The following is a 72,089-nucleotide window of genomic DNA, read 5'->3' as shown; positions in this document are numbered from 1 at the left end:
ATGCTACTTTTCAGAGACCGGATTGTCAGAGCGAATAATGGAGTTGGTGATTGTCTCAGCACTGATTGAAGTGTTCCAAAAAGAACTCTTGGAAAAAAGGTCACAGCATTGATGCGTTGCTAGAAGATGGCAGGAAGCACAAAGCCATTGTAGCCAGACAACGGCATCTGCAAGCACTTGGTGCAGCTAACATTATTGGCATGTTAGACAGGCCACAAAATGCAAGCAAGCTCTGTGATAAGTGCGGTTTGTCGCACCCACCGCAAAGCTGCCCTGCATTCCAAGACCTGTGCAAGGTGTGTGATGCTAAAGGACACAAACAGGCAGAAGACAAGCACAGCAGCATGACAACAGCAGCAAGGAGAGCACCAAAGACCTGTGCAAATGCAAGCTGGTACACAAAGTTCATAGCAAGACAGACTCGAGTTATGACCCAGAGTGGAACAACTTTCGGGCAAAGGACGAACAGACTTCCAACATTGTGAATGTAACACATTGCGTGGATGAAGTCAGGCCACTGGAAGCTTTTGCCACAATTAATGTCATATGTCCAAAGAAAGTTGGCAAACTCAAGACCAAGATTGACACGGGAGCTAGCACAAAGATCCTACCAGTAGTCTGTGTCCTGAAGAACATGTACCTGGACCATTGGAAATCAATGGTGCAACTGACACTTGCTAAATGACTGCTTACAATGGCTCACCAATCCCTTGCATTGGTACACTAACAATGCAATACATTGCAGCTACGGCATGAAAACCACAAATATTTTACCTGGTAGACATGAGCAGATCAGCAGTGACAAGACTACCAGTACGTACGGGTCTCAATATTGTGACTAACCACAAGATAACCGAGGTACCAATGGCAGCAGAAGAGACTAAGAGCACTTGTATTGAGTCAGTCCAGGAGCTGCAATAATTGTATCCGGACAGGTTCAATGCCATATGTAATGCTGTGCTGCTCCTCCGAGAAGATGCAATTCTGTCAATTGACCCTCCCAGAATGTACAACATTCACATACAAAAAAAGCTTAAATGCGAGCTGGATGACATGGAACAGAATGGCATCATCCGCCGTGTGCATCACCACACAGACTGGCGTAGTTCAATTACCTGCGTTCTAAAGAAGGTCAGCACAAACAGGGTGTGTCTAGACCCGAGACACCTAAACCTCTCCCTAAGGAGATGCCCACACAAGATTCCAACACTGGAGGAACTGAATCCCAGGTTCACAGGAGCTAAATTCTTCTCCAAGCTCGATGACAAACATGGGTATTAGTCAGTCCACTTAGCTAAGGAACCTCAGGAAGTCACTACCTTCAGAACACCATTTGGAAGATATTGTTTCCAGAGACCACTTTCGGCTTATCTAGCCGTCAGGATCTGTTCCAGCAGCATATGGACAGAATCACAGAAAGCGTGCCCACAGAAAGCGTGCCTTGGATGCATGTGCATTGCCAATGATATTGTGGTGATGGGAAAAGCCAAAGAAGAGCATGATCAAAATCTTTACTTACTGATGGCAGTAGATCACCATGAAGATCTTGTCTTCAACAGCAGGAAATGCCAGGTGAACATGGGTCAGATCAATTTCTTTGGCTGCATCTATCCTAGTAGCATAGTGGCAATGTTGCTGGACTAGTCATCCAGAGGCCCAGGCTAATGTTCTGGGGACATGGGTTCAAATCCCACCATGGCAGCTGGTGGAATTTGAATTCAGTTAATAAAATCTGGAATATAAAGCTGGTCTCATTAATAGTGATCATGAAACTATCATTGATTGTTGTAAAAACCCATCTGGCTCACTAACATCCTTTTGGGAAAGTAATCTGCCATGTTTACCTGGTCTGGCCTATATGTGACTCCAGACCCACAGTAATGTGGCTGACCCTTAACTGCCCTCTGAAATGGTCTAGTATGCCACTCAGTTCAAGGGCAATTAGGGATGGGCAACAAATGCTGGCCTTGCCCACATCCCATGAAAGAATGAAGAAAAAGAAAATTCACTTTGCGGAATCCGTCCTGATCGAGGCAAAGTCGAAGAGGTCAGGCATGTGCCTTCCCCACAAGGCAAAGAAAACCTACAGAGATGCCTTGGATTTTTCAATTTCTTGGCACCACACGTTGCGAACTTTTCCGACAAAGCATTACCATTAAGAGAGCTACTAAAGAAAGTTGTACCAAGTGTGTGGCAGGAGGACCACCAACATATGTTCGAGTCTTTCAAACAATTGTTGTCAGCAGATACCTGCACCCTACAGTACTACAACCCAAGGAAGAAGACAATCCTGGAAGTCAATGCCTTGCAGAAAGGACTGGGAGCATGCATTGTGCAAAATGGCAAACCGGTCTCATTCGGAACCAAAAGCCTATCTCAAACACAATCCAATTACTCCAACATAGAGCGTGATACCCTGGTATTCAAGATTCCACACTTGCCTGTTCGGTAAGCAGTTTGCTGTAGAAACCGATCACAAGCCACTGGAGATGATCTGGCACAGACCATAGACAAGTGCACCACATCAACTGCAATGACTCCTCACAAAAGTACAGGAGTACGATGTCTGCTACAAACCTGGAACCAAAATGGTCACCTCGGACACGCTGAGCAGAATGCCAATTCTAAACAAGAATGTAGACATTCCACTGGGTCTACAAGTAGACAGCCTGGACATTGAGGTAGAAGATGTGCTCAAAATCGATCTACTGCAATTTGGTCAGCACAAGTGCGACCAACTTCAGTGAGAAACTGCCAAGGACCCACAACTGAAGGCACTGTGGAAAGCTATCATTGAAGGATGGCCTGACACGATAAAAGAGGTTCCAGCCATCCTCAGATGTTTTTGGCCGTACAGGGATGAACTTGGTATCTTGAGAGGTGCAATTTTCAAAGGGAAACAAGTAATTGTGCCTGAAGCTCTCTGACAGGACATATTATCACAACTACACCAAGGACATATGGGCATAGAGCAAATGAGATGACTGGCATGAGATATACAGACTATTGGCCAGGATTGATGGTCACATCAAGAAGCTAGTGAGGATGTGTGAGACATGCCAGAGCCACCAGCTGCAACAGTGTAAAGAACCTCTACAACCCCACAAGGTTCCTCAGTTCCTTGATCCAAAATTGCCTCTGCTCTGTTTACTGTAAATGGAGATGACTTTATATCTTAGTCACCAATTACTTCTCCAAATTTCCAATTGTCAGGCAGGCAATGATGGAGCTCCGATTCCCAGGCTTCTGGTAAGTGAAGGCAGATCCAATAGGATATAAATGCAAAGCAACCTGCTCAAATCTCTTTTTCCTCTTTACCATTAAGTTGTTCCTCCTCACTGGAAAATGCTGCTTCATCCGGTGCCTCTTCCTTAAATTCACTGATCACATGATGTGGAGCATTAGTACCTGAGGTGGTAATGCGGTGGGAACAGTGCTTGGCACAACGTGCTGTTCGAGGCACTGCTGTAGCACTAGAAACTGAGCCCTCATTTTTGGGAAAAGACTGCCAGTTACAACGTATTCCTAAGACAATGCATTCAAAGAGAGTAAGACATTTTGTGCAAGATGCAATTGTAATTCCAGGAAGGAGAGGAGAACAGGGATTGTGGGAAAGCTGTCAAAAATGAATATTTGCTGGGTTGTTGGATCATTCCTCAAAACCTGTCATTGTTCCGGTCTTCAACAGTTTCTCTGAACAATAGAATGAGAGCCAGTTAGCAGAGGGTAATGACCCTGCCAAATAAAAAGCCTTCTTTGTTGAACCTTCTTCAGTAGGTTCTGCAGGGCTGCATCATTTAGAAAGGCTCTTTTGCAACAATTCTTCTGCAGGGTAAATGCTAGTTGGATCTGGAAGAAGTGCCTCCCGTTTAATGATGAACATCGTCCATTTAAATGCAGCTGAATGATTGAATTTTAAAAAAAATTCATCCTTGGGATGCCAGTGTCACTGGCAAGACTGGCATCTATTGCCCATCCCTAATTCCTCTTGAACTCAGTGGCTTGCTCGGCCATTTCGGAGGGCAGTTAAAGGTCAACTGCATTGCTCTGGGTCTGGAATCACGTGTAGGTCAGATAGGCAAACAATGACAGAATTCCCTTCCCTAAAGGACATTAGTGAACCAAATGGTTTTGATGACAATCCAGTAGGTTCATGACTATTATTATTGAGACTAATATTTTATTCCAGATTTATTAATTAATTGATTGAATTTAAATTCCCCCAGCTGCCGTGGTGGGGTTTGAACTCATGTCTCCAGAGCATTAATCCAGGCAAATCAGCTTCAAATCCTGACAACTTCGCACGTTTCCTTAGAGCCAAAGCAAATGAAAAATGGTGCATTAAGTTGCTAATTTCGGTGCAGCTTACCCCCATGCTGCTAGTACATGTGCAACACGGGCCACGGGTAGGTCTCAATTTTTCTGTAATCGTAAAATGAAGGTACTGTAGCTTATTGCAAACCTTAATGTGTTCTTAATAACCAGTCCTGCATACCATGTAACACAGAAGTAAGTGGAATGAAATAACTTTAATAATAAGCACTTTAGTCCCCAGCTTCATGTTAGAAATGTTTCAGGCAACCCACTGTAAAACTGGACTGTGTGATACAAATCCATTAAGAAGGCAAGAGCAGATTTAGACTAAACACAATGCCAACTCTCCTTTTCCTGTCTTGTTAGGAATGTTCCCTATATTTAAAGCTAGAAAAGAAATATGTTTGCTTTTAAAGCACATGCTTGATATATTATTCTGCTTTAGCTCAAAGGTTACAGTTGGTCATGGATCATCTAATGTAAACAAGAAGGAATTGAAAAAGCAAACACAGTTGCTAAATAAATGACCACACTGAGATAACATTCGCTTCTTTCTGCAAAATTCTTAAATTCTGTTACAACATTTCAAACCATCAGTGTTTAAACCCATTCTGCAGTCTTTCTCAACATGTCCAGTTGTTGAAGATACCAGCTGGTGCATTGAGCATACACTGTCATTATAATTGGTAGAATCTGATTACTGCTATGGGTTTGCTATTGTGTATACCAGTTACATGACTCAGCTGGTTGCAGCAGTTCTTCCTCGTGACGGCTTTGCGATAAGAGTCGTTTTAAGGTCAAACTTTTGTTTCCTTGTGTAAATTCCAGAAGTTACTACACATTTAAAATTAGATTTACAAAAATTATGCTTTGCATATTATTAATACACCAGAAAAATCATCTATCCTAAGTTCACGAGGACATACAGTCATTACTCAAGGGGGCCATTCAACCCCAGTCGGCCCCGTGCTCCCCACTTTATCTCCATAGCCCTGCAAGCTTATTTTCTTCAACTGCCCACCCAATTTCCTTTTGGATTAATTCATCAGGCGGAATTTAATGCCCTCCCTGTGGTGAGTTTGGTGGCAGGGGGCATTTAATCAGGCAGGAGGATGGAACAAGGTGGCCCCATCGCTTTCGCACCCCCCCCCAAACTTCCCCACCCCTAATAGGTCTGTGGTGTGAAGACTCGTGGATGGCCTTCCCACCCCACCAACTGAGGCTCTTAAGTGGGCAATTAATGCCCACTTAGGGGCCTCATCCTGCCGCTGCTGGTAAATCCCAGTGGTGGGCCTGGGGTTTGCATGTGGGGAACGTGACAAGTAAACCCATGCAAATTGCTTGCAGGCACCCAGCGGGGGCGTTCCTTGTTCAAAGGCACTCTGTGCCTGCTCAAGCAACGCAGCATCAGGAAGTGGGGTGGGATTGCTGCTGAGAGCCATCCTTGTTGCTGATCCTTTCCCCACTCCCCCACAACCCCCACCCCGTAATTCCCCTCCTGCCATCATTCAGCTATGGCCTGGGATCCAGTGAGGATACTAGGCCTCAAGTGGATGTCATACTGGCAGCAGTCACCAACTCCCTGGGCGGTGCTGCCATTCAATAGAACTGCCAGCCTCTGACTGGCAGGCAGCTCTCGGCAGGCGGGACCACTGCCCCTGGGGTCCTTGGTCCCGGGGAAGGCTCTCTGCTGTCCAGTTAAGTGCTTGAGTGGTACCTAATTCAGCGGGTCTTCCCCAAAGGAGAGGACCTGGGGCTCCAACCTGCTCTCCAACCAGCGGGCGAGACCCCTGTCGCCTCCATTAAATCCAGTCCATTGTTCCTGCCTCCACCACCCTCGTAAGCAGTGAGTTCCAGATCATCACCACTAGCTGAGTTAAAAAAAAAAGGTTCTTCTTCACATCCCCTGTGTTCCTCTTACCCAAAATCTTAAATCTGTGTCCCCTAGTCCTTGTACCATCAGCTATTAGAACAGCTTTACTTTGTCTACCCTATCTAAAACCATCATCTCTTGTACACCTCGATCAAACCGAGATAAACGACAGCTCTTTGCAACCGCTCAGCCCCAGGTTAGCAGGATGATCTGTTTCAGTGACATAGAACATACAATTAACATCTTTTCCTTTGTGTGTCCCTCCTAATTTGGGTTGTTCCTAGCTGTCAAATCTAGTTCCCCTGTATGCTGTTAGCATGACATTGCTTGTTTCAGAACACATTTTCTTGGGTACCCGTTTACTTTCAAATTTTCAGGAAAGATCTTCTGTATCATCTAAGCAGGATGATACTCTGTGCTCCGGTATCGAGTTTCAGCTTCAGATTTTCATCTGTCTATTCGTGGTTTCATGTGTCCTGGCAGTGTCTACACCTTGTGACATTGTGCACTTTTTCTTTTCAACCAATTCTTTTTGTACTTCAGGGTGTGCAGAACCCCAAATGAGCTGGTCTAGCAGCCTTTCACCCGTGTCCTTAAATTTACATTTTCTTGTTGCATTTTTCAATCTTGCGATGAAATTGTCAACAGACTTAACTGATTCTTGCCTCGGGCCTTGAGATTAATATCGATGGATCTGATGATTTGACTTTGGTTGTAGATGTGCGCTGAATTTTTGAAAAAAGTATTTTTGGCGTTTTTCCTGTCATCTTCACTCAGCTCCCAGCTATTAAACATAAGCAAAAAAAGGATGTAGCTGAACCTTTCCTCACACTAGTGCCTATTAGGAAGCTACTGAATATCAGTCTGCCCTTTTATTAAAACATTTCAAATGCCTCTATGACATCACCAGCCTCCCAATTCATTATAGGCTGGAGCTGTGTGTTTATTGCTGCAGCAGCCATTTTATTTTTGCACAATTCACTCAGCTTTTCTCTCCCTGGCACTAATTTGGCTTGTTTTTTTCAATCTAATTCAGCATTAAATTTGTTTAAAATGTTTGGGTTTTACTCAAAGACAACCAATGCCACCATGTTATGTCTTCTGGTTCCCATATGTTAGAAATAATCACACTTTAGACTCAAACAGCTGGAGCTTCATGAAGTGTATCTCTTGCTGCTCTCCATGTGGCTGGTGGATTGAGAGACTGATACAGTGTTACTCGGCACATGACTGCATTGCAGGAGTGAATGTGGCACTTATATTCACATAACAATTAGTTCCTATAGCTCTTTATGAATAATATAACACTAGAGCAAGCAGCATGGATTAGTTGTGCAGGTAAGTCATCCACCATCATAAATTTCAGAATCAATGCATTCTTTTTATCATCAAAATTCAAAATTTCTGGATTATTTCTCCATTCCACCCTTATTTATTTAATAATTATGCATCATAACTTTAATTTCTAGTTTTTAAAAAAAATCTTATAATGGCTTTGGGTTAGGACCTAAAGAGATTCAAAGCATATTAAGTAAAAATAAAAAAATTGAGTGAATAGATAAACATAACTTAATAAATGATACCAAAACAAATTTCTGCTGGGCTAAATAAACAAATAGCTAAGAAGATCAGTGTCTAGAGTGAGGTGTGAAGCATCCACGATGTGACTACCTAGAGTCCACATATCATCCAAACTGAATACATTTGTATGAAGTCAGAATTTTTGAAATCAGAATTGTTACCCTGTAATTCAACAATGAGAGGCCTTCAAAGGGGAGATGCTTTGGAAATAGAGTGGTAACATTCCCATGAGTGGGAAAGGAAGGGCAACCAAAGAAAAAGCACCCTGAATGACCGTAGATGTAGAGGTTAAAATGAGACAGATAAAGAAAGCGTATGACAATTATAAGGTTCAAAATATAATAGCTAACAAGTAACATTAAAAGTAATTCTAAAGTTTTTTATAAGCACATGAATAGTAAAAAGACAGTCAAAGGAATGGTGAGGTCAAAAAGCAGACTTCCTTGTTGAGGTAGGAGATATGGTTGAGCTACTGAGTACTTTGCATTTGTCTTCACTAAAGAAGACAATGTTGCTAATATAACAGTAAAAAGTTGTTAATGCAACAGTAAAGGTTGGGGTAATAGAGATATTCGGTAGGATAAAAATAGATAGAAGTATTTAAAAGATTGTGATCTTCAAAGTAGAAATGTCATCTGGTCCGGAAGGGATGCATCTAGGTTACTGAGGGAAGTAAGTGTGGAAATTGTGAAGGCTGTGGCCACAATCTTCCAATCCTCTCTGAGGGTAGTGCCACAAGACTGGAGGATTTCCAGTGATATGCCCCTGTTTTAAAATAAGTTCGTCAATTACGTTCCTAGTCCATCTAACGACATTCATGGGGAAACTTTTAGAGTCAATAATCTGAAACAAAGTTAATTGTCATTTGGAAAAGTATGAGCTAATAATTGAAAGTCAGTGCAAATTTGATCATGGCAAATGATGTTTTACTAATGTGATTGAGTCTTTTGTTGAAGTACTGGAGAGTGTTTGTGATGTTGCTGCTGTGCATACAGACTTTCAAAATGTATTTGACAAAGTGCCACATAATAGACTGAAGTGAAAATACTGTGGATGCTAGAAACCTGAAATAAAAACAAAGTGCTGGAAAATCTGAGCAGGTCTAGCAGCATCTGTGGAGAGAGAAAAAAATTAATGTTTCGAGTTCTGAAGAAGAGTCATATTTGACTCAAGACACTAACTTTGTTCCTCCCTGCACAGATTCTGCCAGACTTGCTGAGTTTTGCCAGCACTTTCTGTTTTCATATCACGTAATAGATTTGTTAGCAAAACCCTTGGGATTAAATGAAGAGTGGCAACATGAACACAAGCGGACAAAGGGACAGAAAATAGAGTGAAGGTTGTTTTTCACACTGTTGGAGATGTACAGTGTTATTCCCCAGGGGTCATTATTTGAGCCACTACTCTTTTTGATATATATTAACAAACTGGACTTGGGAGTATACAGTGAATACTGGTAATTTCAAAGTTTGAAGATGACATAAAAATTGGAAATATAGAAAACCATGAGGAGGATAGTAGCAGCATTCAAGAGGACATAGGCTGGTGAAATGATAGATGAAGTTTAACACAAAGGTGTGAAATGATACATTTTGCTAGGAAGAATGAGGTGAAGCAATAGGAATTAACTTGTAAAATTTTAATGGGGATGCAAGGACAGAGAAACTTGGGGGCGTATGTATACAAATCTTTGAAGGGGACAGACCTATTAAGATTAAAGGCTATTAAAGTAGCATATGGGCTCCTTGGCTGTATTCATAGAGGAATAGAGTACAAAAGCAAGGACATTATATCACACTTATATAAAGCATTGATTGAGGTCCAGCTGGAGTATTGAATTCAATTCTGGACACTACACTGTAGAAAGGATGTCAAGGCTTTGGCAAGGGTGCAGAGGCCATTTGCTAGAATGGTACCAGAAATGAGGAATTTCAAATATGTGGAGAAACTGAGGAAGCTGGGGTTGTTCTCCTTAGAGCAAAGAAAGTTAAGAGGAGATTTGAGAGAGATGGTCAAATGGTTTTGATAGAGCAAATAAGGAGAAACAGCTTCTAGTGGCACAAGAATCAGTCAGAGTACACAACTTTAAGGTGATTGGAGAGGTGATATGGGAAAACATTTTCTACACAGCGAGTTGTTGTGATCTGGAATGCATTGCCTGAAAGGGTGGTGGAAGCAGATTCACTAATAGCACTCAAAAGGGAATTACATAAATACTTGAAGAGGAAAAATTTACTGGGCTATAGAGGGTAGGATTAATTACATAACTCTGCCAAAGAACTGGCACAGGCAAAATGAGCTAAATGGCCTCCTGTGCTATGATTCAAAATGTGTGAATGTTGCACTGCTCAGGCAGGAAACTGTACCATTTGACAGTCAATTGGACACTCTCTGCAACATTTATTTTTGGCCCTGAAAAGTGCCCAGTTTACCTCAGATTAGCCTGGAAGGGCAAGGTCTCTCAAAAAATTGAGCAGCAGGTGAAGCTAGTTGTTTCACGCTGCTACTATGCAGTAGCAACATGAATGGTATTCACCACTAACAGGATGTTGCCGTCAAGCCAAAAAGACGTCCTGCCTATCACACACATGAGTAATGAGGTATGTGAATTTCGGTCCCAGTTTGATGCTAGGTATGTAGGCTGTAGGTCCCAAAGACTGGCGGATCGTATCAAGCTGCATGTCTCAGCCACTGTTTGCAACGGGCAAGGTACAGGCCGTACCCAACCAGCTCGTGCTTGCAAAACTCAAAACACAGTGTCCAACATTAGATTTGATTCCGCGATAGGACAACATTTGCAAAATAATCCTCAGTACGCTATGAATTACACTCACGACCGATTTAAGATTGTCAGTCAGGCTCACAGTGTGGTGCATTTGCGTGTACTGGAAGCTAAAAATATTAATACACAGGACCCTGTCCTTTGCAGACAAAACATATACACACATTGTGCCTATTTCAGCTAAACAAAATAAGTGACGGCCATTCGCTGGTTCATTCCCCAGGGCGTTGCCTTGACCAATCAGAGCCAAGCTGCCTGGTTTAAATTTTGAACAATGCTTGGCAGTTAACAGTCAGTCACCATCAACTGGTGCATTCTCCATGGCACCCCCATCTACCAATCAGAGTCCACTTGCCAACCAATCAGCACTATCTTCTCATACAGCATAAATTTGTTGTTTCCCCAATATTGGCATTTTCTTGCAAATTGCTCTGATGAGTGCAAGGTGGAAAGCTTTGACAAAAAATGTCTCTTTCTTTCAGCAGTACTCGTTCTGTACTACCAAACGACTACTTGACCTCATATTTGTTCACATTAAAATCCATTTGTCACAGTTTTGCCCATTCACTTAATCAATCAATATCTCATTTTAATGTTACATTTACGCCTGCACTGCTTGCTATCCCATCACCTGACTCATCAATAAATACACAGATCCTTGTGGGACACCAATCACGTTCTGCCAGTAAGAAGACCTACGTATTATCTCTAATCCGTCTCCTGTGCTCAACTAACTTCCAACCAGGTCAATAATTTTTCTTCCGTTCTATGAGCTTCAACTATAGCTAGCAGTCCCTTAAGAGGGACTTTCTCAAATGCTTTCTTGAAGCCCCCATAAATGGCATCCATAGGCATTCCCCTGTCCATTACTTCAGTCAACCTTTCAAAATATTCAATCGGGTTCATCAGGCATGACTTATCCTTTGCAACACTGAAAGGCCTGGCTCTATTCACATGAAACCTCATGTGGAGTTTGCTGGTAAAGAAATTATGACCAGAGTCTTGATTAGTCAATTTCAGTTCTCAGAAAGGCTTCAGATGTATCAGTTTTGAGTCATCCCATTATGCACACTGTCATTTGTATTTTTAGCTTTGCTGTATGATAGGGCAGAATTTTGTCCTCGTCGGGCAGGCTTGGCGGGGGCAAGTGGGAGTGGTCAGGAAGACCACCGCTGCCGGCGATCGGGCCGTGACCACAATTTCACACTGGTGGGGGAATTAAGGTCCACCCAGCATGAACGCCAGCTGTGGAACACCCAAGATGGGGTGGATGGGGGCGGGGGCCTGTTGCCCACCAGGTCCAATGGCGACCCAACAGCTGGTTCAAAAATGCCGCAGGCAGCCCCAGGGAGGCTGCCTGCGTCGGAGTTGCTGCAGTGACATGGCTGCACATGAGGACGCAGACACCAGGCGGGAGGTGAGGTCGGCTGGGCACTCGGCGCCCCATTTTTCCAATGAGTGCCTCGCCGCCCTCCTGGAGGAGGTGGCTGCCGGAAATGACATCCTTGCCACTGCGCCTCACAAAGAGGGCGTGGGAGGAGGTGGCAGCCCGGGTGAGCAGCCACGACGTGGTGCGGCGCACATGGGTGCAGTGTAGGAAGGGCTTCAATTACCTTCTGCACTCAGCAAGGGTGAGTACCGGGTTGGCATGGGTCAGTGTGTTGAGTTGTTTTGGGCTGGCCATCACCCCATGGAGCTCAGGGGTGTTAGAGCCTGAGTGCCAACTGCCAATGATGCGAGTGCTGGAAGGATCCACACAGTTTGAATTCTCAGGGGCCCTTGAAGACATCAATGAGTCTAGAAATGAAGCCTGGAAATACTAAGAATGAAGCCCCGAACAGAGATGAAGCTGCCAAGTACCAATAAGCAACCAGCAGCAAACTATATCCAAAACTCCTCACTACTCACACTGGCAATGCTTCTGACTTTTTTATCCCGACCGTGGATGAGGTTTTGCAAATTGTTGGCTCCCCATCTGCCTGTTTTGCCTGTGCAACGAGCAAAAAATCGCACAGGCTGCGTTAAATCGCCATCAGTTGGGTTGTCAAGGGCCTTAACTGGCCTGTTAATTAATGACAGGCGCAGCTCTGACTTTTGTGCGCGCCCGCCGACCGAAATACACACAAGTACGCGATGGCGCAGGACATTCGCCCAACGCCATCACACGTCATTTTACATTCGCTTGGGTGGGGCGCGTGCCCGCCCAACGAGTAGAAAATTCCGCCCATAATGTTCACCATTACATTATCAATTATTGCCAAGTTTTACTCAGCATCAAGAGAATGCAGTGCCTGATTTAAAATTACTTTGAAAGGAATGTCATTGTAAGAGGGGATGTGAGAGTGAAAAAGCAATGTCCAAATGACCAGCATGTGATGATAAACCTAGAAAAAGGGGAACCACTGGCACATTCTAAGTTCCTACTTCTTGAAAAGATATTCAGCTTTCCACAATTTTTGTCTTCATCTCATGAGTAAGCAGAAAACACAGGGTGAGTTTCAATCATTATTCAGACATAAGGTTAATCGCAAGATTCTTTTGTTTGTTTGCATCAGCATTGGTGAAAATTTTCCACCAACAGTTATCATATGAAAAAAATGGGGACAAAGTTTACAAATGAAATTGTTGAAGTCAATATTGTTCTATTCCACTGTGTCTTCATCTGCATTGCATCTATTCTAACAAGCCACCTTCCATTCCAGTATTTCCAACAAGCCTTCCTTTCTCCTCAACCAAGGATTTCCCTCCACCCTCGTTGACACGGTCCTCAATTCTATCCATTCCATTTCCCGCACCTCTGATTTCACACTTACCTCCTCCTCCCAGAACCACAATCGGGTTCCCCTTGTCCTCCCTTCCATCCCATCATTCTCACACTCAACAGACCATCCTTCACCACTTTCACCACCTCCAACGTGATACCATCACCAACCCAACTTCTCATCTGCTTGCCTTTCAGTATTCCGAAGGGATCGTTCATTGCGCAGCACCCTCGTCCAATCCTCAAACACCCCCAACACACCATCCTCAAACCATGAGACCTCATACAGGCACAGGAGATGCAATATCTGGCCTTTTTTTTTTGCATTCCCACTGTCTAAGGCCCCAAACACTCCATCCAGGTGAAACAGCGATTTACTTGTACTTCTTTCAATTTATTATAATGTATTTGCTGCTCATGATGCAGCCTCCCCTACAATTAGGAGACCAAACACAGATTAGGTGATTGCTTTGCACAACACCTCCATTCAGTCTGCAAACATGACCCTGAGCTTCCTGACATTTTAATTCTCCACCAACTTGGACCTCAGCCTCCTACACGGTTCCATTGAATTTGAACATCAGCTCAAGCAGCACCTCGTCTTTCAATTGGACACTTTACAGCCTTCTAGACTCGACATTAAGTTCAACAACTTCAGATCATAACCTCTGCTTCCATTTTTCTTTTGTGTTCCAACATCACCCCGTTTGTCACTTAATGTCTCCAGCTTTCCATTAACTCATTGACTTTCCTTTTAGTTTTCTCCATAACCCCTTTTCCTCCCCCTGTACTTGTTTAAAACTTGTTACATTGCTAACTTTTTCCAGTTCTGATGAAAGGCTGTTGACCTGAATTTAGGGCTGATTTTAACCGGGCCTGGAGCTATGGGTTTGTTGGTGGGGGGGTTGAGGTGGGGTGGTGGTGAGATGTCAGAGCATCAGTACCTATGACAACTGCGGCAGCCCAGCCAGAGGAGCACTTGCGACCACTGGCATGTGATGGCCACCCATTGGCGTTGAGAGTCACCGCAATCTTAACTTTTTGTCTTGGGATCCTCTGGAATTTCCCAGTCAGTGGTCTCTCACTGCATCAAACTAGTCACAGATAACGCAGACCAGAGGGCAGACCAGTACGTGTGCTTTCACACAGATCTGTCTGAGGGGGCTGTTAGATTCGGGGCAATCACAGGATTCCCTCAGGTGCAGAAGGTAATCGACTGTATACATGCAGAGCAGCCAGGAACCTTCATCATCGGGAACAGTTTACACTCACTGCATACACACCTCATATACAACCACCACAAACAGATCCTGCAGGTGTGCACAAGTCCCCCAGGAAGCTGTCACAACTTTTAAATCCTGACAGAGTCCCAGGTGTCTTAATTTTTCAGGCCACCCAACCGTTCCCATGGATGGATCCTGAGTAACAAGGGCTAAGCACCTAAGATGGGGCTCTTTACACCTGTACAGTATCCCGACACAGAGTGCACCTACACTCGATGCCAGGGTCGAGTGCTGGTCATAAACCAGCTGACTGCTGCCATGTTGTGGTACCAGCTGGTCACTTTGACCCTTCCCCCGGATTTTGTCAGAAAAGTCCAGAGAACACTCATCAACTTCTTCTGGGACAAAAGGCTGCACTGGGTCGCTGCTGATGTTCTGAGTCTCCTGCATAGGGAGGGCAGTCAGGCGCTGGTGTGCCTACATACCCAGGTGGTGACTTTCCGCCTTCAAGCCCTGTAGCGATACCTTTACATTGATCCCCTCCGAGATGGTGCGTCCTGGTGACGTATTTCTTCCGCCAGGTGCGTGGCCCGAATTATGACGTGCAGCTCCTGTTTGTAGAGCTGAGAGGCCTTCGTGGCTCCTTGCAAGTGTTGCCCATCTTTTACCAGGACCTGATCAAAGTCTGGAATATGGTCACCTCGCAACGCAGCTCTGCCCTGTCAGGAGTAGCGGCTATCGTCAGAGAGCTGCTGCTCAGGAATCTGCACCTCCTGCACTTTCATTGGCTGGCAGAGAGGAGAGCTGTGGCCGCTGGGGTGACCAGGATTGGGGACATGCTGGGTGGCAAAGGAGTGGGCTGGATGATTCCACAGGAGTTAGCGCATCGCGTGTTTGTGAAAGTCCGGCTTCTGGCCAATGCCATTCAAGACCTTAGGAGGGCCATGCTCGGCCCAGATGTCATACTGGGTCTTGAGGTGGTGCAGGTGCGTGGTGGTCTTCCGTCCAAGTGTACCCCTGTTCGGACAGAATTCCACATTGGTCCCAAATCCCAAACCCTCCCTCAGGAGCCAGAGCCCCACAACCTGAGTCGCCTCGCGGAAATGCCCTCCATGCCCTTTAGCGTGGCACAGAGGGGTTTCCTGTACGGGCTGCTGCAGCACACCCTTCACATCCTTGCCCTCGCACACTGCCCGGACATGCCCTGGCGTGCCTTGTTGCTATCCGGCGGCAGAAGTCCCAAGTGGAGAGCCCTCTGCACGGGAGTCCTCTGCCTTTCCATCGGGGACCTGGGGTGGAGGGTGCTGCATGCTGCACGCAGCATTCCCAAACAACCGTAGGATGTGTCGGTTCACAGACTCCCAAGATGCCTGCATCTTTGAGGCCTTGTAGAGTCCATGGACCCCGCTTATATAGGTTGTTGTAGGCTGCACCCCCTTTTCAGTTATTTGAAAAACCTTTTACAGTTGTTTTGTTTGCACTTCAGTCCCACGCCCCTGATCCACGGGGACCTGGTGCAGAGGGGGGCCAGGAGGGAGGAGGACCTCCTCGTGAACCTGCTCCTGGGCCTGGCCAAGTTGGCCATTAACAGGTCCAGGCAGCGGGCGATCGAGGGGGTTGTCCAGCCCGACTGTCTGTCCCTCTTCCATGGCCACGTTCACGGCCGGGTGTCCCTGGAGAGGGAGCATGTGGTGTCTGCCGACACCGTTGAGGCTTTCCATGCTCGGCGGGAGCCATGGCAACTGGGGTGCTTTATGGATCCTTTTGATCACATTTTGGTTTAATGGTTGCAAGTTTCCTTTAAATGTTAACTTTTGTTTTTGCAGTTTCCCTTTAAAGGGCTGCCTTTGCTTTGTCCCTGATTTTGTTCATTTAGTTTATTTGTAACCCGAAAGAGTTACACCTCAACCACACAACCACAAGGGCCATCAATGAGAAGCCTACAGGCATGCTGAAAATCAGGTTCCAGTATCTGGATAGATCTGGTAGAGCCCTGTAGCATCAAGAGTCTAGTGTGTCATGGGGATATGCTGTGCTCTGCACACCCTGATAGATAGATAGATAGCCTTGGAGAATGAGGATCTGGAGGTGGCTGCAGACCAGGTGGACAATGGCAGCGCACCCGAAAGGCCAATGCTAACGGGCATTGACATGAGTGCCAGGGAGACATGCACAACAGATGCGTTTCTTCTGAGCCTACCGTAAACATTTGTTTCCATCACACAACCTTGTTGGCCTTTCCTTCAATGCCTTACCATCTCATTGGGCCATCATGGCAGCACGTCAAGACATGTGCTCTTAATTGCTCTCACGCAGTGCAAACCTTCTCCTTACCTCCTTCTCAACAGCTCACCAGCTGGTGCCACCCAATGCTGCAGGAATGAGCATTCAAGACCTTAGCTGAAGCAAACATCACCTTTCATTTTACACACTGATCCAAATCTTAACCAGTACAAAATAAGCTATCACCCAGTGACACTCAAGCCCAACTAAATAGTTTTGCTGTCCCACTACATGCAGCCAAAGTGGAGGCGGGCTGCTTGCTTTGCTGCTCTGCTGTCTTAGATGGCCACTTGTCCACCGGGTGGTTGAGGCCTTGAGGGCCCTGGCACCTGGGGAGGTGGATGGTTGCGGGGGGCAAGGAAAAGGAGCCCAGGCCTCTCAAGGCAGCTACCTGCACCTTTGAAGGAGCTACCTGTGTCATCACAGCTTTATGAATCATTGCTGTCACTGTCAAAGGGTCCAAGGAGCCATCATTGACACCAGCAGCACCAAGAGAGGAGCTCCTAGGGGCTTCAGACTGCCACTCCTCCACCCTTTCAAGGCCAACCTGTCCTTCTCTGTGCTCCTGGAGTACTTGAGGCCCTGGAAAGGGCTCCATGTATCTCCAGTTCATCTCACCCACCACTGAGCTCATGGATGAGGCGATGGTATCTAGGTCAGTGTGTACCTCCTGCATCCACCGGGTAGTTTGCTGCATGAGGCTCACCATGAGGGCCGCCGCTGTCTCACTGGAGGAAGCCAAGTGCTCAAACTCCAGAGACATGGCACCACTCATGGCATGGATATTCTCCTCCATGGTCCACACTTGGGAGTGAACAGCCCCTGGGAATTCTGACAAATTTTCAAACATTTCATGTCACTGTTCCAGCAAATGCCACTTTGTTGATGATTCCAGAGGCTCGACATCTGTTTGAGGCTCAGCATCGCTGGGTCCTTCCTCAGTCCTCCCATGGGGATTGGCCACAGAATTCACTGCCTCCATTAGCTGCTCACACACTTCTGTGGCATGCTCAGCTGCTGGTGCCAACATTTCTAACATCGCATCAATGCCCACTGATGTGCAAGTATCTGCAGCAGTGGAGGGTGCGTGAGAATGATGCGATGCTGCCTCTTCAGATGGTGGTTCCTCCTTTGAGATCTCGTGTGATTGCCTTGCACATTTTGTATCGTCTCCTGCAGGAGAGACAAGAGTGATGTCAGGACATTGCGCTTTCCACCAAATCCTCCTGCCCATCAGTCAGCTGGAGCTCTCTGTGTTCAACACTGGCCACAGGTATGCCATGGGTAGTGCATGTCATAAGGTTCAGTAAGTGCTTCCATGAAGCAAATCGCTCTCTGTGGCCTCCACATCACCTCATCATCAGCAACAGGCTGACCTGCTCAAATCCCTCCTAGCTCCATTGTCTCCTCCTCCATCAATGTCAAAGTAGCGAGCAATGGAAATTCTCCTCTCCTCCTGTTCAATTCCGTTCCCTGCATTGTGAACTTGCTTCTCCTGTAAACACAGACATGCATCCACGATGCTCATTATTCTGTTCCAATTTCAAGGTCCAGCACTGCTCGATGGGGTGGCCTGTAGCTAGGGGTGATTTAGTATTGGTAATGCAGCAATCAACATAGATAGACCAGGGACTTCTGCTGTGAGGCTATTATGCATCTGTCTATGAACACTGGTGTCTGGTTTTGCCCAAAGCCAGGATTGCCAACTTCGTGTCACGTTCCATTGGTGCCTTTTGTGACAGCCAGGGCTGCGAGCTTGTTATAATGAAGCCATTCACCTTGCCAGACCTCAGCAGGCCATTGAATCACTTGAGGCACTGCAGCTATGTCTGTGTGACCATCCTCCGGCTGCTAACGTCATCTGCAACCTCCAACCATGCCTCCTTGATGAGGCTTACTAGCTTCTTCCCCCTGTTGACTGAGAAAAGTACCCTCCATGGCCTAATTGCCTGGAAGAGCACTTCCAGGGAGAAGTCACTGAACTTGACAGCTGTTCTTCCTCCAACTGCAGACATTTCTTGAAAGCAACCCATGATCGCTCAGTGCTGTCTGTGTGTTGCCTTTAAACCGAATGTTGCTGTCCCTTTAAATACGGTGCCTACATTTCAGCTATTGGGCCTTTCTCCCACCCGCCAGCTGTTATTGGCCAGCTCCCCTGTCTGCTGGCCAATAATTGGACACAACTAGCAACATCTGTTTCTGCATCCCACCTACTGTCTGACCAGCCATGCCACTCAATTTGTGCACCAATATTGGGACATCTTCTGTCCCATTAGGATCCTACTTGTTAACATTTTCTCTTTCCACAGATATTGTCTGACCTACTGAATATTTCCAGTATTTTCTGCTTTTATGTACATTCTGTTCCTACACATTCCCATGTTGTTGTTATTCCTCCTCTACTTTCCTTGGCATCCTGTGGCTTATTGACACTGCCTCAGAAATCATGGCTAGAAATTTCATCAGAGCTGTCCCTGCTCCACTGCTGTAACTTCACCAGAAATGTTTCAGGAACTCAGTGCACAAGTTTAAACAAAGCTTGGTGCTATACATCTGGAGTAACTGAAGACATTCCCAACTATGTTGATATGAGACTGTGTGGCACAAGGGATCAGGACACTAACTTCTAACTTATGGAACAAGGCCAGGCAGATGTGCTCAAAAAATAATTTTAATTGATAAATGTTTTGAATGATAAATAACATGAGTTTAAGCAGATTTGTGAAAATTTCTGGCATCAGCTGGCGGACATGCATCAACAGCGTATTATGGTCCAGAATTCAGCAATTTCATTGAGCCAGAGTGCTGATTTAGGGTATTATAGGAGAACATCACGAGAACAAATGGAAATACTATCAAAGCCTGGAAGAAGCTATACTTATTGGAGATAATGCATGGAAACTAATGAATGGGATCAACAGACGTAACTAACAACATTAATACATGTTGTTATAAAAAGAGAAAATGCTGGGCATATTCAACAGGTCAGGCAGCAACTGTGGAGAGAGAAATAGTGTTAATGGACTGGACTTTCCCCAAGTTCCAGATTGTCCTACTGCCAGGTCCCAAGCTCAAGTGGAAACAGTGGGACCCTGGGCGGAATATTACCGGGCATGGCTAATTAACAGGCTGCCCTCAGCACCACCATCCAATGAAGGATTTTGACCCCACCTCCAAGCCGTCACCCCCAATCTTAGGACCACCGGTAGAGGTGGCCGTTGCTGAGGCTGCAGGAAGAAGAAGAGGGTGCTTCCATGTTGAGGCTCCCACAAAGGCTTGGGAATTTTTAAAATTTAGTGTGCCCATGGCCGGGCAGGCAGGCCCCTGTGATCAGAGGGGTGAACCATCCATCGGCAGCGTCGGAGCTTCAGAGGTAGCCATTGCTGCTAGGGGGCCATCCTTGATGCGGCCATTAAGGAAGGCTGCCCCCCTGGGGACCCGCTGGGAGGCCTCCACGGTTTACCTGGTGGTCTCCCCATGTGATGGGGACTGTCTAACACCAGTGAAATGCCAGCGGAAGTGGAAGTGGCTGTTAATTGGCCAATTCATTGGTTAATTGGCTGCCTGCCTCTGGTTATTTGGCGGCCATGCTGCCGCTGTCCCATCATTCAGATTACCCCACAATGACAGTGAAACATTGGACTCTTCTCCTTCCGCCTTCCACTGCCATTTTATTACCCACAATGGCGTTTCCAGAGGGCTGGGAAAATCCAGCCCAATGTTTCAGGGAAATGAAGACTAGTTCTGATGAAAGGTCATTGACCTGAAACGCCTCAAATGTTGCCAGACTTGTTCAGTATTTCCAGCAGTATCCACAGTATTTTGCTTTTTCATTCATGTTGTCACTAAGAAAAGGATTTTACACAAACTGATAGTTTCCCAGCTGACTGAGCCCAACGGCTTTAAAAGCACAGGAACAAGGGTAGATATAGGGATTACACTAAGTGACCAGAAAAGCACCTTTATAAAATATTGCAAGTGTGGCAATTCAAATGAGCACTCTGTCAGAAAGAAGAGGAACCTTGCAATAAAGTATTATTGTGTAGGTTTTGGTTTATGATGCCAAAAGGAACAGGAAATACTTATTTTTCTGCTGTATGGGTGTTCTTTTCCTTCTAATTTTTGGCCTGTCCTGATTCGATTGTGGTTGGATGCATTTCGCTGGGTGCTTCTTGTGATGCAGTATCTCACTTCAGTGGCCATTCTTCAGGTGAAAACAAAAATAATGGACATTGGCAGGCTATCTGACCATTTTAGGACATCATAGCCGAATGATCGAGCCCTCACCAAAACCCACATGCATGCACTTTCCAGCAGAAGTCACTGGATTGTGATCACGAGTGAGAACCTGGCTGATGTATTTAGCCACTCCCTAGCATAGGAATGCTGAGCTCAAATGTAAAATCTCTGTTGTTGCCCAGCAAAAACCAGCTAGCTCAGCAAAGATTAGGGATGAAACTGAAACTTCAGTTTTGTATGTTCCACTTCCCTACTAGGTAGGGAATTTACCAATTGAGCCGGGGGGCAGATTTTACATCCCCCAGGCGGGCGGGTGCCCGACCCAGTCAGGCATACAATAGTGCCCAATGACATCGGGCAAGCATCCCAATGTCATCGCGCACTTGCACGATATTTCAGCCTGTAGGCACACACAAATGTTGGCAGCGCGCCCACCAACAATTAAGAGGCCTATTAAGGCCCTTAATCAATTAATTAAAAGCAATTTTTCGCTGCCCGTCCAACCTTATGGATGGTGGGAACTCAAATTTTCCCCTTTTTATGCGGAGCACCTGCAGACTGTATAAACTACTTTAATGTACAGAATGTACATCGGCCAGGCGGCCTTTGGATTTTTTATGAAACTTCATCCACGGGCGGGATGAGGTTTCCAACAGTAATTTATAAAAAAAGTAAAAATTTTTAGACATTGTTTTTAATATGTCCCTGTTCATGTGACAGAGACATATGTGGCGAAATGTTTCTCTCATTTTCGAAATCTTTATTTCTGTTTCTACAAAAATTCAGCTCCCTGAGGCAGCTCCCTGCCTTCGGGGATTTTTCGGTGTGTGCTCCTCTGCACATGCACAGATCTCTGTGCTCGCACTCCTCCCGCCCCCACTGCGGCAGCGCTGAGATTCTCAGCGCACGTTTCACACTGGCTGGCTGTTAATTGGCCAGCCAGCGTGAAATCGCAGTCATGGGCCGATCGTACTCGGCGGACCATTTCCCGTCCGCTCCCAGGCCCGCCCACCGTGCCCAGCCAACGACCAGAAAATTCTGCCCATGATGTTTAACAGTAAAAACAACGCAAAATAGACCACGACAAGTAGCTCATTATTTTAGCAACTTTTTTTATTTAGCAGTGCTTTCAATTTCAGAAACTGTGGCTTTGGAGTGTTTAGTAGATGTACAATTTTCAAAAAGTTCCAATTTTCATCCAAGAAAGTGGTAAAGGTATGAATATATTTTAAAGCATTGGTTAACACACCTCTTTTAACAATCCAGGAGTTTAATTTCAAATTCTAGTACAACTCATAAATATTGACGACAAAAGATTTTTCTGAATCTGTACTTATAAAAAAACTTAGGAATTTTAGAAATTTAAATTCAAATCTATACCCAGTGTATGATTGATTTCTCATTATTGTTCACAAATCACAGCAGCTGGAACTGTCCGTAACAGATTTTCAGTCGGTCTCACTGTAGCACAGGATAGGTGTCCAGGAGCTGCATCTAGCAAATGATTCACCTGCACCCAACGCTATAATGTCCACTTTCAAATAAGGACTATCATAGCAATGAAAAATGTGCTGCCTTCCATTTAATTCTTTTGAGCATAGAGATCTCAAACTTGTGTTAGGCTGCTGGGTAATATGCTAGGGAACAAGACCACCTTCCCTGCACATAATTAGGTGAAAGATATTACTCTAACCGCCATGCTTGGTGACATTTTTTTTCAACTGTATTTTTAATTTTGCTTGAAGCAATGACCAGCGGAAACCCTCTTGAACATAGTGACAATGTCAACATACATAGCAACCACTGCAATTCTCCCTCCCCCTGACTATCACAACCCAGATTCTAGTGGGTTAGATCAATACCTGACAATTAATGAATTCTCATTTAAAAATTACTCATTTTCCAAATGCACTATGGAATTTAGTTTGAACGGAGTAACATGTCATAAAACAAAAACAGAAAATGTTGGGAAAACTCTGCAGGCCTGGCAGCATCTGTGGAGAGAGAAACAGAGTTAACATTTCGAGTCCGTATGACCCTTCTTCAGACTGAAACGTTAACTCTGCTTCTCTCTCCACAGATGCTGCCAGACCTGCTGAGCTTTTCCAGCATTTTCTGTTTTTGTTTCAGATTTCCAGCATCCACAGTATTTTGCTTTTATAATATGCCATAAAAATGTCTCAAGCATTTTGGTTAAAAAGAAATCCATTTTGAAGGTATGGGAATCCACTTGTTCTATCTTTACATCAACAAGAGAAAGAGCAGTGTTACAAATTGATGTTAAACTCATTCGTTAGCTTAAGGTTTTCAACTCTAGCATAGCAATGTTCGCTGCAACGTTCACATTTTCTGCACACCCAAAAACTCTCGGCAAATCACTCAGTTAATTCAGGATATCTTCTATATTTAATATCAAGACATAATTTAGTTGGGAATATTTATTGCTCCCTTTAAATTATAATTTTTTTCATTTTTGGCATATTAAACCACCCATTACTTTGAAAAACATTATTGGCACTTTGGCAAACATTTTCTTTAATGATATTAGAACCAAGAAGGTAGAAGTCAAATATGCATATAAATGTTAAAACGATCATATACCCTTTACCAGATTTATATCATGAAACCATGTTAAACGGTTAACCCAAATGACATCTCACTTGACATATTTCACTCTAACTAAGATGAATACAAATCATGTAATATGTACATTTAAACCTTTTGTTGTTTTCCCTGACACATAGTGGCACATTTCCCAGTTAGCTGTTCACTACTGAGACCGCAAATTAACCCCCCCAGTGCGATAAAGGTCATGCCATAGAAGATGCCTATTTCTGCTGTATTTGCAAACTTTTTCTTTATATAGTAACAGAATATACAGAAACTAAGGAAAACCTGGCCTTTGTAGGATTCTGTACATTACATGTGATGTCTAACTACTACAGAAGTAGATATCTTGAAAATATAAGCCTAATAGTTATAAAGCATTAGTCAAAATGAGGGATATTTTCTCTAATTATTACTCAAGTGCTAACTGCCACACAGTCAGTTATTTTGGGATTGCTGGTCTGAATTGCTGGGTCTTTGAAGGTACATGCAAACAGCTGTCTTCCTACCGATTTGTATGCAAATTTGAAATACATCAAGTGCCCCATAGCAACAAAGGAAGTTGAAATGATTACAAGAACTCCAAATGCTTCTGGATTTGGAGCTAATATTACCATAATAAAATGCACCAGGTCTAGAAGATAATTCATAGAATCCTGTACGCCATTTATGATTCCCCGTTCTGATTCATCCACATTTTCTTGAATGAGCTGTGTGACTGTTAAATCAAAGGACCAAAGCCCTGGGAAATAAACAAGAGTCACTATTAGTTTCATAAATTTAAAGAGGTGCTCAACTCTACATGAAGAAGTGCATCTGATAGAATAAGAAGAAGCCACACAACCTTTGATTATTTATTATACAAACAAGAATTTCCACAATGTATAATGCTTATACAATAGATCTCTTTCACACATTTCACATTCATTAGGTTCCTGTGGCTTTACCAATTTTTTGAGAATGCATTGTAATTCAGCATTGTGTGTACATTTTCATGTTTTTCTCTTAGAAGTTTTAACTGTCCAAATAAAATTGTAATAAAAAATAAATGTCTCCATTTGTATGTTAAGAGCATTCTTTTTCAACAGCAGGAAAAGGCCATTAGGCCTAAATTTGCCTCCCTTCATACATTACCCAAGTCTATCTTCCTTGTCAGTAAAACCACCATTCCCTTCTTTCGCCACAAACATTCCTAATGTCCCTTGAACTTATTTTTACAATGATTCCTATAATTAGATGACCAGAATTACATAAACTTCCATATGACCAGTACTTTATACAGAAACAATGCAACCTATTTTAGTTTGCACTTTGTCCTTCTGTTAACACAACTTTTTTTATTTGCTTTATTTAATTGTTGCTAACACTGTGCTGATAATTTCACAAAGTTATTCTCTGTGACTTCTAGATCTTTATCACCTTAAAATTACATGGTGCTAAAATTTGTGTAAAATTAGCATTTATTTCGGCATTTCATCATTTCAGCAGACCTTAACCTGTTTGAAATAAAAGGACTAGCACATCATATTAAAATAGAACTTCATATTTTCACATGTCAAATGTTAGTATACTAATTAATGCATAGCAATTTCAAGAATTTTTTATCAATATTTTCTATCACTTTCAATGTATTATGCATTTGTTTTCTTGGGCCTTTGCTCTTGTATTAATTGCTTATAATTATTTTGTACATATTCACATTGCATGGGTATCCTAATGACACACCAGATCGAATGGTTGCACTGTTCTTCATTACTGTATTATATTGAGTTGAAGTACTGTCACAAACCAAGTGCATTGTACATACTTATGTAATCATAAGGCCACAGTCAAGCAGCCTATCAATTCAGATATTCCTTGATTTCCGCCCATGAGTTTGAATTTTTGGGATGCTTCTTAATTGAACATGTTTGTTTCAAGTGGTTGAATTATCAATTCTCAACCTATATACAGTAGAGACACACTCTGGTAACAAAATTCAGGCATTGCTTGTCTCCAAAGTGGTATTTGTGGTGCCTGCACACAGTTCTGGTGGTAGCCACATGGATGTCATTTTGGTGAGGGCATTAGCGCACACGTGCAGGGAGTATCTGCTGGAAGTGTAGACTAGATAGATCATGATGTCAATCAGTGTGTAAGGCTGATTTGTTGCTGATGTTGCCATTTTGGAGCACAATGCTTCAGCTAACTCCCTCTTTTAACCTTGCACAACTAAGCCTGTGTTCAGGAGCAGGAAGCACTTCCTACCAATGTTATTTAAAGGGATCATCGATTTCTTTCAGGTCATTAGTAGCTTTTGCTGCATTGTGGAAGTGTTTGGTGCTTTCTAGATTTCTCTAAAGCTGCTAACGTCTACAGGGAGTGACGGCTCATGCAGAAGGTCTACATCCTAGCTTCAAGGATCCTGCAGCAGCCACTTGCTCCCAGGCATAGCTGCAGTAGTTGGCACACCTTTGGACTACAGCTTGACCAGCTGCTGTAAGGGGAAGAAGGGCTCTTAGTAGCAGACTATGGGTGGTATTTAGAGGAGACAACAAGATCTCTTTTGCCGACTGCAGAGCCAGTGAGAACCCCACATCGGCTGTTTAAGAGAAGGCCTACTGTATGAAGTGCCATTCAGGCATTTGACTGGATAGCGATGTGCCATCCCCGGGATCAAGCATTCCAGGCCACAAGTTCCGCCTGCTGAGAGCTGCCGGCCAGAGGCCAGCAGTTCTTCTGAATAGAAGCACCACCAGGGAGGAGGTGGTTGCTACTGGTACTACACTCACCCGAGGCCAAGTATCATTGCTGGATTCCAAGTGAGTGATGGTGGTATGGGGGTCACTCGGCGAAGGTGGGTGGGGGGGAACCAGGGAGGTCCAGCAGCAAGGGCCGGGGAGTGACTGTCAGCAATGGAAGCTGAAATGCTGGCTATTAGACACTGCATCATGATTGGATCCACGAGTGTTTTGATGCAGTTGGCCACCACTTCAATGACGGAGAGGTTGGGATCCAAATCTGCGCAAAGCTCTGTGCATGTTCGTGCTGGATTCCTCCATGTACCTTGACATTGACTGCAGGCTTTCTAGCAGGCCTGCCAATCACCAAACATTTCATTGTGCATACCCATCAACAATACTCTTTCTAAATTGGCCAGCAGCGTGGCAACCCTAAAGTGTCAGTGCAGGCTACGCGGAAGTCAGCTCCTTTAAGTTACCGTGGGTGCACAGTCAAATACAAATATTTTAAGAGATTGTGCACTTAATCAAATCACCCTCGCACCCCAACAAAAAAAAATTCAAGGATGCGTTGCCCATCAACCTTTTTCCATATGTGTCCCATTGATGTCCTCATCTGGCTCCTTTGCGTTAGAAATCTTTAACATCTTCACCCTCTGGTGAGCTGGCACCTGTCCTATCCTTGTTCCACATTCTGACTAAAGCTCACTCACACCCAGTGCCTCACCACATGCAGATTCCGCCTCTAAGCTATCCAATGAACTGCACACTGTCGGTATCTGAGCTGGTGGCTGTAAGTGTGACATTAAGTGACCAGGTTTCTTCTTCAACAATGCCTTCCTCCTCTACCATTTCTTACTCTTCCACCACTGTCTGAGCAGATGGCAGTTTATGTGTACCTGAAGGAGAAATGGCACAGGGATTGTGGTGGGGGAGGGGGGAAAGCAAGAGGTGCATACTTACACTCTCTGTAGCTTGTAAATCAGAAGAGATTTGGGATGAGGGGGAAGTGGGATGTGCAAAGGAAGATTAGGAATGACTATATTGTAACCTCATCTTTGATGGTTTCAGCCCTGCCACTGGTCATGGCCTGCATTATGACTGCTGCAATGATGGTGACCACCTCCTCCTCCATGAGGTTAAGAACATATCGCCATGGTCCTGCTGCCAGAAGCTATGTGCCACCTTGTCCTACAAGAGAGAGGGAAGTGTGCCAGGCAGTGTGGTTTGCGTAATGTGCCTGTTATGATTGAATTGCTGGCAATTGATACAAGGTGGGGACTGTGTGTTTGAGGCTTGCAGCAGTGCTAAATGAGTGAGGGTGAGGTGAAGCTTTGAATATTATGTATGAGTTGTAGTTGATAGAGATTGTTGGTAGGTGAGAGATGGAAGTGTGCTGCATGGAGTAGTATGTAGGAGGCTAGTGGTACAGTTGGTGGGATTGGCATTTGAAGATGTATCCTTTGACCTTGAGCACCCATGTGAGGTCATTGAATTTCTTGAGACAATGTATGCATGTCCTCAGGGCTAGACTCCTGGCACTGACCTCCACAGCTCACATTCTCATGTGCAAACAATTCCAACACCTGCTCCAGCCAGAATGCACCTCCTGTTTAGGCTAGCGTAAAGTCACATGAACCTGGGCCCCCTGCTGGGGCATGCAGCCACTCAGCAGTGCATTTAGTGAAGACTGCACACATCTATTATGGAAATCAACAGACAGCACAAAATTTGTGTGCTGCCTGCATTGGAGGCAACATCTGCGCCCATTTTTGGGCAGTGTCCAATTTTGTGACTTTTTTTCTTTAAAGGAAGTAAAAGCTGATCTAATTTATGTTGGCTTCTACTGTCTAATCCTGGCACAAATCCTGAAAAGTCCAGAGTTTAGAATTTCACAATATCCTAATGCAAAAGTTAAAAGGTAGAGGCAATGTGTTATAAATAATTTAGGTTCAAGTTTGGGCCTCAGAAGTAAAGTTTTTGAAGTAAAGTTTGACTAACCTACACATCTCTATAGTTAATCTTTCAGTTAAGTTTCATACTTACCAACTCTTGCAGCAATGATGCCAGCAAAGAGCAAGCTCACTGAGATGTAAGATTCTGGTTGAAATTGCTCATCTCTTGGGGATTCAGTTGTTGAGTTGGTAAATCCGACTGTAGTGACTAGCTGAGGTTCTGCAGTTGTTAGAGCAGGGTCCATCAAGGTATTCATCTCCAAATATCTGCTGGCGAAGTCATCAAAAGGTGATACAGATAAATCTAAAGGGCTTCCAGGCATGAAGACGGAAACGACACACAAAAGCAGACATGAAAACTGAGCCACACCGGAGATGAAGCCTGTACAGATCAGGCCACATTTTCGGCGCATCCATGTGAAGGCTATAGTTCCCATGATTCCAGCGATAGCAGAGGCCCCCATCAGCAGACTAAGAATAGATCCACTCAATCCTTGGGTGTAGGCATATCCAGTTGTGATACAGTCAAAACCAAGCACTGTCATGTAGAGGAATGCGAGGCCCAAGCCAGCCCAGAATACATTTTGGTTGTAATAGGCTACCCACCCATCCCTTAATGTGTAGAAAGGCTCAAGAACTTTAACACCACAACGTTGCTCTTTTTCTTGTTCCAGTGTCTTCACTTTCATCAGTTGAGCTCCTTCGGCTGGACAGACTAACCCTGGTTTTTCATCTTTCTTTGTTTGGCCCCACTCAATATCTGGAAACACATAACATCTCAATTAATAACCAGTGGCAATCTCAGAACAGCCTAGTTGAAAGTAGTGATCAAACTTTTCAGAACACACAGCAGTTTACAGATTTAAATTTCCTGAATTTATCCAGTTTACTAGGTTAGACAGGCTCCCCTCCCCAATTAATAGAGTAATATCAAAATGAGGAACAATTAGAACTTACATCGTGCAAATAAGCATCAGGTATTGATAAACGATTACATTTGTCAGTATTGAATATAGATACCTTCTCACATTTTGTACATTATAACAGCAATGGACACTTACTCCCATGTTAAATGCAGCACAGGTTTAATGAAAGGCTCTCTCTGCTATGCCTCAACAAGGCCTCTTGATCCCAATCTCTTCACACACCAGCCAATCTGGCAACTAATTTAGCGTCAGTCTGTGGCACATTATAGCCATACACATTCGTTTCATGTGGAACTCTCACAGTCAACACAGAGAATATTATTATTTCACTCCGATTGAAACTGAAATTTCAGGAGTGCACTTAACAATTGGAATACTGTCCTTTTAATAACGCAAACTATTTATACTTTAGAGGTTTTACAAGATAGCATTGGAAGATATGACATAAATATCTATTTCATTTTAAACAATGAAATATTATAAAAATGTGCACACAGGAATGAGGAGGAGGAATGAGAATTCAAGAGGTGGATTCCACAAATATTCAGCATCTGCAACATTTATGTCAATTTACTGACTATACAATTTATAGGGGTTGTGGGGCTTTTATGATATTGCATTAGCTCACTGGAAATGTACAAAATGTGTTGATTGTAAACCTGATGGCTAAATATCATAATATTTTGCTTTGTATTATTTCATGTTTTAAATACCAGCATAATTCTATATTTATTTGGCTGATGTGATTAATAAAATGGTCAGACATGTAATTACAGTAACTCAAATCAAATGGAAAGACAAAAGAAGAATGGTATTGTGTTCCTAGGCATCTGCAATCCATGAAGTAAAAAATAAGTGTGATGATAAGTTGAATCTCCCTCAGATTTCCGTTTCTTTCCTTTGGAGAGGTGCCACAACATAATCAGATCCACCCCTTAAATCCCAGGGACAGCAGGCGGGCTGGGCACAGGATGGGAAGAAATTCCATCCTGGAAATTCACTGATGCACCAATAGACTGTTCATCATTTTATTGTTCCTAACCCTTCAGGGATCATGCTGATAATATTGGATATTTATTTTATAAACCAGAGTTTAAATCTCCTTTTAAATACAGTTCATGATATGGAATGTAATTGACTTAAACATGTTAGATTGGAATAAGAGTTTTTGTTATATCTAGCTACAGAAGAAAGACTAGTACTCAACAACAAATTACAGCCTCCACAAACATGTTAGGGAAATAGAATAACTCACATTAATGAGTATCCTCTATGCAGCTATAACAGAACTGTCTGCTGTCTATCGACTTACTGGTCATTCGACATTGAGATGTATTGTGTACCTTTTTGTTTGTTCAGTGGTTTCATTTCCTGTTCAGCCACCTTCTGTCCTGCTTTGATGGCCAGTGCAGGTGTTCTTTGGTAAATTTTCCTTAACAGATAATATTCAAGGCACATGGAACAGAGATTCCAACCAGAGATAAAACCGCAGCCAATTACAGGGGTGCCAAAGGTCATTATTTGTCCAACTGCCATTGGAGCCAAAATATTTGACACCTGGTCAATTCTGCGAACTGTAGCGTTCATATCTACAGGGGCAAAAAAAAGATTCAGGTGATTGTATTGTCTGGAATACAGTTTGTACATTTGACATCCTTTCATTAAGAACAAATGAATACTCTTAATAATTAGAATTGTAAACTCCATTTTTGTTTTTATTTCGCATGAAGTTATAAATGCATTCTTTAGTATTAACAATGTTCAGTAACTTAATTATTGTTTCTGTTAGGAAATAGAGATAGTTCAAGTAAGTTATATATGTATTTGGGTGTGTTAAGAATACGGTATAACTCTAATGTTTAATGTTTGATTTGTATTTCTATATTTATCGGTTAAGAAAAGGAGAAGTTGAGTTTTAGTTTCACTCCAGAGAGAGCAGATTTCCCAGAAGAACTGAAAGGTCCCAAAGACAAAGAGTGAGACATAAAGGAGGCATGCCAAGAAGACCTTCTAGTCAAAGGAAGAACAGGAGCCTGGAAAAAGGTCCTGTTCTGTGGAAGTGACAGTAAGGAGCAGAGAGGAAGGCTCCAAGCTTCAAGCCTAAAGGGAGAAAGCTGCAAGAAGCAGATTTAAAGCGACATAGGTGTGTGAGAAGCAAGAAGGTCCAAGGGGGCAGCTGATAGTCTGTAACTCTTTACCATGGGCATGTGAAGCAGTGATGTACCGTTGACAGCTGAGTCAGTGAGAGTGTGTGTGGAAGAAAGCTTGAATACACGTGGTGATCCAGGGGAGAGGAACATCGGAAGGAGAGTTCAAAAAACTCTGGAGGTGGACCCTTGCGGAAGGCATCTGAGAGAAAGCATCATTTGGGAGAAGATTCTAAAGTGAGTTCTTTGGTAGTGGAAATTAGAAACCTTTGTGTGAAAGACGGAGTCCAGTAAAACTGGTTGGCTCATGCAGTGACAAGCGTCTGGGGGGAGTTGATGAGAGATCCGTGGCATCTGTTTGGAGTGGCATCTTTCACATGGTTTCAGGCTATGGTGTGTCCGACCACAGGTTTCCTATTGGTTTACATGGACTGCGTACTGACTATGAACATTAGACTATAAGATAGTTTTTGTAACTTGTTTTATCCTTACAACTCTGTATATATCTCTAAATATATATTTGTGGGCGAAGGAGTTTTGTAATATAGTTCAACTTTTCTTGTTTAATAAGTGTTTTATTCTTTTCTTAAAAGTTTATCAGCTGACTCCTGTTCAGTAGCCATCCTCCACGTATCTAAACAAAAAATAAAAGTTAGGATCTAGTTTCTCCCCTGAGATCTGGGGATCAGCTGGGATCATAACATTTATATGAATATTTTGACAAAAGTATGAAAAAGTGTTTTGTATTTCACAAGTGAAGGTCAATATGAAGGAGTTCTATTTAAAGTCAGTAAATGCAATTACTTTTTGTGACTTAAATATGAATCACCTTTTTATTATAACAACAGATAAGATGGTTGCTGCTGAGGAATAAATACCTAAAGTATTTAGGTCATTCCTAAAGTAATAAAGTTTATAACTATTGGAAAAGGCTTAATCATTGAAGGCCTTTATACAAATCAATAATTGCGTAGTCATTTTTAAGCAGTAAATAGCTCATTGATGCTGATTCTTACTAAAGTTCGATCTCATCTACAGTTCTTCTTGCTAATATATCAACACTTAAAAATTCCAGCAGTATGTTTACCCCAAAAGCCAGCCATATGCTAATCCTCTTTCTCTAATCATAGCCACGAAAAGCCATCCATAAATCTCAGTAGAACTCTTGTCCCTGAGTTAGAGGTTTGTGGGCTCAAATACCATTCCAGGATCTGTATACATTAGATCAATCATTCAGGCCATCATCGTTGGAGGTTTTGTTATTCACACCCATTCAGGTGAGCATAAAAGACCCTACAGCATTATTTAAAGAGTAAGAGGTATCTGTCAAGGATTTCTTCTTGAACCAAAATCATCAAAAAGCATAAATGACCTGGTCATTCATCTCATTTACTGTTTGTGGGAATTTACCTGTGTGAAAATTGGCTGCTGGATTTAGCTGCACAACAACAGTGGCTGTACTTCAAAATAATTCATTGATGCAAAGCTCTTAAGGATGTCCTGACAATATTTTAAGGTCCTATATAAATGCAGGTTCTTGAAAAAAAAACAAGGAGTTGGAGCTAGCTGGATTGTTCCTGTTATAATAGAATACTCTTTTGGGTCAGAGTTATTGAAAGGTCACAAGCTGCCACAGGAGGCATCAATGGTGATACTGGGAGCTCAGGATCTGGGAGTCATTAACGGTGGTGTAGGGAAACAGATTTGACAGCATTGTTGGGCCAAAGGCTAAGGGAGGCTTGAATTGGCAGCGACAGGGTAGCAAGGGAAGTGAGGTGCTGTAAGGACAGGAACCAGAAGAGGATTGATAGAAAGCTGCAGGTCATAGAAATCATTGATGAGTTGAGAACAAGGCAAGGCTGCAGGCAGCACAGAATAGCCAGCACAAGATTTACGTGCATCCAACAAAATTAACTATGTAAATATACACAAAATTCCAGCCACAGCCTCAGCCAGTGAAGGAAGCTTATGCCCACCTTTACTTTGTTTAGAGGAGGTGGCTGTTGGAAGATTGTGTGATGCTTGCTCTGCTAAGACTGATGCATCAAAGGAATAAGCAAAGGAATAACCTCTCTGTGGGACACCACCTTGGTGTGGCAGAGAGGCATGTGTGCTCCCACAATCCCTTAAGCGATGCCGCCAAGAGCCCCTTGTTCCTGGTAGGGCCATCCGTGGTGGCAAGGTCAGGGGGAGGTGCCAGACAAATTACAGACCAAAAATGCCCTCAGCTGCAGAACAGGTGAATAAAGACAGTGCGTCTCGCCAGCTGTGAAGGCGGAAGAAAGTTGCAGCATGAAAGATAGTCCTGGTCATCATGATTCGACATGTCACTGAAATTTAACCACCAATTCATCAAGGTTGTATGGACAATGACAGCACACCAAGGCCCCCATGTTAAACAAAGTCACACACAGGCCAGGCTTCCATAGGGGTCCATTTGCCAAGCCCTGTGTCAATAGGGAATTGGTAACTGGGACAGGGCAGTGAACCTGGGAGTCCCTAGTCAAGAATCTGCACACGGGCAACAAATGCCTGAAGGTTGTTGGACACCTGTGTTGGGACAGAGGTGTCTTTGGGCAACAACATCTCGACTGAACAGTCCTCTTCAGAATATCCTCTGCTCACTCCAAATGGGAAGGAGGCTAGAAAAGGTGTCCTAAAAATAGACTGTCCCACTTGCCCTAGCTGGGGAACCACATCCTTCGGAATCACCATATTTGTGGTCAAAGAAAGAAAACTTTAAATAAGCACGTACAGCTCACTATAAACTGCAATATCTTGTGTCAAACATTATGCAACTATTTTTGAACTTCGTCAGATTGCAACTTCCACAGGCCATTTTTTCTTGTGATGTCCTCGGCATTTGCTTAGTTTGATTATGCTTTAATCTAATTGTGAATTTGATAACTGCTCCCTCGAGTACTCTCCAATCAACCTTAAGCATTGAGAAACAGCAAAGAAACTTTTCCTATAGCCCACTATGTACTTCTCTCAAGATTGGAACTGAGTCAACCCTTAGTACGCTCTGACACCTGAGCAAGGCAGCTCTATAAGGATCCAGGGAACTGCTAACAATTGACTAACTAGCCTGATTTAATAATGGGATTTAGAGGAACTCAACTGTCACTATGGGACTTCTGTCCTTCCCACCCAGTTCCAGGTACCTCTATGAGCCAATTAAACAACAGATAGGCCAGGATTTCCCCCCCGCTGGGGGGGAAGTTGAAGAGCGGGCGCGCACAGGTGCACTTCCGGTCGGCGCCCCCGATCGGGAGCTCCGCCCGACGTCACCGCGAATCATTTTACACGTCGGTGAGCAGGCCCCGCACCCCACTTGCCGACGGGCAAATCCTGGCCATGGGGTTGCTAAACAAGCAGCTGGAAACTTACCAGCTGACTAAAATGCTTTAACATGCTTTAAATGTGAATCATTCTCAACAACAAATTTGAAGAAGCCTCACAGAACTAGTTGTTTGGTGAACACTTTTAGTCCATTTGCCTATGACCCACTCTTTGACAGCAAACAATTCCAATGGGCAGAATTTTACAGCCCCATCGCGGCAGGGGTGGGACCTTAAAACGTGGTGAACCGTTCAAAGTCCATTGACTTCTGCAGGAATGTAAAATCCCTCTGGCATAAGAGTCCCCATGAGTTCACAATGAACTTCACTCCTTGTTAGTTAAATTCCAGTGCCTGTAGTGTAAAGTGTTCACTGGTGTGCACATATCACCACAAGATTTTCACTGGGCATATTCCAAATTTTTATCAGTCATATGAGGACAAACTACAAGTTGGACAGGAAGACGTAACATTGTTCTTACTATGAAGTCTTACCTACTTCTAAGAAATGTTACCAATGATTACTCAACTCCCAAAGGAGCAGAGGAATCAGAGGAAATCCATGAAAATGCATATTGTACATGGGCTGTTGGGTGAAGTGGAACTGACAGGCTGATTAATCTTTTCTCATTCCACATTTTTATATCCTTATTTGCAGAATTAAAAATGTCATGGAACTTGTTTTGGAAGTGTGTCTTAGTACCTTTCTTCACAAAAGAATGAAGATCAGAAAGAGGTTGTAAAAAGCATGAAATAAGTTCTCTTTACCTTTTAGTTTCAGTTCTTTTTACCCACGCAAGATGTTACTGTGCAGATGAAATTCAATTTCAGAAAATCAGGCTGGGTGTACTTTGTGCCTCCACCCAAGTTGAATTTTATTCTCTGTGAGTCTGAAAATTAATTATGACTAAAAATCTGAACCATTTTCTGCTACCTAATGCCTCTTTAAAAACTGCCTCACCCTCTCCTGCTTAGATGTTTTAACTGTGAGTTTATTGTTCTTTCAATAATAATTCATATCAACCCTCATCTTTCTCAACAACACTTCCAACATTATTCTTCTATATGCAAAATCAAGTTTTTCTAATGCACAAAAAGATAAAATGGCAATATTGAGCAACTCAGAATTCATGACCTAATCCAAAAAACAAAGACTGTAAGGAAAAGCATTATACATTTGAATAGAATCCTAACAGTCCAGTTAAAACATATTGTGACCTTGGCATATTCACTGAACTCATATCAAACAATAACAGAATTACCTGGAAAAACTCAGCAGGTCTGGCAGCATCGGTGGAGAAGAAATCAGTTAACGTTTCGAGCCTTCATGGCCCTTCGGCAGAACTGAAGCATACAATGTCTATCTTAGAACTGTAGTAAGCTGATCTGACGCTATTTCTGCCATACAGTCCTACACTTAAAAGGATCGTACAAGAGCATTTAAACTTACCTCATTTAAATAAATTAATATGGGATGTTTCATGAAGTTGGATATGTTGTAACTTTCAAATAATTTCCATTTTACAACTGATTTGTCAATTGTTTTTCCTTTTCCAACCTTCCTCTTTTCTGCAGTGCAGTTACATGGGACAAGGAGAAATGCCTCACAACCAAAATCCTGTCCTCACCTGACATCTGCATGAGTGTGCTTTCCAGCAGGTTTCACAGCAGTATGCCCAAAAGCAGGAGTCATGCCTGATTTTGTGCTCTTTAGCTCTGGAGCACTGAGGTCAATAGCTGCCATTTCTGCTATTAGATTACTCAGTTCCAGGAATCAAACCTGGCCTATATGGCTACACTATATTCTGACTTTCCCAACTAAGTTGTTGTGCAGTGATGAAATTTGAAGTTTAAAAGGGGCTGCCTGCTCTCTAATTACCAGCTCACCTGCCAGCTGCTTCACACATTGGCCTGAATTTTCAGGCAGAAGGAAAGGCTCGAACCCAGACCCAAACCCGGGTTCCACCATTTTTGCAGGGGGCGGGGGAATGGGAGCAGGTTCTAAATTGCATAACCATGTTTCCTGGAGGCACTTGACTATATAAATCAGCAGCTGCCTCCACTCATGTGTTATTTTGGTGTGGTAGATGCCCGAAACCCTAAGTGTGAAGATTAGACATGGTAGGAGCAGGTCAGGACCTTGTTAATTTGTTTGAATAGCCAGGGTACCCTTTTGGATAGATAAGATACCCCTTTGGATATGGTCTCAGAACACCTTTGGGAGAGGGCAGGTGCCATTTGATGGAGGTAAGGCACTCTTTGGGAGAGGTCATGTACCCTTTGGGATTGTTAAAAGTAGGCATCAATGTACATAAAAAGCTCATAAATGCATCAGAACTGTCAAAGCTGTCAGAGAACTGTCAAGCCATCAAATAAGTGTCATAATTCATTTTAATTGTCAAAACTCATTGGAACTGTTAAAACTGTCAAGGGATTTTATTCTGCTGGACTTTAATTTAAAAAAAATGTCTGGTGTTTAAAAGAAAATCAATGCTTCCTATTTCACTCTGTTTGTTAACATAGGCCTGAAGGTTATCATTCCAAGATTTGTGCTGCACGGCTAATTTACAACCAAACATCATCACAGTGGAGTCCTTAAGATTGCAGTTTTATTGACAGCGCAAAGTGTTTATAGGATAGAATAGATTAAGTGAAATGTTTGTTTTCATAAGAGATTAGTTGAAGGAATTTTAATGTATTGAAAATTTTATTTAATCAATGACAGTTTTTTTAAATAGTAACGTCAGCAAAAGATGCATAACTTTATTTTATGCCAGCATGGCTCCTGTGTTTTGCCCATGGTGGATGCTAGATGAGTTGGCACAGAAGGGGTAAGGGCAAAGGGTAGTGGGTGGGGGCATGGGTTGGCATAGGCAAGACTAGGGCCGTGACCTGGCATGTAATTGATTTATTCTTTACAAAGGTGCCAGATAAAACATAGAACAGCCGTAAACAGGACATAATATCAATTGTGCTGCATGTAAGGTTATGGTAACATAAGGTTATGGTAACATAAGGGCTGTGGAGGATAGGTAGAGGGGCATAGGGTGGAAAAGGGAATATTAGCGGCTATGGGGGAGGGTATAAGGTCATAGGTTTGCATGGGGGGTGGGTAGAAGGGATGGCATGTGTTGGCATGGATGGCGAATGGGGAATGTGTGGCAGTGTGCGCAAGGTGAGGAGTGAGGCCTGGGGGGGGCGGGGGGGTGTTTTTTGTTTTATTGCTTTTTTCAATCTTTCACACAGTACAGGTGCACAGAAGCAGTCCTTCCGCCCAACCCGCCTTCACACCCAGCAGCTTCTGTATGGGTTCCAGGGGTGACAGGCCTGACTTGTAATCCGGCCTGACCCCAACTGAAAATCCCAATTTCTGGGCCTCTTTTACCTGGGTCGGGCTTGCAGAGCTGGGAAATGTCTCGACTCTGCTCACCCAACCTGGGAGCAAAAATCTGGGCCATTGTGTGTCTGGTACAAGCTGATATACCAAGCTGCCACTTTTAACAATTCTCTAAACAAATTCATCAATGATTATCCTTAAGTAAATCTATTGGGAAAGACTAGGGCCTTGACCTGGCATGTAATTGATTTATTCTTTACAAAGGTGCCAGATAAAACATAGAACAGCCGTAAACAGGACATAATATCAACTGTGCTGCATGTAATGTTATGGTAACATTAGCACAGGTTATTTGTTAACAGACGATCAGATCTGTAAGAATTGCTAATATATATTGTCAGGAATATAATAATTACCCGACACGTGCATTCACTTACGAGATTAAGTTGACCTTGATTTGTCTTTTGGCTTGTATGGGGTAGGGCATCACAATCTGTCTTTTTGTTGCAATGTGAGCAGTTTTCACACCCAACCAGGGTATCTCAATTCTAAACAAAGAATGAACGAACCTGCAGATTCATCAGCAATGACCAAATGTTTCTGTGCAGTTCCAGGATGCATGCTCTTCATATAGCATTGGGATTAAAGAGTGCAGCATTGACTCTTACCTGCCAATCTGCTTCTGTCTTCACCTGCAACAACAACAACCCAGTCTCTCTGAATTGTGATTCCCATAGCTATACTTGCTAGATTTGCAATGTTGGCAATGGTAATGACCAATATGTAGCAGACCGTCTATAAAATGAAAATTAAAATGAAAATAACATTAGAAAAACAGTTGATTAATAGACCCAGATTTATGTTTTAAAAAGAATAACATCAATATTACACTCTGGTTTTCTTCACGGGATATTATGTTGGTTTAAATTAATGATATCTTTGCTAATGTGAGAAAAATTGACTCCTATCAAGAACTTTGTGTAAACAGGTCAGATACCTGATGCATCTACTTTTGATGTCTCTCTTGGAGTTAACAGGAATTGGTACCTGTTCTCTGAACATTGCCCCCAAACTTAGAAGGCTGGGCACCATCCTAGGGGGAGGGAGCATGATTTAGCTAACAGAACAGAGTGGTCTGACCTACTAACATCAGCAGTCTATACAATAACAGAGACAAGTAGACTTTTGGATCAATAATATGGAAGACGGTTAAAAATATAACTTTCATCTGAAACTCATCAAATATTCTTAGTGATAGAGGCACATTAGAATTCCTCCTACTGTCTTTCCGAATGCAACTTTGACTGTAATTTGAAAATGTGAAAGAAGTCTCTGACAGCTATGTATGCCCTTCGATTTAATACAAGCAGAGTAAGCAAGAATGACTTTTTTTGTTAGTGTAACCTCTCTCATGACCTCCACAGACAGCATTTTGTAATGACTGGGGAAACTGCTAGTTTGCTAAAACACTGGACAATGGACAACACACAGTTGTAAATGGTAGCGTGGAATTGTATTTACTATGTTGTGAAGCAGTACAATAGTCTAAAGGAAGTTGATTCAAAACAATAAAACAAATGTACTGGAAAACGTTAGAAACAATTTACATTATCACACTCTCACAGCTCTTGATGTCACTAGGGCAAGGATTGGAGCCCAGATTTTAGCCTGGGGTGGGAGTGCAGGGGCCACCCAGGTTACCTTAACTCCTGGATATCATTTAAATTGATCTATTCTGAACTCTACCAAAGCTGTTGTAGATGGTGTGGAGGCCAGCAAGCAAGAACTGAAATTATTGTAGGGTCTCAATGGGGCTTCAAGAAAATGAGCACTGACGAGGTAAGTTGGATGGTAAGTGGGTGAGATGAAGTGGATCTGAGATGATCACGGTTGGTGGAAGTTGGAAGGGGTGGGGGGATGGTGGTGAGGCTGGGATGCAGGGGTGGGGGGAACTTGGAACCAAAAATGCTCGGGGGAGCTGGAGTGCTCCTCATAAACCAGGAGGAAAGAGAAGGACGTTCTGAAGTGACTGACAGGGAGATGGATGAAGGATTGATTCTTCTGTCACTTCGATGGTTGAGGGTTTAACAAGGAAACCAGATGTTCATCAACTGGTTGGTGTCGCCTCATATGTGGTGTTAAACCAAATTTTGATTTGCAGATCCGACTACAAATATTATATATGAAGATATTGTTGGAGGGGTTGGTGAAGGTACTGGCTTTGCGGTGTGCTCACTTGTCCTGTGGGGACCTGACTCTATTCTCCTCAAATGTTGAGACTGCCAGATGACAGAGGCTTCTCCATTGGGAGAAGAGTTGTTTTTTTCCCACTATATTGAGGTCCAATTTAGAGGCTCTGAGATTGGTTTTCAAAATGAGGGACATCTTATGGCACGGGTTCTCACACTCAGCTGGCTGTAGAATAGCATCTTTGGTGTGCGGGACTCTTCCATGCAAACAACATGGTCAACCCAACAAAGCTGAGTGCTGATGACCATACTCTCCATACCAGTTATGTGGCATCCTGCAAGGACTTTGATGTTAGAGATTTTGCCCTGCCATTTGACATTGCAAAAAGATCTAAAGCAGTGAAGATGGAATGGATTGTGTTGCTTCATGCTCTCTCCAAAACCTGTGGGTGAACCTGCTGAATGCTGGACTTGCTTTTGGCAGGCAATGGGCGATTTCAGCATCCAACATGGTGTTGTTGGAAAAGGAACTTTCAAGATAGTAGAACTTCTGAATTGAGTTGACAGGTATATTCTTGATTGTGACTGCAGCTGTTCAAGAAGGCAGCTTATCGCCTCCTACTCAAGGGCAATTAGGGATGGGCAATAAATGCTGACCTTGACAGCGATGCCCACATTCCAAGAATGAATTTTTAAAAAAAGATACACTCACAGTGCTCTATGGGAGGGAGTCCCATGATTTTGACCCAAGGACAGTGAAGGAACGGTGATAAAGTCCCAAGTCAGGATTGTGTGTGACTTGAAAGGGAACTTGCTTGTGCTGGTGTTCCCATGCCCCTATTGCCCCTTTCCTTCTAATTGAGGTTGCGGGATTGGGAGGTGCTGTTAGGAGGAGGCTTGCCAAGTTGCTGTAGTGTATCTTGCATATGGTACATGCTGCTGCCACTGTGTGCTGGTGGTGACGGGTATGACTGTTGGCAAATGGCAGATAGGATGCCAATCAAGCGGCCTGTTTTGCCTTGGATGTGTTGAACTTCTTGAGTATTATTGGAGGTGCATTCATCCAGGCAAATGAAGTGTATTCCATCACACTCCTGTCTTGTGCCTTGCAGATGGTGGACAGACTTTGGGGAGTCAGGAGGTGAGTTACTTGCCACAGAATTCACACTTTCTGATCCACTTGTGGGCACAGTATTTACATGGCTAGTCAATGGTAACTCCCAGGATGTTGATAATGTGGGAATCAGTGATGGAATGCCACTGAATGTCACGGGAAATGGTTAGATTCTCTCATGTTGGAGATGATCATAACCCACTAATTGTATGACTTGAATGTTACTTTCCACTTATCAGCCCAATTAAATATTGTCCAGGTCTTGCAGCATGCAGGCATGGACTGCTTCAGTATCTGAATGGTACTAAACACTGTGCAATCATCTCCACTTCTGACTTTATAATGGAGGAAGGAACAACATTGACATACATGTGTCTATATTTCAGTAAAGGATTGGCATGGTTGAAAACATCAGAACAGAAGCAGTGAACAACTAATAATAAAGACTTACAAGTAACCATCCATGGAACATGGTGCTAAGAGGAGATTTAAACAGGAAAACCACCATCAGGATGACACCACAAATGATGACTGAGACATTCTGAACAATCAAGGATGTTTGGGCAACTATCACAGGATGGAAAAAGGATTAAATCAGTTATATTCAAATTCATTACAATTATTCACAACGTAAGTTTTGAAAATAAAAACCTACGAATGTCGGTGTTTTCCACAATTTAGTTATTTATACCATGTCTAATGCTTCACAAATTTTATACACAAATCAACAAGTGTAAATAAAATATCTTGTAAGTCTTCAGAAAAATGGAAAAAGAAGACTATTTGGGAATGAAAGATCTCTGTCAGTAATTATTCCAGAGTACAGAGTGGGATTTTATAGAGATGGAATTTCACACCCTTTAGGACTACTTGCATTGAAGAACTAATTTTATGAAATCATGCTACCAGTGGAGAACTTTACTGGAATATATCAAGGACTCGTGGATACACTTCCCCTCCAGCCCCACCTCCAGATATTCCATTAATCAAATGCCTGTAATTGCCTGGTGTGTGCTTTAAGTAGATGAGGGCCAGGATTTTACAGACCCTCCCGCTCGGCGGGGTATTACGGTCCCACCAAACTGAATGGAGATTTAAATGTCTCACCGCATCTGCTGGGGGAGACACGCTGCAGCAGGGCCATAAAATCCTAAACAAAAACAGAATTACCTAGAAAAACTCAGCAGGTCTGGTAGCATCGGTGGAGAAGAAAAGAGTTGACGTTTCGAGTCCAATATGACCCTTCAACAGAACTGAAGTATAGTTAGGAGAGGGGTGAAATATAAGCTGGTTTAAGGTGGGGGGTGGGGGGAGAGAAGTTGAGGGTGGGGTGGTTGTGGGGACAAGCAAGCAGTGATAGGAGCAGATAATCAAAAGATGTCACAGACAAAAGGATCAAAGAAGTGTTGAAGGTGGTGATATTATCTAAGAAAAGTGCTAATTAAGAATGGATGGCAGGACACTCAAGGTACAGCTCTAGTGGGGATGGGGTGGAAAGACTGGCAAGGTATTAGTTGTAGATTTAAAAATAATGGAAATAGGTGGGAAAAGAAGAATCTATATAAATTATTGAAAAAAAAATGGGGGGGGAAGAAACGGGGTGGGGATGGGGGGAGGGGGAGTTTAAGATCTAAAGTTGTTGAATTCAATATGCAGCCCGGAAGGCTGTAAAGTGCCTAGTCGGAAGATGAGGTGCTGTTCCTCCAGTTTGCGTTGGGCTTCACTGGAACAATGCAGCAAGCCAAGGACAGACATGTGGGCAAGAGAGCAGGGTAGAATGTTAAAATGGCAAGCGACAGGGAGGTTTGGGTCTTTCTTGCGGACAGACCGCAGGTGTTCTGCAAAGCGGTCGCCCAGTTTGCGTTTGGTCTCTCCAATGTAGAGGAGACCGCATTGGGAGCAACGAATGCAGTAGACTAAGTTAGGGGAAATGCAAGTGAAATGCTGCTTCACTTGAAAGGAGTGTTTGGGCCCTTGGATGGTGAGGAGAGAGGAAGTGAAGGGGCAGGTGTTGCATCTTCTGCGTGGGCATGGGGAGGTGCCATAGGTGGGGGTTGAGGAGTAGGGGGTGATGGAGGAGTGGACCAGGGTGTCCCGGAGGGAACGATCGCTATGGAATGCCGCCGGGGGGGGGTGAAGGGAAGATGTGTTTGGTGGTGGCATCATGCTGGAGTTGGCGGAAATGGCGGAGGATGATCCTTTGAATGCGGAGGCTGGTGGGGTGATAAGTGAGGACAAGGGGGACCCTATCATGTTTCTGGGAGGGAGGAGAAGGCGTGAGGGCGGATGCGCGGGAGATGGGCCGGACACGGTTGAGGGCCTTGTCAATGACCGTGGGTGGAAAACCTCGGTTAAGGAAGAAGGAGGACATGTCAGAGGAGCTGTTTTTGAAGGTAGTGTCATCAGAACAGATGCGATGGAGGCGAAGGAACTGAGAGAATGGGATGGAGTCCTTACAGGAAGCGGGGTGTGAGGAGCTGTAGTCGAGGTAGCTGTGGGAGTCGGTAGGCTTGTAATGGATATTGGTGGACAGTCTATCATCAGAAATTGAGACAGAGAGGTCAAGGAAGGGAAGAGAAGTGTCAGAGATGGACCATGTGAAAATGATGGAGGGGTGGAGACTAGAAGCAAAATTAATAAATTTTTCCAGGTCCTGACGAGAGCATGAAGCAGCACCGAAGTAATCATCGATGTACCGGAGAAAGAGTTGTGGGAGGGGGCCGGAGTAGGACTGGAACAAGGAATGTTCCACATACCCCATAAAGAGACAGGCATAGCTGGGGCCCATGCGGGTACCCATAGCCACACCTTTTATTTGGAGGAAGTGAGAGGAATTAAAGGAGAAATTGTTCAGTGTGAGAACAAGTTCAGCCAGACGGAGGAGAGTAGTGGTGGATGGGGATTGTTCGGGCCTCTGTTCAAGGAAGAAGCTAAGGGCCCTCAGACCATCCTGGTGGGGGATGGAGGTGTAGAGGGATTGGACATCCATGGTGAAGAGGAAGCGGTTGGGGCCAGGGAACTGGAAATTATTGATGTGACGTAAGGTGTCAGAGGAATCACGGATGTAGGTGGGAAGGGACTGGACAAGGGGAGAGAGAAGGGAGTCAAGATAACGAGAAATGAGTTCCGTGGGGCAGGAACAGGCTGACACGATCGGTCTGCCAGGACAGTTCTGTTTGTGGATTTTGGATAGGAGGTAGAAGCGGGCCATCCGAGGTTGGGCGACTATCAGGTTGGAAGCTGTGGGAGGAAGATCTCCAGAGGAGACGAGGTCAGTGACAGTCCTGGAAACAATGGCTTGATGTTCAGTGGTGGGGTCATGGTCCAGGGAGAGGTAGGAGGAAGTGTCTGCGAGTTGACGCTCAGCCTCCGCGAGGTAGAGGTCAGAGCGCCAGACAACACCAGCACCACACTTGTCAGCGGGTTTGATGACAATGTTGGGGTTGGACCTGAGAGAACGGAGTGCAGTAAGTTCAGAGAGAGACAGATTAGAATGGGTGAGAGGAGCAGAGAAATTGAGACGGCTAATGTCACGCCGACAGTTCTCAATGAAAAGATAAAAATCCTAGCTGAGAATCTATTTCAGCAACTCAACTTACAAATGTAGTCCTAATTTATCTGTTCTTTGTTTGCAAGAAAAAAAATAGGCTTTGTTCAACACTGCTCAAGTAAGATCCCTCTTGCTTGGTTCTTGAGTAACTGAAAAGATTGCAACAGATCATCCGGCCTCTTTATTTATGCTTTCACAATAAATACACAGGCTGAGACTTTACCATTTTTGTGTTTCCCTTGTCTTTTCACTGTTTTATTTAGCAATTATATGTCCTTCTGTGTTGAGGGTGATTTCAAATTTTTCTGATAACGTAACTGTGGTGATATTTCTTACCATACACCACACCTGATTTTTGAAAACTAAGGTTTTCATGACACAATATAGCAGCAATTACAATGAAGGGTGGAACGTTCAACTTTGACTGGTTTTAGAATCAATGGTATTCTGTATTGAAGGGGTGCTCATTATATACTCCACCCAATTCCTTTCCATTGAATTCAATTGACTGTAATATATTGTAATAGCCAAGCATTTTGTTATACTGCCCTATCTGCTGTCCTCTCTAATGGGAAGGTGTAAATAAAGTTAGTTCAATAATGGTTGCCTGAAATTGAGCATGTGTTAGTCACTCAGAGCAATGCACAACAGAAAGATGGCAATGCAGATAGGATGGAACTTTCTTTTTACATTTCGTTAAGAAATTAAAGACTGAAGAACATTGTGACATTTTTTTGTAACTCCTAAAGTTGATTTTGAGGAAGTTTGAACAATTTGAAAGATTGTTGTGTGTGCACATCATAGTCTGGTAAATGATCAGTCAGCACTGTACATAATTGAAAAAAATAGTACTGAAGGCATATTCAGGGACAATGGGAAATTCAACTTTAACAAAGAAGTGATGATGGTATAGTGGTAATGTCCAGAAGCCCAGGTTAATACTTTGGGGGCACAGGTTCAAATGGCACCTGGTGGAATTTAAAGTTAATTGATAAAATATGGAATATAAATGGTGACCATGACAACTATCATGAATTGTTATAAAAAAAACCATCAGGTTCACTAATGTCCTTTAGGGAAGGAAATCTGCCATCCTTACCTGGTCTGGCCTACATGTGACTCCAGACCCACTGCAATGTGGTTGACTCTTAGGGCAACATTTTCCCCTCGTCGGGGGGAATGTGCAGGAGCGGGCGCGGGTGGGTGGGTTCCTGATCAGCACCCTCAGTCGAGGGCATGCCGCCATTTTACATGGGCGGGTCAATTAAGTCCCGCCCAGCGTGATGTCCGCTTGGAAGCGCTGTGCGTTCCCTGTGTGGACGGGGGGGGGGGATCCCTGAGCTGGGAGTGCGCTCTTTCGAGCATGCGCATGTGCGCAAAAGAGTGCACAGATCTCCCTGAGGCAAAGTGCCACCTCAGGGAGATCGGTGGAAGTTGTGAAAATTTTTGGAAGGGTACAAAAAAAATTCCTGACATGTCCCCTCACATGACACTGTTACATGAGCTGGGACATGTCAATTTCTTTTATTTCAACATTTTATAAACATTTTAAATCCCTCGTGAAACCTCATCCCACCCAGGGAAAAGGTTTCATGTTTTTTCTGAAGGCTGCCTGGGCTCTTCGCCTGCCCGCCAACCCTTAAGGTTGGACGGACAGGTCCATTAATTGGCTTAATTACTTTCTTAAAGGCCTTAAGTGGTCGTTGACAGTTCGGCAGGCATGCAGCCGAGTTGGCAGCTCGCCCGCCGAATTGAAAATCTAAATGACGCGGGTGACATCGGGTCACAGGCCCATGTCACCCCGTGTCATTTTACACGTCGGCGAGCGGGCCCCGCCCCCCCCCGCTCACCGACCAGAAGATGCAGCCCTTAGCTGCCCTCTGAAATGGCCTAGCATGCCACTCAGTTCAAGGGCAATTAGGGATGGACAACAAATACTGGCCTTGCCAGTGACTCACACATCCCATGAAAGAATGAAAGAGGACTGGTGTAACTATAAATGCAGGTTACACATTTGGCTGAAAACAAATGAAATAGGAGATGAGGAAAAAGAAAATGTTTTCCTCACCAGATGCTTTTGAGGTGATGTCCAACCAATGTTGTCCACAAGACCCCAGTACCATGGATTATTCTGAAATTAATGAGACTTTGGACTCATATCATGGCACAACTAAGATTGAGGTTACACTGAGTGTTGCATTCCATGAATGGACGCAGTTGCCAAGTAAGACTGTTGCAGGTTACATTGTCGAATTAAAGAATCTCTCTCATCGCTGTGGGTATGGTGAAAACTTAGAAATTAGCCTTAGAGACATGTTCATAGGAGGCATAAAGAATAATAGAATCCAGGCCAAGTTTTGAGCAAAACAATAAGCTGACATGGGGGGGAAGGCTTTTGACAAGGACTCAGCCATGGAAAGGCTGAAAGAATAGCTGCAGACCACAAGGGAGATCTTTTCCTGAACCAGCAGGCAGGGTCCTCGTTGATACTGCAGATGTGTTTGTTATCCCGGAAGGAGAGTACAAGAAATCCCTAAGTCACATTCCCTTACACAACTAGTTATGACTAGTTATTCCAATAACAGTATCCTTGTGTTAAATGAACTTAGTGTTAGGTTGAAATATGATGATGCATCCGATTACTTGCCATTGATAGTAGTAGAAGGGAACAAATTTCCCTGATGGGAAGGGATTGGGTTAAGAAGATATGGTTAAACTGGGCTGATTTATTTACAGTAAGATCGGTAAGAGTATGTCTGTAATTCAGGAACTGCTAAGAGAGCACACAGTGATCTTTGAAGAAGACGGTCCAAATGTAAAATTAAGCATCACATGGCTGAAGTTAAGATAAAGAACAATATATAGCTGACATTTTGCAAGGCGATGCCAGTACCTTACGCATAGTTAGAACCAGCAAGTAAAGAGTTGAATAGGTTGGAAAGAATGGGGCAGTTAAGAAGGTGAAGAGCAGTGAATGGCCACATCCATTGTGGTCGCTCAAAAAGCAGATGGATCCATCTGGATTTGTGCAAATTATATACAAACAGTAAATAATGTGATCAAGAATAATGCTTAACCACTGCCTACCAGTGAAGATTTGTTTTCTAATTTAGCCAATAGAAAGGTGTTCAGTTAGATAGATTTGTCAACTGATTATTTGCAATTAGAATTAACTGACAAGAGCAACAAACTGCTTACCATTCAGACACACTAAGGGTTGTACCAGTATGAAAGGTTACCATTTGGATGTCTACTGCTCCTGCAGTATTCCAGAGCTTCATGGATCAAGTACTAAGTAGGATGGAAGGGGCATGCTACTTCTTAGATGACATTCCAATTAGCAGTAAGACAGAGGAAGAGCATATTGTAACATTGAACGAAGTCTGAGATTGACTTGAAGCGTATGGCATCAAAGCTAAAAAGCACTGGTGTTGCTTCAAGATGTCAAGTGTAATACACCTGGGTCACCAAATAGATGGTGAAGGTATCCACCCAATGCAGGAGAAGGTTGAGAGGATTTTGAAAGCAAAGAGACCAGAGAACAAAGAAGAATTTGAAACATTCATAGGGAGCATTGTGTATTATTCTAAGTTCATCCCCAACTTAGCTAATACATTCACTCCACTGTAAATACTGCTCAAAGATGGAATAGATTGGAAGAAGTCCGTGGAGTGCCAGAAAACATTTGATGAAGTTAAGTACTGACTAGTGATGCTGTTTTGACCCACAATGATTCTAAGAAACAATTGGTTTAGTGTGCAATGCATCACCACCAGAGTTAGGTGTGGTGCGATTTCACATAATGGAAGATGGTGTGGAGAAGCGTATAGCATATGCGTCACATACTTTAACAACATCAGAGAAACATTATTCACAAGTTGAGAAAGAGGGATTAGCAATCATATATGGTGCTACTAGTTTCCACAAATACTTGTACAGCAGGAAGTTCACTTTGTTAACTGACTATCAAGCCCTTATGATTATATTTAGTTCAAGAAAGGGAGTACCATCCCTAGCAGCAGCACGAGTTCAGAAATGGACATTGATTTTGATGACCCATCAGTACAATATTAATGTCAAAAGTCAGCAGATCATGCAAATTTGTGGGCTCTTTCAAGATTTCCTGTAAAGACTGGTTCATTTTTAGTTACTCATTTACCTGTGAATTATTTTACCTACACAAATGCCAGTGTCTGCTAGAGAAATTGGTGTGGAAACTCACAAGTGCTCAATTATGTCATGAATGGCTGGGCTAAAGGTACGAAATTGGACGAGGATTTTGCATGTAGAAATAAAATGAGTGTAGGTTAAGGCTGTCTCCTAAGGGATTTAAGAGGAATTATTCCGCCAAGGTTTTGAGAGGGATTGTTAGAGGAATTTCATCATGAAAGCAGTAGCAAGAAGCAATTTTTAGCATACAAAGGCAGAGAGAGATATTGAAGAATTGGTGAAAAGAGTGAGAGCTTCTTTCATTCCATGGTCAAATACAATAAAACCATGGGAATGAGTACATGTTAATTTCTTTAATGTGGATGGGAAAGGGCACCTTGTTTAAGTTGCTATTTATAGCAAGTGTATAAATATTGAGTTTTTTTGTATTTGTTCATAGGATGTAGGCGTCACTGGCTGGGCCAGCATTTACTGCCCATCCCTAATTGCCCTTGAGATGGTGGTGAGCTGCCTTCTTGAACTGTTGTAGTTCACATGTTGTCGGAACATCCACAGTGCTGTTAGCAAGGGAGTTCCAGGATTTTGACCTGGCTATAGTAAAGGAATGGCAATATAGTTACAAGTCAGGATGGTGTGTAGCTTGAAGGGGAACTTGCAGTTCCCATGCATCTGCTGCCCTTGCCCTTCGAGATGGTAGAGGTCGCGGGTTTGAAGCCTATGCACAATATGCAGAAGTGCAGAAATTATTGGGGTTTTAAGCAGTTGGTTTGCAATTTATGGGTTGCCAGAGGTGCTGGTGTCAGATAATGATCCACAGTTTACAGCAGAAGAGCTTGAAATATTTCTGAGTAAGAATGGAGTCAAACATACGCTAATATCACCATATCATCCAACATCGAATGGTGCTGCAGAAAGATGCGTACAGACAATGAAGAGGTCTTTTCCACAGTATTTGCTAGGTGACAGGTGAGGCAGTAATTTCCATGTTTCTCTTCAACACAGGCTAGGCAATTTTCTGTTCTCTTACAGAATAACCCCACAGTCTACATGTTACTCACCTTACAAGTTAATGTTTAAACATGCTTCTTGGAAAAGATTTAGTTTGCTTAAGAATAACATCAATAGTAAAGCAAGGTACAGTGAAGATGAGTCATGGTACATGAGGCACGAAACTTAGAGGGCAGAATTTTGCCCTCGGATGGCGTGTGGGCCCCACCAGCTTGGCGGCGGGCGGACAGCCGAACCCCGCCACCGAAACGGGGCCCACAGCCATTTTGAGTGGGCGGACCAATTAAGGCCCGCCCAGCGGCCTGCCCGACAGGAAGTGCTATGCACTTCCTGTTCTGGGGGGGAGGGAATCCCCAACTGTCAAAGTGCGCTCTTTTGCGCATGCGCGCGAAAGAGCGCACTGCTCCCTGAGGCAAAGTCCTGTCTCAGGGAGATTCGTGAGAGGTAAGTAAACTCTAAAAATAGAAAAATATTAAAATTATTAACATGTCCCCCTCATGTGACAATGTCACACGAGATGGGACATGTTAATAATAAACACTTAAAATTTATTACATTCTCAAAAAACAGATATGAAACTTCATCCCGCCAGCGGATGAAGTTTCATGAATAATCTGGAGCCCGCTGGGGCTCCTGGCCTGCCCGCCAGCCTTAAGCTTGGATGGGCAGGTCTTTAATTATCTTAACTAGCCTGTCAATGGCCTCAATTGGCCATTGACAGGTCGGCAGGCGGGTAGCTGATTTCGCTGTCCGCCCGCCTTCCTAAAAATTTTAAGGGACTGGGATGACATCGGGGATTCCTCCCGATGTCATCCCACGTCATTTTCCCCTCAGCAAACTGGCCCCACCCCCAAATCGCTGAGGGGAAAATCCTGACCAGAGAGTTCAGTGCTGAACAGAAGGTCATGGTGAAAAACCACCAAGGTGATAAGGGGAAGTATGTGATTGGAGTTGTTATAAAGAGACTAGGTGCATTCACATTTGTAGTGAAACTTGGAGTGCAACTGCGTCAGTGTCATGTAGACCATTTGCTTGAAAGAGGAAATCTGACAAAGGGAGATCATGATAAACCTCTTATAGTCCAAATTCCTCCTCCAGTCCGAAGTGAAAGTAAGAAGGAAAGTGAAAGTCACAAAGGAGCTGAAAGTTTGCCAGTGCCACAGAATCCACTGGTAGAGCAAAGTGAGCCAAGGTCTTTAATTAAGACAAATCATTCAATGACACAGTCCCAACCATTAAGTGGAGTTGATAATCAAAGTTAAAATTCAAGGTTGACATAGTCAGAAATGTTCAGAGAGCAGAATCAAGCTAATGGAAGTGGAAGAAGATATCCAGATAGAAAGAGCAAGAATAGATTTATTGAAAGGTTTTAGGAAGGAAGAAGAAGGAAATTGTTCTTTTTGTCATTTCTTGTCAAGTGATAATATTTTTGTTAAAGGCATATTGGTGTTAAGTAAAGATTTTAAGAACAAATAAGCAACCCAACCTGTTAATTTTTCAGGTTTTGTTGATGCTCCCTTAGCCAAATTGAATTCTGGGAAATGATGTACATATATCATTCTACATTTTAATGTCTAAGTTGTTTTTTTTTAAGTGGAGAGGGAGTATAATATATTGTGATTTCTGAGCATTTTGAAATACTGCCCTCTCTGTTGCCCTCTCTGTTGGGGCGGTACAAATAAGCTTGTTCAATAATCGTCAGCTGCATTTGAGCATGTCTTAGTCTTACTCACTGCAGACAAAAAGGATTTCTCATTGAAAACCCAGCAAGGTGTCATCTGCTTCCACCCACCACCCCCCCACCACCCCCCCGCCCCCCCGCGCCCCCCCCGCCCCCCAACTCCTGTGCCTTGATTTCTTTCTGTTCACTCTCCTAAAAAATGCCTTAGCCTCTCAATATGCCTATTCTCTGCAGAATGTAGTACACCACTAATATTCTGCCAGCTCTCTCTGGGTCACACTGTAGAGCACCCTTGCTGCAGCCAAGAAACTGGAACGAACATTTGAGCTCACAAAATGACTGTTTGCTGATATCTTAAGTCTTAAATGTGCTTTATTGTATCCTGTTTTCTAGGGCTTTGCACAGCCCAGGTTTTGAAAGGGTAATTAAATTTCTGAGGAGCCACCCAACTAACTTGTTCTCATTCTGAAATAGCTGGGAAACTTGTTAGCTTGTTATTTCCTTAAGACATGGACAATATGAACATTTCCTTGAAAAATCGTTCACACGTTTAATTATTTAATGGCCATCACAGACTATTTAGCCATTCATTAAGGGACATAATTCCCTGTTGATAAGGACCGTGGTCAACTTAATGGCCAAATGAGTGCAGCTGATACCTTCATGTCCCTTAGGAATGTCACACCTTTTGAAAGTTCCTGTCACCCTCTCCTCCCACTCTAATACATTAATTTTAATGTCAAAACAGGACATCTTTGCCCTGGCTAATATACTAATGTGCCACAAACTGAGTGTTCAGGCTAACATTATAACCATGGGCAGAATTTTGCCATCGGTGAGCAGAGGGCAGGGCCTGCTCGCCGACGCGTAAAATGACGTGGGATGATGTTGGGCGGAACCCCCAACATCATCCCGCCCCATTTAAATTTTCAGGAAGGTTGGGGCGCAGCAAAATCAGCTGTGCGCCCGCCGACCTGTCAATGGCCAATTGAGGCCATTGACAGGATCATTTAAACAATTAAAGGACCTGCCTGTCCAACCTTAAGGCTGGCGGGCAGGCCAGGAGCCCCGGGCGGCAAATAGAAAAAACATGAAACCTCATCCAGCGGCGTGATGAGGTTTCATGTAGGGTTTTGAAAAGTGTAATAAAGTTTTACTGTAATTTATGAACAGGTCCCATCTCATGTGACATTGTCACATGAGGGGGACATGTTAGGGAATTTTGTTTTCTATTTTTTATCTTTTTAAAAGTGTAAGCAATCTCCCTCAGGCAGCACTTAGCCTCAGGGAGATGTGCGCTCTTTCGTGCGCATGCGTGAAAGAGCGCACTCTCGCTTTTGGGGAATCCCCCCCTGCACCCCCCCCCCACCCCCCCCGCCCGCACAGGAAGCGCATAGCACTTCCCGCCGGACGTCAATTAAGGCCCACCCACATAAAATGGCAGCAGGAGCCGCTTCTCTGGTGGGGATCGATTCCCCGCCCACCGGAGATTGGGTCAGGCCCGCCCACCCAGCAGGCAGAAAATTCTGCCCCATGTCTTAAAGGAAGCTGTGGCAAAGATAGCTGAGTGCTATTGGCAATTTTGCCATCATCGTCAACGTCAGGTTAATGCTGTATGTTTGGTTCCAGGAAGTGAAGCAATTCCTTTTTCTTTAGTGAGGCATAATCTCCTTACACATTGATCTTTGGCCAACTCAAAGTAGCACTGTTACCAGTCAACATGGTACCTGAAGCAGTAGGGAATCCTGCTCTTTCTGCTATCACCTTTGAGCACCAATTCTACTATGCTATTCGAACTCCACCTTCAACATGTTCTACAAATGAGGACTTGCCTATAGCATACCCATTGTGCTGTCTGGGGCAAAACGGCTAAGCTGCTCTTTCAATGCGTCATCCTTTGTAACTGTGGTAACTGAGGGTATAGCCCCTCCTGCTGTCTATTAGGGGTCATGTGATGTTCTGTTAAGGCTCCAACCAGTGAGCGCTAAGTGCAGGCAATCCGGGGGGTGGGATTTCCGGACGAGAGTCCTGATCGTGCCTGTAGCACCTGAAAAGCTCTCTGTAATAAAGTTTAGCTGTTTCTTGTTGAAACCTGTCCACTCCATTGAGTCATTACAGCAACATGGTGGGCTTCTGCTGACTCTCCCCATACTTTAATGCCCACCTTTAGAGCAAATAATGCAATGTGGAATGGAAGGTGAACATGAGCAAATATGCACAATAGCCTTCAACTCGTGTTTAGCAAATTCAAAAATAACATGAATGCTAGATCTGTTAATATACACTAAATCTTTTAGGAATTTGGGAAATGTGAACAAAAATGCACTAATTGTTTGTTAACACTAAATTGCTGCACAATAATGCACATTTAGTGCAACTGTTGACTATAGCACACAGAAGAATTTCATTCCCATGATGACTGAACTGGATCGGTGCAAAAGCCAAAATGGAGAGATAAACAGAGACAAAAAGATTTATTCATAGACTCACAAAGATGAAAAGGGAGAAGCAGAGCGGCTAATTCGAGGAGACACAACAAAAGCTGAGACAAAGACAAAAAAACTAATTTAGAAAGTTGCAAAAAGACAAATTTGAATCATAGAGATCTAAAAAAAACTGACAAAAAGACTGCACCAATAAATGACACACAGCAACCACAAGTGACACCAGAAAACAAAGAGCAGTGATACACATCAACATGTTTAGCTTCTGAGCTTCCTATCATACTTCCCCTTATATGTGCTAGCACCAGCTCTTCCTCTACCAGATACAAATTGCCAGTATTTGTGCTGGATGAAAACAAGGGTCCCTCCCTTTATTTTCAAGCTTTTTAATGTTATACAACAAGCTTTGAGTTGTTATAAAGTAAGATATTCGTATTACTGGTTCCATTCTTTTCTCGATGAGCATGAATCTTCACATCAAAGATTCCTGGATTAATATGAAAATTCCATAGGGATTTTATTGGACCAGAAAATTTGTTTCAAATGCCTTTATCAAGCATTCTAGGCAAAAACAAGCATAAAAATGTAGTTTTTTTAATAATGAATTTAAAAATTTGGAAAATACAAATTTAATATAAATAAATGTATAGTAGACATTAGTGACAAATGCAGTGAATTATAAATTGTAAATAGACATTAATAGTTCATCCCTGGGATATGTGATCTTTGATAATGTGAGTGTGAGGTAATCTACTTTGGATCTGAGAAAGAAAACAATAATGTTCCCTCAATGCTGAGAGATTAAGGGGTGATTTCCAGCAACACGTTCAGGGTCTGAAGATCCTCCAAGATGACCAAGATGGTGATCTGTGCTGAAATAGCAGATTAACTCTTAAGAACATAAGAAATTGGAACAGGAGTAGACCATTCGGCCTCTCGAGCCTGCTCCACCATTCAATAAGAACGTGGCTGATCTTCTGTGTTTCAATTTCCACATTTCCATCTACCACCGATAACCTTTGATTCCCTTGCCTAACAAGAATCTACCTACACAAAAACAGAATTACCTGGAAAAACTCAGCAGGTCTGGCAGCATCGGTGGAGAAGAAAAGAGTTGACGTTTCGAGTCCAATGACCCTTCAACAGAACAGAGGTTCTGAGTGCGCTTTTTTGCAGGCATGCGCGAAAGAGCGCTCTCTCAGCTGAGTGACTGCCCCCACCCCCACCCGCACAGGTTTCTCATAGTGCTTCCTGGCAGATGTCACACTGGGCGGGCCTTAATTGGCCCGCTCACGTAAAATGGCAGTGCGCCCCCGATCGGAGGTGCACCCGCACGCGCCTGCCTGCTCCTGAACATCCCCCCCGACAGGGGGAAAATTCTTCCCATTGTGTTCTGAGTCGGGCACCAACCATCAGGAAAGGCTCACAAAATGAAACCAGGACTTAAATGGTTAAGTTCTGAGGACAGGTTTCATAACCTTGGCTTGCGTTCTTTGAGTTTCAATGGTTGAGATGTATTCTAATTGAGGTCTTTAAAATGGTAATGATAGAAGGATAATGGTAATTTTAAATGATAAAGATTCATTAACGTAATTACAGAGAAACAATTTTCTCTGGTGGAGTAATCCAAAACGGGGTCATAAACTTGGATTTAGGCCATTTAGGACTGAACTGAGGAAACGATTTTTCACATAAAGTGTTGTGAAAACCTAGAATGCACTTAGAATCATAGAATCATAGGGCAGAATTTTAACCTTGGCAGGCGAGGTCAGTGGGGGCGGGAATCCGACTGCTGCACACGATAGGCTCCACACCGCAATTTCAGGCAGGCGGCCCAATTAAGGTCTGCCCAGCATGAAATGCGAGCGGCAGTGCTGAGCGCTACCTGTGCAGTGGAGTGCGTGCGGGCCAATTGCGAACTTCGCGCATGCGCACAAGTGAACGCTGCTCCGTGCCTCAGGGAGATGAAGAGATATATAAAAAACAATAAAGAAAATAAAAACGTAATAAAACATGCCCCCTCATGTGACTCTGTCACATGAGCAGGGACATGTTATTAATGAAAAATTAAAGTTTTTATTTTATTTTTATTTGCTTTTGGAAACCTCATCCCGCCCGTGGATGAGGTTTCCAAAAAAAGGCAAAGGCCGCGTAGCATTTTGGCCTGCCTACCAACTGTTAGGTTGGACGGGCAGCGAAAAATTTACGTTAATTAATAACTTAATGGCCTTAACAGGCCTCTTAATTATCAGCAGGCGTGCGTCGGAGCTGGCTTGCGCCCAACTGAGCCATCGCGCAACTGCGTGTTGACATCGGCTGAGCGTGCCGACGTCAACGCGCATCTTTTCACGCTCGAGCAGGGCAGGCACGCGCCCGCCCGCCGAGCGAAAATTTCTGACCATAGGATCTTTACAGTACAGGAAGGAGGCCATTTGGCCCATCGGCTCTGCACTGGATCTCTGAAAGAACATTCTACTTAGCCCCACTCCCCTGTCTTATCCCCGTAACCTTGCACATTCTTTCTTTTCAGATAACAAACCAATTCCCTTTTGAATGCCTTGATTGAGCCTGCCTCCACCACCCTCTCAGGAAGTTCGTTCTAGACTCCAACTCCCTTAAGGCTGTAGTTAGTGCATCAATTGAAATTTTCAAGACTGACATTGATAGATTCTAGTTAGATGAGGATATCAATGAATTGGTGTACTCTTCAGTCATGTTATTGAATGGCAGAGTAGGTTCAAGGGACTGAACGACCTATTCCTGTTTCTAAGGTCCCATAACCAAATACTGCAGTGTTATTTAAAATTATCCGCATTATTCTATACTTTATACAACTTGGTCCCATACAAGAAACAAAATGGATTTTGTAATAAGGTATTTATTTAAAAGGATATACCACAGAGGTAAACGTGGGTTAGGCCATACCTTTAAGCCTGGGAGTTCTGTCCACCCAGTCACCAATGATAGCTCCAAGCAATAGGACAGATCCTGCCACGACCAGTCCATAGACAGCAGTCAGAAGCAGACTGTTGCCATATAGATCCACCAAAAACACTGACACAGCAAAGTGCCACATCCTATCTCCCTGTAACAAAACACAAAGTCCATTTAGCATAAGCCAAAAATTAAAGGTGCAGTTTTAACAAGTGTTTATTCATTCAGGTTCCAGCTAAAGGTCTTCAAACTTTTTAATTAAAGTTACTTCTTAAAATTTAAATGTATTGAGGTATTAATTAGCATAGTGCACTCTCAGTTACACCAATTTGGAAATTGTCTACTGTCAAGGTGGGGAGGTGGCGGTACAGTGGTATTATCACTGGGTTAGTATTCCAAACAGCCCAGGGTAAGGGGACTTGGGCTCAAATACCATCTATAACAAATGATGAAATTTTCATACAACAAAAATCTGGAATTATTAATTATTACAAAAACCCATCTGGTTCACTAATGCCCTTTAGGGAAGGAACAGCTGTCCTTACCTGGTCTGGCCAGCGATGTGGTTGACTCTTAAATGTCCTCTGGACAAGGGCAATTAGGGAAGAGCAATAAATGCTGGCCTAGCCAGTGATGCCCATATCTCATGAACAAATGAGGGAAAAAGGTACACATTCAGAAAACAAGTTAAGCCAGCTATATCTGATACTGACACAAATTAAGGGAGGAAACCAGGGCAGGTATAATGGAAGGCTGTCTCTTCCCAAACTCAAATTAGATTGAAAGTCAAGTCTGGCAAATGTTTCATCTTCATTTTAATTTTGGGAGCAGGAAGCTCATTTATTAAAAACATAAACAGGTTTGTCCGTGGTGGTTTAACTTCTACTAACAATACTCAAGGGAGAAGAAGCCTTTAATGAGGCTTCAATGGCAGCTGTCCAATGGAGAAAGCGCCGCAGAGTAATTAATTACAATTGCCTCCAATAGTAAACTTGTCTCCGACCCCTGGTGACAGTGGAGATTGAGGTGTATAAAATTACAAGAGCCCTAGATAGAATGGATAAGGAGGATCTATTTCCCTTAGCAGAGAGGTGAATAACTGGGTGGGTGGGGGGAGCGGTAGTGGGGGCATAGGTTTAAAGATTTGGCAGAAGGATTAGAGGGGAGTTGAGGAGAGTTGTTGTCACCCAGAGGGGTGGTGAGGGTCTAGATCTCATTGTTTGAAAGGGTGGTAGAGGGAGAAACCCTAATTGCATTTTAAAATTCTTGAATATGCATTTGAAGCGCTGTAACCTAAAGGGTTACAGAGGAAGAGCTGGAAAGTGGACCTCGGTAAAATGATTCTTTTTCACTGACATGATGGGCCCGATGACCTCCTTTGTGTGGTAAATTTTCTATGTTTTGACATTTCTATGTTACAAAATGATTATGCTTTCAGGCCAACCACCTTGGCCTTCAAAATAATTGGCCTTGATCACAGTCCAGCTGACCTCTATATGCACTCGTCCTCACATCAGGGGCCATCCTTGCCAGATTCACAAAATGTTCTAACAATCTATGCATGACATCTTGCACATGAGCAATTGCTCCACTCTTGCTTAGTCTACCTTTCATTGTACATTGGCACTAACGAAATGAAATCAATTACTATACCAGATATTGTCTCACAGACACTGAGGCTCAACACAGGAGGTAGTTCTCCAAATGCCTCCATAAAGGGGCAAACATCATATGAGGCAAAAATAAAGGTCTAGCTCTCAACACCACTAGATCATACTGGCAGCCATTTTATTATTAGGATGCAGGTCAGGGGTATATTTTCCCACTGTTGTCATGTACAATCTTTCTGCAAAGTACCAGCTTAGCATAATAGGAAAATAGGAACAGAATTGGTCATTTCACCTCTTGAATCTGTTCCATCATTCAATGGGACCATGGTTAATCTGTGACCTAACTCCATATGTCCCCCCTTTGTCCCATACCCCTCAATATATTCGGTTGACAGCAATCTATTGATCTTAGATTTAAAGTTAACAATTGACCCATCATCAATTGACATTTGCAGAAAAATGTTCCAAACTTTTACCACCCTTTGCTTGTGGAAGTATTTCCTACCTTCACTCCAGAAAATGTCTGGATCTAATCTTAGGCTATGTCTCCAAGCCCTAGACTCTATAACTGTCAGAAATAGCTTCCCTCGATCTATCCCATCAGTACTCCTTAATATCCTGAAAAGGTTGATCAAATCACCCTTTAACTTTCTAAATTCTAAGGAATACATCTCTACTTTGTGTAATCGCTCCTCATAATATAACCGTTTGGAGTTCAGGTATCATTCTAATAAATCTACACTGCACTTCCTCCGAGGCCAATATATTGTTCCTAAAGTGGGATGCCTAGGACTGTTCACAGTACCCCAGCTATAACGGTAGCAAAACCAACTTTGAGGCATAAGGCTGTGAGTTCAAGACTGACTCAGAACTTAGACTGAAACTCCAGTGCAGTACTAAGGGACTGCTGTATGGTAGGAAGTGCTGCCTTTCCAATGATAGACTAAAGTAAGGTTCCATCTGATTGCTTAGGTAAATGTAAAATATCTCAAGATTAGAGAATTCAGCCAACATTGTCAAATGGATCATTAATCTTAGTGATATTTGTGGGACCCTGCTGTGTATAAATTGATTGCCATGTTTGCCTACAAAACATCAGTGACTACATTACAAAAACAACTAATTGACTGTGAAGCACTTTGTGACATCTTCAGAACATGAAAGGTGCAATATGTAAATGAAAGTCTTCCTTGTTTCCCCCAACTCTGAGCTAGGTATTTGGGGGAAAGTTGTGATTGCTTTTGAATTTGTGGAAATGTAGGGCTGTTTCAGTGCTGAAACAGCCCTACATTTCCACAAATTCAAAAGCAATCACAACTTTCTGAATAACTCTTGATTGTCAATAAGGCTAATTCAGAAAGCTTCATACAAATGTATTGTGGAACTGCTTCTCATGTATCCTAAATACGCTGAATATCTTATTTAACTCAGGTGGATATCAGGTTATCTATATCAACTCAATATGCCAATATTACATTACCACTTGAATATATCAGATACCTCATATATTCAAATAATAATGTAATTCCTTTAGTGTGTTGCCTCCTGTTCAAAACAACAAACTTTCCTGGCACAGTTTAAAATAAAATTATTTACATAACGCTTGGACAGTTGAACTTTAATGCAAATGATAGAACTATTTTTTATGCTTTCTTATTGTGTAGCGATTATAGGTATCAAGTGTAGGCAAAATATATGATTTGAATAATCTCATACATCAGGGCATTATTTTAAAATGCAGATTTTCAACAGGAGCTTATCCCAGCTGATGGCAGAGTCTGCTTTTGCTGCTTCCAGTAGTGTAGACTAGTCGGGTTTGTTTCTGGAAGTTATCCCTCACTCAAGGCATGCAACTCAGATTAATGGTGAATATTCTGCTACATTGAACTATAAATGGAGCTCAACGATTAGACCTTCGAGGAGAGGTCCATAGTGTAGGTAGGCAAGGCCATTGGAACCACTAAAGCAGACAATGTTATGGTCATAGCACTTCAAATGGCCTGCTTTATTTCTTATATAAGTCTTTTACACCACAGAAAAATATTATTGCCAGGCATTTGCAATTGCGAAACATGAGGGCCCAGTTGCAACACAGTGTGCAGATTCTTACGTAGATAACAATACATTTTATATAAACACCCAGAAGTGATTTTTTTGGGGGGCGAAGACTGAGGAGCATAAATTATTTCAATGGAATTAAAAGTTTTATTCTCACTCAGTATGGTGTGTTGCATTCTGTATAATGTGCCTATTGCGCAAAAAAGCTAATCAGTCCCAGCTACATGTCTGGAGAGGAACAAAAAAAGGAACAAAATGTGGAAAGTAGCCGCAAGATAAGAATTTAGGTAAGCTAGGGATTGTAAAACAGAATTAGACAAACACAGAAATAGAACAGCGCAGAAAAGGTGGTGGTGGTGGGGGGAAATACAAGCAAAATATAATGTAGGCTTTCAAAAAAAAACTAGAATGAAACATAACTCAAAATTCTCCAAAATAAGAGAAAGAGAAGAGAATCCAAAAAAGCTATGATAAAAGAAAAAAAAGCATTTTGATGCATAGGTGAGAAACAATCCACTGAGTCCTGAGCATGTCTGTTCCCATTATAAAATCCTTCCTGTGCCTTGCCTTTTGGGTCTGAATGTGCAATTAGGTTAGAATATGCTGGTTCCTAAGGTAAGTCTCTTTTTCTCCAGCAGAGGTAGCAAAAAAATAAAAGAACTTGCATTTTATAGGGACTTTCATGTTCTTAGGACTTCCCAAAGTGCTTCAGTCAATTAATTACTTTTGAAGTGACAGTCACTGTTGTTCTGTATGCAAATGTGGCAATCAATCCTTGCACTGTAATGTTCTAAAAACAGCTTGGAGATGTTGGTTAAGAAGGGAATGTTGGCCGGGAACCCTACACTTCTTTGTATAGTGCCGTGGGATCTTTTACATTCACCTGAATAGGCAGACAGGCTCCCATTTAACTTCTCACCCAAAAGACAACAGATCTGGTATTCCTCAGTGCTGCACTGAAGTGTCAACTTGAAATATTTACTCAAGTTCTAGAGTGCATGTTAAAACTACAGCCTACTGATTCAGAGGCAAGAATGAGCCTAGCTAATATTCTAGCCATTGCATGCTCATTGAATTAGTAAATGTTAAGATTAAGATATTAAGTAAAATATTTTTCAATCTCCTGCTCTAGGATGCTTAAAATAGTGGCTGATGTTCCTAACAATTTGCAGCAAAGTTCCTTGAAAATAAGATTGAATACTGCGTCAGTATATTCAGTTTCAGCCAAGATGACTGACATTTTCATTTCAGTGAGAGGTTGGTGAGCCCTCTCCTCCTATGAATCCTTTCCTGATCGCTCTTCAGCTTATCGCCCCAACAGCTGCCTCAGACTGTGGTTCCATAGGCCAGTATGTACTGTATTTCACCTTTTCAGTTTCGTCTTACATATTTCATGGACTTGCCTCAGAACATCAGATTTGATGAATTGAAGACCATCCACTCCATTTGGCTGATCCTGGTCTTTTGGCCCTTGTCCAGGAGCCCCCCCAATGACCTTTTTCACGTCTCTCCTGCTTTAGAGGCAAGCTTATATTCATCTACTTCCTGATGAACAGGGAATTTCTATTCATTTTCTGAATGTGCGTGGAGGCAGCTGTTTGATATGCGGCAGAGTGAAGTAATTCAGTTCTATGCTGTGAAATGTGACAAGGATGAGATTTCCTCCGGTGCCTACGTGTGGCTGCATCGTAACTGTGTTGGTGAAGAATCCCTCTGTTCACCTCTTCCAGAAACACAGTTAGCATTTCACTGGATGTACTGAACGGAGAAAATCTCAAAACCGCCACCAGAGGAACCCTTACCTAACTCACCGGTTACCATATGATGGGAGCAAAACAGAAATGAGGAAAGCTGCGATCTAAGCTTACCCACGTAGACAATCCATGGCAAAGGTAAATAAGAAACCCGGTCGTCCTGAAGTATCTCACAAAAGAGGCTGTCGTTAAAGATGAGAAAAGTACATGTTTCAAATTAGTCAATTAAAAATAAAGGGCAACTATAGGTAACCATTAAAACATATCCAATATTTTGTATGTTGGTTGAATATATTAAACATTCTCAAATAAGTTCCAAACTGCTGCATTAAAAGTTGAAGTGTAAAGCTGTCCAAATGATGTATAACCAAACCACTTACCGCAGCAGTTCTTCTTATTAGACGTGGTTTCAGTCTTCTCCATATTTAAAGGTAGTTATTGTTATCTTTGGCAGTTTATTTTCAGTCCGATTCTAGCTCTAATTATACTTTTTAAAATAATAATCTGATTTAGAAAAGCACCCTAAATAAAACAGTTTCTGAAATGGAAAGCTTCGCTAATTGTTTTGTTATTCGGTTTTCCAGACTTAGCTAGCACTGTAGCTGAAGTCGGAAAAGAGTTGTCGCTAAAATGTAATGTTAGGTCTAAAACCTAACACCCATGAGACCAGCCGCACGGTCCGGGTCCCAAATTCGAACAGTCCACATCATTTGGAAGTTTTGAAGGCTCTGTTCAAAGGTACTTCCTGAGGAGAGAGCCCGGCCCCGTGACGTGTATCTAGATAGAAAAGCCTTGCCAACTGATAACTGAAGCTATGCACACCCCGCGCTGGAGCCCCAGCGCTTCGCTGAACAAAATGTACACTCACTGGAACAGATCGCTTCCGCTCTCAGCCTTCTGGCTGCACCAGAGAGGACCCTACCTTTCCTGTTCTTTCAGTTGCATTTTCACTCTGCAATATTAAGTGCTGCAAGAAAAAGACCCAGGAATGTACATGATCAATAACTTCGATACTTATTCACGATACCATAGGTGTAATAAATAAATCGATAGCTTATAGGAAGGATATATAAGATATAAGTTATCTACTCTAATATATGCAGATATATAGTAACCTATACTTTTACTAGCATAACCAAATGTAGCAAAATTATAAAATCAGAAATAGGAAACTAAAAACTGAAAATCCACCAAAGCTGGTCAGTATTTGAAAGATAAAGTAGGGTAAATGCTTCAAGTGTGTTACACCAAAAGTTAAACCTCCTGCTGTGAATTCCTAACATCTTCCTCGGTGCAGCAAATGCTTTGGATTATGAGCACCATCTAGTCAAGCAGAATATGACGTTATTGGCTCCAGATAAACTGAACTGACGTCTTTTTTTCACATTTCACTAATATTTGTTAAATCTACTACATGTTGAGAAAGTGTTTCCATCGTGCTTATGAGCTTTCAACAAGTCAGTGAAATACTTAAGTTAAGCCTTGGAATTTAAACATTGGGGTAGATTTTCAACATAATGGGCAAAAGAATTCAGCATTTCTAATAGGCACTCCAGGTACGTGGACCATTAAAGAGGAAAATTTATCCCATTATAGCTCAATATTGGTGGGGTTACTTAAGGTGCTTGGGAGAATTTTCAACCGACGAAAGGTCATCATTCCTGAATCATTAACTCTGTCTCTTTCTCCACAGCTGCAGCCTGACCTGCTGAGTATTTCCAACAGTTTCTGGTTTTATTTCAGATTTCCAGCATCCATAGTAATTTGCTTTTGTATATATTTATAGTTCCTTTCAGGGCCGTTCCAAAGTGTGCAAACTATTTATTTTGATAGACAAATGCTGTGGCTTCTAACCTAGGATATTTGGGAAAAGAGAAATGCACAAATATAAGCAACAATTTGTGAAATAGAACTGCCAGAAGGAGTTTGACCACAAGAAATTCTGTGAGGCAACCTAGCTGCATAAGATTGTTCATTTAGTGTCAAACAGGAAGGGCCGTAGGATGTCGGTACTATCAAAATTTCAGGACTACTTTGCTGCTTTTAAATTAAGGCAGTATAGAGTGAAAGGGAGCACAGCAGCACTGGAGAGGATCGTAGGGATTCAATGCCCTCATCCCTATTTGAGAAGGCCACCCTGGACATTATTAGGCAAGACAATATTGTGGAAGTTGATCGAGGAGTGTGACACCAAAGACCTTCTTCAAGATCAGGGTTAATACTAATGCTATTCTTTCATGTCTCGTGCTATTTTGACTGACTGACATCTCAGGAAAATCATCAAATGTAATATGCAAGTACTGGTAGAAGGTACTTCTTGGAGGTAGTATTTAACATACATTCCTTTTCTGTGTTTGTAGGAGCAGAAAAATATAAAAGAGTACAGTCAAGGTCCATTAGCAAACCAGTTTCAGCATACATGTCAACTTTCCATGTTTGACACAGACTGACAGCACAACTTGGACACCATCTACGTGTCTGTACTTGCAGATAAAAATAACTGCAGGTCAAACTGCTCTCCTCAATGTGCTGCTCATGGTTTTTTTCGTCACATGCCCCTCCCTCTCCAAAGTGCAGGCCCCGAGCACTTAGCTACTAACACTGCTGACACTACTGCTGAAAGTGATTGAATGTAGCTGCACCCTGTTGGTGGATTTCTTGCAAGATAATGGTTTCCCACCCATTAGTGTGCTACGGAGTTAATCACTTACTGCAGCAGTGATTATAGGAGGAAGGAAACTATGTTTGAGTCTTCTTTGCTTTAAGACCAGGGGAATGGAAGAGATTAGAGGCAAGAGGCACACTTTGTAAGAGGGAAGAGAGAAAAAAGCTGAGAGCAGTACTTTGGAGGAAAACAGGGAAGATCATGCCAGTTTTAACTAAGGGAGGAGGAAGGACAGTACAATGATTGATTGACTGGGAGAAAGGAAAGTGTCAAGTTAACTGGGGAAGGAACTACAGTGGGTGGGAGGAGCAGAAGAATGCCAGCATTATGTGGGAGGGTTGTATCTGTATCTGTATGATTAATATAATTTGCCAGTGAACTAATAGTTACTATTCCTATGACGATTAGCATGAAGAGGCATAATTTCATGCTGCCTTCCAGAAGCAAGAGATACTTTTGATTTTGAATTTTGTCAGAAGCAAGTAAAACAATTGGAATTACAATTTCATAATTTGTGGACAAGATCAAATTAGGGGTTGGGGTGTAATTATCACAGTAGATGACTGTGATAAAATACAAGAAGGTTAAACTTGTGGGACGTGCATGACATTGGCAAATAAACTTCAGTGCAGATAAGTCTGAGGTTGTACATTTTGGTACGAAGAGTAAGAAGGCTCCTGGAATTCCTTCCTTAACAGCACTGTGGATGTACCTGCACCACATAGACTCCAGCCGTTCAAGAAGGCAGCTCACCGCCACCTTCTCAACAGCAATTAGAGATGGGCAATAAATGCTGGCCTAGACAGCGACACCCACATCCCATGAATGAATTTTTTTAAAAACCCCATTGGACAATAAGTGTCTAAATGGAATAAAGAAGCAGAAGGACCTGGGGGTATAAATCATTACAAGTAGCAACACAGGTTAGTAAGGCCATAAAAATAGCAAATATAACTGGGGTTCATTGCTAGAGAGATAGAATTGAAAAGCAGTGAAGTTATGTTAAACTTATATTGAAACTTGTTTAGACCGCACTTGGAATACTCAGCACAGGTCTGACCTCTATACTATGAAAAAGGTATAGAGACACTGAAGAAGGTGAAAAAGCAATTTAAAAGGAGGTTCCCAGGACTGAGAGGAAAGGCTGAAGAGGTTGGACTCTTTTTCCTAGAAAGAGAAGGCTGAGGGAAAACCTGATAGAGATCTTTACAATTATGAAAGAGTTTGGTAGGGTAGGCGTTAAAAAGCTACTTCCATTTGCAAGGGTGACCAGAACCAGCAGCCATAAGAGAGTCATTAATAAATCGAATAGAGAATGCAAGAGAAACTTGTTTACCCAGAGAATGGTTAAAATGAGGAACTCATTACTCAAAGGGTAGTGGCGGCAACTAGCATTGATGTATTTAAGGGAAGTTAGATAAACAAAATTTTCCCCCCATTGGGGGGAAGTGCAGGAGTGGGCGCGGGCGGGCGTGCCTCCGATTGGTGCCTCCGATCAGCGCCCCCAATTGGGGGCGCACCGCCATTTTACTTGGGTGGGCCAATTAAGGCCCACCCAGTGTGACGTCCGCCAGGAAGCGCTATGCGCTCCCTGTGCAGGCTGGGGAGTGGGGGGGGGGGGTTCCCTCAGCCAGGAGTGTGCTCTTTCACACATGTGTTAACTGTGTTACTCTCCGCAGATGCTGTCAGGCCTGCTAAGTTTTTCCAGCTATTTTTGTTTTTGTTTCAGATTTCTAGCATCTGCAGTATTTTGCTTTTATCTTAAGGTTTTTTAATATTCCAGTTTCTACAATTGCTGCAATTCAGCATTACTGCTGATTCATTTTCTGGAACTGCAGTTAATTTATAATGCTGCAACATCATCATGTATCAGATACTTTGGACTATTAATGAATTTAATGTTATGTTGTTTAGGTTTTAATGATACCACAGTTCCTGAATATGAATGAGAACACTGCAATTAAATGCAGATTTATAATCCAAATTTTCCATTCCACGTAACCTGCCCATTGTACAATGAATGAGTTACATTTGGATAAATTTAGAACTCAGTATCAATTCCTTCTAAATAGAGGAGCAATTATTTGTCCTCTATTCCATGAGGCATTTAACCTACGAAGCTATCTGCTATTATAATAATAATTAAGACGGAAAAAATAATTTGCATTTGTGTAACACCTTTTATCACCTCAGGGCATTCCAAAGTGCATGAAAACCAACCAAATATCTTTAAAGTGTATTTAAAGTTGTAGGGGAATGTGATAGCCAATTTTTGCACAGCAAGGTCCTAAAATTGCAATGAAGTAATGGCCAGATAGTTTGCTTTGGTGATTTTGGTTGAGGGATACATACCAGCAAGCACCCTGGGAGAATTCTCCTGCTCTTCTTAGAATAATATCATGGGGCCTTTTACATTCACCTGAGAGGGAACACAGGATCTTAGTTTAACATCTCATCTTGAAAATGGCACTTCTGACAGTTCAACGGTCGCTCAGTACTGCACCGAAATGTCAGACTAGAATATATGCTTTAGGTTCTGGAGTGTGCCATGAATTCTTGAACTTCTGACTCAATGGAAAGAGCGCAACACTCAGTAAAAGCTGACACTATTAAAACAACTACATGTATAGAAAATAGTTATTAATATTTACACAAAATTCATATCTATCAGGACAGCTAATATAATACATTTTTAATCAAACTTATCTTACGTATAATGTGACCTCATCCAGTCAGTCCATTCATCATGCATCTTAGAATTCAAATATCTACAAAAAAAATTAATGTATCAACCAATGGAATATTTCTTTTGCCATCAGTTAAAATCACACAAAAAATAAATAGTAGCAACATTCCTTTCATACCAGGCTCTGTGAAAGAACATGATTCACAGTTAATATGATGAATTCAGAATCCCTGCCCATATTGAGAATTTGCATGTGGACTTCCCATTATAATGAAAAATCATGGAGACACAGTCGCAAAATCCTAATATACACTAATGCAAAAGTAAATTACCATGGATGCTGGAAATCTGAAATAAAAGCAGAAAATACTGGAAATATTCAGCAGATCAGGTGGCATCTGTGGAGAGACAAACAGAGTTAATGTTTCAGGTTGGTGACATTAACAGAAGTTCTGATGGCCACAAGTGGGACAGGTCTTGCTCCATTTTAACTACCCATCCCTGCTGGACTATGCTAGGCAGATTGGGTAGGGAGTTAAAATTCCTCCCATGATACAACCTAAAATTTTCCTATCGAAAAATAACTCATATTAATTATTGTATTCTCCCTTCACCGTTTCCATTTTGTAAGTTACATACTCAAGACTCCATCCCTTCAATAAATTCCAATTCCCTGTAATACAATTCACATCATCTCATGTCACTTCATTTGACCAGGTAGAGTTAGGTCCACCAATGATTTTTGTTTGAAAGAATAAACTGAACCAGCTGTTCAGTGAATTCCACCTTTGAGTTTCCTCCTTTCCATATGTTTCTGAATCAATACAAGGCTTATATATTGTTTTATTTTCAGAACATAGGAACAACAGTCGGCCACATAAGCTCCTCAAGTCTCGTCCGCCAGTTAATTAGAGCATAGCTATTTCATTGCACTAACTCGATCAGATTGCCCCTCAATATTCTATACTCAAGGAAGTACAGGCCATTTTTATGTAATCTGTCCTCATAATTTAACTCTCTAAGTCCTGGCATTATTCTGGTAAATCTCTGCTGGTCCCCTCCATGAGGTGCTGTGCCCAACGCTGAATGGTGTATTCCAGATGGTGTATGACCAAGGCTCCATATATTTGAAGTTTTTACAGCATTTATAAGATCAAAAATATAATGACAGTGCTGGGGAGGTGGGGAGTGGGGAGCCATTTTTTGCAAGAGGATGAAAACAGATGCTAAATGGGTGATGTGCTAGTAAGACCAGCATTTTGTGAAAGTCTGGATTTAACACAAAATTTTGACCCTCATTGCTGATTGCCATAATTTGAACTTGCCTGGAGTTGCTAAAAATTCTTTCGAGTTATCAACAGTCACAGATTGCAACTCTTTTGAGTACAATCACAGTTCTTGGTTTCCGGGAGTGGGACACGAACCCACAACCCTCTGATTCAAAGGCGAGGGTGCTATGAACTGAGCTACAGCTGACACCTTGACCTCCCTGGAGTTGCTAAACTAGAACCCTACAGGTTTAGTACTCAAGTGCCAATTAGACCCAAATTTCATGGAGCAGTATAAATGGCTTTCTCACAATCATTTCCACTAAAGGTATGGAATAGCCTGGCTTGTACACAATGACACATTGTAGGATGACTGAGGGAGAGTGTGCAGATGTTCTCAGGTGCAGCACTTACTCCCTGATGGAGGATGTCCAAAGGGAAAGGGGGACCTGTGCATGCAGTGGGGAAAGATGTCACCTCAACCTTCTCACCCTCCTCTCCCTAACCCCTACAGCAGTTGGTGCTGCGCTGCATGGCCTCATGTCCTCCTCCATTCCTCATCCAGACTTAGGAGACCCTAGCAAACTGCCCATGAACAAGCAATCCCTTTCTCCTGATGATTCCTATAAGGTGGCCAATAAGTTGGAGTTGCACAGCACTTGCTCTTTTCAGGTGAAATACTCAGAGAATGTCTGGAATAATTGTTGCCCGAGTGTTGGTGAAGTCTTGGCAAAATGCTCCACAAAATCTCCCCGAGGTGCTTCAGAGGTCCTCTTCACAGTTCCAGCAACAATGAACATGTAGTGGTGAGATCCTGTTAATTAGCATTTGACATCAACATCAATACCATGTTTACTCCCAAACAGCTAGTATTGTTAGGAAAGGGCTATAGCTGAAGCATTAACCACCAAAAAGTTGTGCTCTTTAATGAGCACTTTCAGGCATGTTAAGTGTCAATCAGCTGTTCAGTGAACCTGGCAGTAGCCGTTCCTAGTGCTGGCTTCAACTCCTTTACCAAGACAACATCTTGAGCTAAAGGTGGGCTCAACCAGTTGTTTTAGCTAATACCCCAAATTGGACACCACGAAAGCTTTTTTAGCTTCTAAAATATTTGGTGAAAATCACCTTCTGAATGTAGTGCAATTATTTTCTTTTTACCATCTTCAAACTACAAGATTTGGGAGGAGAATAAACACCATATCAAATAACAGTGTTAACGTGCTGACCTTTAGAAATCTGCTGTAGCAGGACAGAAATGGAAGTGATTTAAGAAGTCACTTCCTCGAGTAGTCAATTCCCTAGTAACTAAATTAAATTTCCAGCTTCTTACAGCTTTTGAACATAAAGATAATGCTAGTTAAATACAATACAGTATAAAACACTGAGAAAGGAACAGAAAACAATGTCAACATGAGATGATTCAGCAATAACTTAGAGAAGTGAATCTAAGATAGATTACCTCATTGGCAGTGCCTGAAAAATCATATGATAGATTCATGGGAAAAGGTTACGTTGCTCCTCTAAATTTAAATAAACTTATTGTTTGCGGACAAAAATTATATTAAATCTCATTAGCGAATCTGGAGTTAAATTAGGAGATGAATTTACTCTTGCATCTACAGATAGTTATAACAAATGTGGCTTAGAAAGCCAATACAAAATGGAAGGGAGAAAACCATTGTATTGTGGTGCACACAAAGAACAATGAAAATATATTTTTGTGTTTCCAGCTGTGTTAATACTGGACAAGTCATATCCCAGAATGAAACCTGGCTTGGCAGATCCTAACTCTGTTTTTTGTTTTCAGAAACCATGGAGGTCAATTACTGAACACATTCACAAGAGTCAGGCAGTATACCTTTAACACAATGAATAAAACATTTATTAACCAAGAAAAAATGAACTATATTACACTAGACAAAAAGGTTGGAAAGATTTCAATACAGATACAAGAAAATGATTCAAATTCACACTATTCCTTTTATCCCAACAACCCCTATAGACACAAAATCCCAGTGAAGATTTACCACTCTCAACACCAAGGTTTATTGCTTGGGTTAGCTCAGCTTCAAGCAGTTTTCTTCTGGCAGACTTCTGAGCAGTCACTAAATGCTTTTCTTCAGCTGGTATCTCTCCCTGAGATACCCAAATACCACAATCTAAACTCACTATTACTTCAACTTCAGAGCAAACACATGAGTTCACTAAACTCAGTTCCCCAGCACACTTGCAGGATTTCTTGTTAGAGAGATTAGACTTTCTGCCTGCATTCTCTGGCATATACATACTAGCTGACCACCCTTCTGTGTTTCCCTGTCTCTCATTGAACTCCTGTCGCCAGACAATGGCACAGTTTTTTAATACTTTTTTTTAACTTCACTGAACTACTATCCCCTTGGTAACTCATCTCTTCACTTCAGGAGTTGTAAAACCTCATTAAGATAGCATGTATACAAACAGGGCCCCAGACTTCCCAGCACCCAGCTCACAAAAGCCTCTAAATTAAACTAAAAACCAGGTTTCACCTTTCTTAACACCTAAATACAAAATCTAAATTAAGCTTACATTGGTCCTAACAATAGGGAGTGATTTTAACCACACTCACCTGATGAAAAATATATCTAGGGAACAGTTTAAACGCCCCTGGTTACTTTCGCAACAGAAAGCCACCCAAATTCTACCAAGAATGATCTTTACTCGACTCCTGGATGGTACCTAGAGTTGTATCATCTGGCCAGCTTTAACCCTAATATAATTAGGTTTACTCTTATTGGTCATTCTGAAGCTGTAGTCAATTTGTGCTTGGATTTTAAGAGGGCTAGCTTTACAAAAATGGCTGATGACCCAGCTAAAGTTGAGTGGGCATCTCT

At 42.7% G+C, this 72,089-nt stretch overlaps 1 protein-coding gene across 2 annotated transcripts; it reads right to left on the bottom strand.

The window, feature by feature from the left end:
- Positions 1–22,151: 22,151 nt before the first annotated feature.
- slc40a1 (solute carrier family 40 member 1) lies at positions 22,152–62,785 on the bottom strand. 2 transcript variants are annotated; one of them, XM_078551898.1, is made up of 7 exons: positions 62,715–62,785; positions 57,170–57,329; positions 41,843–41,958; positions 38,757–38,883; positions 30,608–30,853; positions 28,430–29,098; positions 22,152–24,405 (listed from the first exon to the last, which is right to left on the bottom strand). In XM_078551898.1, the coding sequence occupies exons 2-7, from the start codon at positions 57,318–57,320 to the stop codon at positions 24,080–24,082; spliced, it is 1,635 nt and encodes a 544-aa protein (XP_078408024.1). In that variant the 5' UTR covers positions 57,321–57,329; positions 62,715–62,785; the 3' UTR covers positions 22,152–24,079. The 2 variants fall into 2 exon arrangements, with proteins under 2 accessions (XP_078408024.1, XP_078408025.1); XM_078551899.1 differs by lacking the exon at positions 62,715–62,785 and adding an exon at positions 62,658–62,677.
- Positions 62,786–72,089: the final 9,304 nt, after the last annotated feature.

The sequence above is a fragment of the Cetorhinus maximus genome, chromosome 11 (genome assembly GCF_964194155.1).
Source record: "Cetorhinus maximus chromosome 11, sCetMax3.hap1.1, whole genome shotgun sequence".
Taxonomy (NCBI): Eukaryota; Metazoa; Chordata; class Chondrichthyes; order Lamniformes; family Cetorhinidae; genus Cetorhinus; species Cetorhinus maximus.
Note: the sequence above shows the minus strand (reverse complement) of the source record. Positions and strands in the feature narration are given on the sequence as shown.

Excerpts from the sequence above, each read along its gene's own strand:
- slc40a1 (XM_078551898.1), bottom strand. The coding sequence starts at position 57,320 with ATGTGGCACTTTGCTGTGTCAGTGTTTTTGGTGGATCTATATGGCAAC. Across the intron at positions 38,884-41,842 it reads TGTTCCATGGATGGTTACTT|ACGGTCTGCTACATATTGGT; the intron begins GTAAGTCTTTAT and ends TTCATTTTATAG. Across the intron at positions 24,406-28,429 it reads CATCATTGCTGCAAGAGTTG|GGCTTTGGTCCTTTGATTTA; the intron begins GTAAGTATGAAA and ends TTTATTTCCCAG.